This window comes from Myotis myotis, unplaced genomic scaffold (genome assembly GCF_014108235.1).
Source record: "Myotis myotis isolate mMyoMyo1 unplaced genomic scaffold, mMyoMyo1.p scaffold_m19_p_1, whole genome shotgun sequence".
Classification (NCBI taxonomy): domain Eukaryota; kingdom Metazoa; phylum Chordata; class Mammalia; order Chiroptera; family Vespertilionidae; genus Myotis; species Myotis myotis.
Genome location: NW_023416313.1, coordinates 135,423,774 through 135,495,862, shown reverse-complemented (window position 1 = coordinate 135,495,862; position 72,089 = coordinate 135,423,774). Strand labels below are relative to the sequence as shown.

Here is a 72,089-nt window from a genome sequence, read left to right as displayed (position 1 = left end):
CAGATTACTGAGATGACTTTTCTCGCCCTGAGACTGTGGGGGAGATCATTACTAGGAAGCCCCGAGGCATGGGTCTTGGGTCCTGGTTCTCCGTTTCTGATAAACAAGACATTTCAGTATCACTAAATGTTGGCTGTTTTCTCCCCTGTCAGGGAAGCCTCCAATTTACAGAGCCTGGGCTGAAAATTCCAGTGGCCATCCTCTCAGAATGGCTTTGGAAAAAGCCATTGGCCACGGGTACTCCAAAATGAGAAAAACCTGTGCAGGAAGAAACAAACAGGCTTGTATTACAGAAAGAGAATATTATGCTGGCATAGAGAGAGTGATTTGACTGATTGAACTGCAATAGGCTTTGTAAGTTGATAGTTATATTATGATCGTTAATTTTATGTGTCAATTTGACTGGGCTAAGGGATGTCCAAATAGCTGGTAAAACATTATTTTGAGGTGTGTCTGTGAGGGTATTTCCAGACAGATTAACATTTGAATCAGTAGATTAGCATCTATACTAATAAAAGGGTAATATGCTAATTAGACCGGGAAACCTTCTGGAAAAAGCCATGGTGGAGGAACCAAGGCAGAGGCAGTTAGGGGCAATCAGGCCAGGAGGGGAGGGCAATTGGGGGTGAGCAGGCCAGTAGGGGGGTCAGTTGGGGGTGAACAGGCCTGCAGGCAGAGTGGTTAGGGGCAATCAGGTAGGCAGGCAGGTGAGCAGCTAGGAGCCAGCGGTCCCAGATTGCAAGAGGGATGTCCCGATTCAGGCCTAAACTGGCAGTTGGACATCCCCCGAGGGGTCCCAAATTGGAGAGGGTGCAGGCTGGGCAGAGGGACACTCCCCCCTCCCTATGCATGAATTTTGTGCATCGGGCCACTAATTTACTCATAAAGAAGATCACCTTCACCATCAAGAGTTGATGTCATCCTATCTGTTGAGGGACTGAATAGAACAAAAAGGTGGGCAAAGGGCAAATTTGTTTTCTATTGAGCTGGGACATCCATCTTCTCCTGCCCTGGGACATTTGTGCTTCTGTTCTCAGGCCTTTGGGTTTGGACTAGAACTACACCACCGGCTTTCTTAGGCCTCTAGCTTGCAATCATTGAACTTCAGTCTCCATAATTATGTGAGCCAAACTCTCATAATAAGTCTCTATCTATCTATTCATCCATCCTAATGGCTGTTTCTCTGGAGATCCCTGAGTAATACACATAACTAGGACATCTCATCAGATGCTACCGGCCTAGACAAAAGATGCCTTAGTCCCCTTTCTGTGCTGCAAATCTACTTAAAATGGCCACAGAAAAATCTTCTTTCCACCCTGTCTTTTGTTACTGCTTTTCATTTGTTTCATACTATTATTTTGTGAGTGCTTACTCTGTGCTAGGCCCTCCGCTAAAAGTTTTGCATATTTCATATTCTTCATACCCTTGTCCTCCCACAGTTTCTTCTACAGTGAGATGTGATATAAATCTAGCATATTCGAAGCCTTAAATTTTTAGCTGGTTCTGACAGGGTGTCTGGGCAATCTTTCTAATTTCCATTTGTCATCTTTCTGCATTATTTTTTACCAGCACCTGCACACATCTTGGTTTCTCAATCACTCTGAGTTGTTGCTTACCATTGTTATGTGTTTAAAGCTCTTTATGCATCAGAATTAATCCAGAGGCCTTACGCTTGGCACGGGGGGATTAAAGCACTTGAGGAGTAGTGTATGCTCTTAATTAATACAGAGAGAAGAATCACTTATAATTTATTTAAAAATATCCAATGCTGATCCAAATAATATTTTGGAGTAAATGGGTATGTAGTGAATAGTCTGCCATGGTTCCTCATTCACCAGTTCCTCCTGCTGGTGTGAGGGCTGTTCAAAATAGCACTTCACTTTTTGGTTTATTTATTAAGATCCTGCACTCAACTATAAGAAATTAGCCTCCTAGCGCTGAATCACTTCCTGCTCTGCAAAGAAGAAATCTGTTCCTATAGCGCAGGAGAAAATTCTGTATACATTCCTGAGGCACACAATAAGACAAGATCAAGTAGATTTATGGCACAGCCTCTTCCAAGTGTGAAACGGGGTGTCTGGATGCTTAAGTAATGTGGGCTATAGTGTCTGAAAGAGTGACCTTGCGACTACCCATTAGACAAGGGGTATGTCCGAGATGGGAGCATGATGGGTTTCTTGGGGAACTTTTAAACTCAAAGCTCTTAAATAATTGAAAAATGGAATAGCTTGGAGAAAGGTGCCCCCCCCCCCCCCCATAGGATATTCTGAAAGCTAATAGCATAACTGCTCCGGAAGAGACATTGAGAGAGCTCTAGTCAAGGCCTGTGTCAGGTATGTTAAAAATCATCCTGCTGCAAATTAAAGTCTGTGCTTTAATTATCTGCAAAATGCTCTGGCAGCGGGAATGTTTCTCTTTCCCCCTGTGCCCATCTACTGTGCTGGCTGCTGGTTTATTGCACTGGAGTTTTCAAAGACTCCCGGCACTTCCATTTCCGCTAGCTAATGCCAGTTAGACTGTAAGCCTCTCAGCAAATATATTCCTCAGCAAAGTACTGACTTATAGTTGGGCGGCCTGCCTGCCTAAGTGATACTCCCGACAAGCCCAGAGAGACCAGATGGGGCTGAGAGAATTACTAAATTTGGTTTTGGCGCTCTCCCCTTTCTTCTCTTCTATCTTTTTTTCTTTGCTGCTTTGTTAATAAGAAAAAGGGCACAAAAATGTCGACCCATATTTAGAAAAGATCACACATGGCTCACACCATGTCCCATGGAGAGGATATATATATACTTTCACTTTACCATCACTTTGCTCAACTAAGCAGTTTTTTGTTTATCAGATACAGCCAGTAAAAACCTGTTAAATAAGCTTTGGTTAAAGGCTGACTCCTAATCCCAACTTCTTATAACACCTCAGCAATTATTCAAGAAACACTGAGTACTGACAATGTGCATACACAATATTCTGTGGATGTTGGATATACAGCCCTCGTTCTCACTACCTAAATAGATTCACCTGCTTCCTGGCTGGCCGGCCTTCTCTGAGGGCCAGCATTCTCCCCTTGCACCCCTCGTGTCAAAGCTCACTAACTCTGCGTTCGGTTCCCTGAAGTTTTTGGTAGCTGATGAGCCATTTAATGAGATGTGTCAGGTAATGAGGCAGCCAGGCATATTCCTCTGAGCTCTCTACCAGGTAGTAGGGAGGCTGGTTTCAAGAAGCTATTTCCTGTGCCCTTCAAATCACAACATGTCGGTGACCATTGGCTGCCCACTGGCCCTTGATTAGACATGAAGTGATCCTTCAGGGTAACTGGATCTCCCTCCAAAGAGGGCCTGTGTTCTAGAATAATAAGAGTTTCTTTTGGGGAGGGAGGCCCACTGTTCTCTGTAGCAAGACATGTTACCTTGCCAGACAGCCAAGTCTGCTAAATGCAGCTGGCATTCAGAGGATTTGCATGCCCATCTAGCCTCCTTGCCCAATGACGAATACCAGGCTATGTGAGAGGGGCTGTAATAAGTTAATAGGTAGACTTCTTTTCTGAAACGTTTTATCTTTAACATTAGTGTCTCAGCAAGAAGGCCATCTATTGAATTTTATAGTTCAATAGAAACCATGTTTGTTTGCACTTGTGGTATTACAAAAAAGAAAATCCAAAGTTGATCATCTCCAAGCTCCGTATCTCTTCATTTAAGAAGTGAATCACCTTTTTTGCTCCTATTAAAAGGGTGATTCCTCATAATTTTGTTTTTCAAATTAATTTTCTCTTTTTGTCTAGCTGATCATTTCTCTCCTTTGTTCTGTTTTTATTCAAGGTTACCTCGGCCTTTCCCCTCCCCATCTGCTGCCTAAATGAGCTGTACTCTAAGTGCATTTGCAACTTTTTGTCCGGCAAGAACATGAGCTCCTAAGGAGGTGGGTGAGGGCAGGCTAACCAACCCTGCCCCTTATAGAGGGCAGGTCTCAGCTTTCTGAATCTCAAACTTCTTATCTGCAAATAGGGATAATGGTACAATAACCTCTTTGCTTGTTGCAAGGATTAAATGAGTTAATGCATGAGAAGGCTTCTCATTCTTCTGCTTTGAGTGAGAGTATTCTTAATTGTTAGTTCCTGCCATCTTTTTCTTCCCTTTTCTCCATTTTAAACTCTTACCTCCACCTTAAAGTTGAGGTAAGGCATTAGTCTTAGGGTTAGTGTTAGAGTTTTAGTGTTTGTTTTAAGTTCAGGATAGGTGTAGGGTTACTATTAGGTATAGGGTTATGGATAGTGATAGGGTTAGAAGTTAGGTTAGGGTTAGGGATAGGGTTAGGGTTAGGATTAGAGTTCAGGTTATGGTTAGAAAGTTAAGGTTAGGTTAGAATTAGAGTGAGTAGAAATTCACAGAATTGAATCATATTGCAGATGTTTGCTATACAGATAATGACTTTAAAAACTACATTGAAATAGACCATATAAGGTATTTAAAGCAGATCTATTGTGGTTTCTTCAAAACAGCTCTTTTTTGAAATTTTTACTTTGAAGCCTAGAGTTTAAGGTTAAGAACCTGTTTATAATAATTTTTAATCAAGTATAATGTACCTAGGCATAGTAATCTGTTCCCACTGTAGCCAGAAGCCAGAGTAATTTTCCTGCGCATTAGTAATTTTCCTGCCTTCCCCTGCTCCTCCCACTGCTCCTTAAATTGATTTCCAAGGCCCTTCGGACCTGAGCCCTCTTCCCTCCCAGGGGTACCTCTCCCACACTCCCAACCCCAGCACCTGACATAGTGCTTCGCATTCAACAGCTAGATAATATGTTGAATGAATAAATACATAAATGAATAAAAACAGATCAAGATGGCTACATATTCCATACCTTGTATTGGACTCCAGAACTCCACAGATGGTCTCCTTGCTGTGCAGAAAAAAAGTTCACTTATTAATTTAAATATAGGGTGGGGCAAAAGTAGGTTTACACTTGTTCATATGGAAAATAATACAGCAATTAATAAATAATAATACAAGAATAAACTTGTGTTTCGCATACTCACAACTGTAAACCTGCTTTTGCCCACCCTGTATATATCTGTATTTGGCTGCTATCAAAGAAAAGTCATAATTGGGAAAGTCAATCAATGTTAGGATTTTTTGAGGTAATTTTTTCCCACGGAAACATTCTATTTTGCGAGTTTTGTGTCTGGTGTATTTTTTTGGAAGACAGACTTCTTTTTTATAGTTTACAGCAAATGGTTAGTTTTGGAGGGAAAGCAATTATATTACCATATGTGCATATGTATAGATGTGTAAGAACAGTAAGAGTGGAGAGATAGAAGTGCCCCTGTTTCCCCAAGTGTTTTCATGAAAAACTTCCAATAAACAGTGGGAAAGGAATATGCTGAAAAATAAAATTCTTTAAGCACCAAATAAGTCATGCTGGAATTGTTCATCTGAAGATGCTTTTCCAGAGGAGAAAGACAGATAATAAATGTGATATTTAAGCAAATTATATCATTTGTTAGAAGAAACTGAGTGTTACAAGGAAAGAAAAAATAGAGCTGGGAGGAGGAAGCTGGAGCTTGGGGGTGGAGGTAAAGCCAGGTGTACTTGGGTCAAGGTAGAACCCATTGTGGGATTGCCAAATTTAGATAAAACCCAAACCAAAACAACAGGATGCACAGTTAAGTGTGAATTTCAAATAAACAATGAATAAGTATTTAGTATACGTATGTCCCACGCAGTATTTAGGACACAATCACACTACAATTCTATTCATCGCTTATCTAAAATCAAAATTTAACTGGTGCCTTGAATTTTTTCTGGCACCTCTGATGGCATTGAGAGAGCTCTGAGCGCAGACACGAAGGGGATGTGTGACAGTAAGCTAGGGGAGGAGTGATTCAGGCTGAGGGCTGGAGCAGAGCAGGTGCACTCCAGGTGGCAAGGACGCCAGTATGGCTGGGGCTGAGGAGTAAAGAGGAGATTGTCAGAGAAGGAAGGGGACCAGCAGATCATGTAGGGCCCAGCTGGCCTTAGGACGGATGTGTTTTCTCTCTTGAGTGGACTAAGAATCCACTGTAGGGTTTTCAGCAGAGATGAATTGAACTGACTTCTGATTTTAAGGGCTCACTCTGGGTGTCATGTGGAAAGTGGAGAACAGAGGGGCAAGGGCAGAGGCAGGGGGACCCCAGGGGCTTAGTGTGATGGTGTTTAAGTTGGGGTGGTGGCAATGAAGCCAAGAGCAATGGTTGGATTTTGAATCTCTTTTGAAGAGACTACGTAATTTCCTGACAAATTGAATGTGGGGTATGAAAGAAAGATCGGAGTTTAAGATAGGAATGGAAGGTGGATTTTTGATCTGAGGGCCTGGAAGAAGAGAATTGCCATCCACTGAGATGTTAAAGATGTGACTGGAGCAACAGAGGAAAGGATCCGAAGTGCTGAGTTTGATATGACTCACGATGTCTAAGCAGTGAGTTTAAGTGGGCCACTTGATGCAGGAGTCTGGTCCTGGCAGAAGAGGGAGGTTTGGCACTCTCTGTAATCTCCATTTAGATCAGCATTCTCCAAGAGAAATGGCTTGCCACAATCCCCTTAAAGATATTTTTACTCCATCTTTCTAATTTTACTTAGAAATTATCTTTCTTTGAACCTATTGCTTTGTCTAATTTCTTATCACTAAACATCACTTTTTTTTTCTTTATTGATTAAGGTATTACATATGTGTCCTTAGCCCCCCATTGCTCCCCCCAAATCCCACTTATGCCCTCACCCCCCTGGTGTCTGTGTCCATTGGTTAGGCTTATATCACTTTTGAAAAATAGGGATGAGGGGGTGACATTTAAAACATATCTTCAGTTTTTACCCTCCTGAAATTCAGGAAAGTGGAAAGATTTTTCTCAACTTTGTCCTTGAGAGTCCCATTTTAGGTAACCTTGTTCTTTTAAAATGTGACTTTTGGCTCTTTCACACGCAGGATATAAATAGGATTTTAAAGGCACACAAGTGTCTAGGCTAGGCTTGCTGAGTTCTGAGTTTATATGGAATATGTAGCATTCCTAATAGGGAAGGTGATAGGAACATTTGGAAAACAAACATTTTGAACCTCATATATCTCTAAGGTGCTTAGATTTTAGGGCCCTAAAAACTGGGGCTAGCTTGGAGAAGGTAAGATCTAAAAGAAGACATTATATTTTAATTTATTGACAAGAGAGATTCTGACTTTTTTACCTTTTTAAACAGGATTTTACAATGTTAATTTTAAGTTACATGAAACTGTTAAATTGCTCTGAAGCACTGGATTAGGAATTAAATAATTTGGTTTTAATCCACATTCTTTAACTACTTAGCCATGTAATCTTTGGGCAAATCTTTTAACTTTTTAAATGTTATTTTATTTTTCCCATCACCTTTTATTCCCCTCCATGCCTTCTTCCAAATCTTTTAACTTTTGTCACGTCCCAGGTTTCATATCTAAAGAAATGAGGAATCAATACAGCTGTTTATCCCCTCCTGTAAGAATGAGATATAATTCAGATTAATGTATCAGAAAGCACTTTAAAAACATAACATAGTCTATAAATTCAAGGGATTATTTCCCTATTGTCAGCAGTATTATTTAATTTGAGAAGAATTTCTCATAATAATTGACATAAGACAAAATTGGCTTATCAGCAAAATATGAGTCAGGGACATATTTTTATTTCTTGAAAGAAGAGTTTTCTTTCAGTGATGGTATTTCATTGATGAAATAAACAATAGTTTAAATATTTTTTTTAAAGTTTTTCATTGATGTTTAGAGAGAGAGAAAGGGAGAGAAAGAGAGAAGCATCAATGAGAAACATCAAAATCGATCATCTGCCTCCTGCACTCTCCCTGCTGGGGATTCAACCTGCAACCTGGTATGTGCCTTAACCAGGAATGGAACCACAGACTTCCTGGTGCATAGGTTGATGCTCAACCATTGAGCCATACTGGCTGGCAACAGTTTAAATATTGAGTAATGCCTAATTTCTATTTTGTTTCCCACTTGAAGTTTCAGATTTGTAATTATTTTGCTGAGAGCCAGAAATGATTAGGAAGACTTTATGGGGGAATAGGCACTTCCCAATGTTGATCTTGTCTCCCTATTGTAGACTAGAGGCCTGGTGCATGAAAATTCATGCACTGGAGGTGGAGTCCCTCAGCCCGGCCTGCCCCTTCTCACAGTCTGGGAGCCATCAGGGGTGGGAGGTGACCTGGTGATCAGGGGAAAGCAACGCCCCATTACAACTCTGTTGCTGCCACTGAAGGCAGCATAAGCCTTGGCTGGCCCTGGTTACCTGAGCCTTGGGTAGCCCTGGGCAGCATCTAAGGCTTGCCTGTGCCTTGGGCCAGCCCTGGGGGGCTGGGGGTCTCCGGATGCAGGCCCGGCCTTGCCACACACCTACCACCTTGGCGGGGCTGAGGGGACTGGGTGCCACCATCTTGTGGCTGTGGGCACTGCCATCTTTGAGGTTGTGGCATTCAATTAGCATACTCCCTCCTTATTGGCTGTGGGCGCCGCCATCTTTGCGACAGCATGAGGGTCAATTAGCATATTACCTCTTTATTAGATAGGATAGCTAGTATAATTTCCCATCTATATCATTGTCTGTATATCCCTGATCTTTGCACGAAATTTGGAGTTTGTTTGTATTTGTTGCTTTCAGTTAATAGTAGAGAACACTTGGCCTGTGGTTGCTTAATATTTTAAATTGAGCTAAAGTAGTCTAAGCCAATCATGGAAATGTAATTCCCTTGCCAGTGATTGCCTTAAGAAAGTGCATGGGATACAGTTCTGGCCAATGAGATGTAAGAGTGAGTCTCGTAAAAATAAGACACCTGAGAGGAAATACTTTGTATACTGTCCTACATTGTTTTATCTGGATGTGACACCTGGAAGTGTGGCAGCATCTTACTGTCATGAAGGCCTAAGGTGATAAAGCAGAAAGCTGGGGAGAACTGGGTCTTCAGTAATGATGAACTAATTAATTAACCAAACTTGGACTGATCCTATTGATACTGTTATAATTAGCTAGTTATTAAAAATAGGAAAGGAGGAAGAGGACATAGATGCACATGCAGAGAAGTTGGTGTGACTAGGGAAGGTACTTTCCTGTCAGTCAAGGATTGGCCAGAATGGGCAGAGTCAATGCAAGCCTGGGAAATTTGGGGGTTCATAATCCCCAAACAAAGGAGTTGGCTCTCGTTGCCCTTGTGACTCTTGGCTTCCATGCATTTGCTCATACGCCCATGGCCACGGGGACCCCACATGCAATGGACTGATGGACTACAGCTAGCCTGATGCCGAATTAGACTGAGAAGACATGGAAAGGAAACTGGACAACAGTTCTGATTCTAGCCCTGTTAAAGCCACAGCTACAATTCTTCTATGGCAGGACTGAGGGAAAGAGGGCCTTGGAAACCCAGGGGTGTGATTCCATAGAAGTAAAAGCTCAGAAAATTCAAGTCTCAGAAAATTCCCTTTCTCAGGATATCACAAGAAGCCCACTCCCGTGAGCCACCAGTGAGGAGGAGGACCCCCACTTTCACCAGTAACGCTTTGTATAATAATGAACCCTCTCATATTTAAGCCAGTTGGAGTAGGATTTTTCTATAATTTGTACACAATGTGATTTACAAACCGTAATAGTGTTTAGCTTTTCTGGTTATTTTCATTCAAATATTCATTTGATCATGTTAGCTATGCTTCTTGGGCATTTTCAGATCCCACTAGTTTTCTTGAAAAGAAGCAACTGGGTTGTTGTCAATGCTGTGGATAAGGACACACGGTGATTAAGCATTCTGAGTGCAGAGATTCCATATATGTGTCGTCAGGATGTACCCAGTCCTCTTATAGTGCTTGGTATTCAATAAATGTTAAATGAATACATTAATTTTCCATAGGTCCCCCCACCCCCCCTTTTTTTTTTTATCACAATGGCACTTTTTCAGGCAGTAGGCTAAAGTTAACAGAATGCCCTTTCAATTTCCTTTTTCTGATTTTACCCTATAAAGGCAAATAAAGTTCAGAGGCCATGACTTTTTAGGCATCAGGCATATTTTTTTCTTCTAGAATTGTTAATTGGCATGAGAGTTCATCTATGCTTGTCTTTCTATTGAGACAGAAAAATGAGATCAGAATTCCAAGAGCAAGAAAAAAAAAAGGCAGTGAATAGCACCTATTTAATAGGCTGCCACATGAAGGCTGGAGTTCTTTAGCAAAAGTGAATTTCAAAGCGTACTTTCTATGCTCTTAAACTGCAAATGTTTAAATCAACTGAGATGATACAGGAGAGAAACATAATTGTCACAGTTAAAAAATGAACATACATTTATTTAGTTATACTTTTCTATCTTCCATTAATATACCTGGTTCTATCCATAATAAATAAGTAAATAACTTGATAATATGCATCCCTGTTTTAAAATTACACTTCAGTAAATCTCTGGGATAGCTTGCTTGCCAATATTGGAAGCTATGTGCTTGCAAGCTACCTATTCCAGAGGCTACCACACATAGTTCAGGGTACCATCCAAGAAATAAAGAGTGGGAACACCTTAAGGTTCCCTCGTTTGGGAACTGAACCAACATTTCATACATTTGAAATATTAAATAGCAGTTAAAATAGGTAAAGTAGACCTACATAAGTCAATATGCTTAAAACTCAATCAGTGAAAAGTAGCAAGTTTTAAAATGTGATACAATTAATATAACACATTAAAACCAAAATAATACTTTAAAAATGCATGAGAATGATGCATACCAACCTCAGAATTGTGGTTCTCTTGGGGGGAAGGGGAAGGATTGACTTTTTGCTATGTCTGTGCTTGGTCTATTTCTTTTGAAATAAAAACTTAAAGTAAATATAGCAAAAGTTAACATTTGTTAAAGCTGGGTGGTGAGACATGGTTGTCTGATATATATTGTCTGTACTTTCCTGTGTTTAAAATAGCTCATACTTCTTTTTTAAAAGGACTAAATTCACAATTCTATAATGGCAAAAACCTATTATTAGCTCCTTCTGTTTGACAGTCTAAACTTATGTCAATATTTAAACTTTTAATTTTAAGATAACCTGGGAAAAATTTTATTCCCTAGTGATTTATAGTAGTGTAGATAAAGGTCATCCTAGAAAGGCCATTTAAAGACAATAAGATCTATAATAATAGAAGCATAATATGCTAATTAGACAAGTGGTTAGGGATGATGAGGCAGGTAGGCAGAGTGGTTAGGGGCAATCAGGCAGGCAGGCGAGTGGTTAGGAGCCAGCGGTCCTGGATTGCAAGAGGGATGTCTGACACAGGGATCCCTGAGGGATCGGGCCTAAACCAGCAGTCAGACATCCCCCGAGGGGTCTCGGATTGCGAGAGGGTGCAGACCGGGCTGAAGGACCCTCACCCCCCGCCTGCACAAATTTTGTGCACTTGGCCTCTAGTAGTACTTACAATAAATCAAATTTCTCAGACAGTTCTGTGCTTACCAAGAGCTACAAGTTATAAGAAATAAGAACACTTGCAGTATTTTGTCCTATAAGAATGGGTCATTTTTTAAAGTATCCCAACTTTTTACATAGAGAAAGCACTCTGCCAGCTACTTAAACATTTAGGGTTTTTAAAAAGAAGAAATGTGAACATTTTGTAATCCAAGGATTTTCTCAGTTTTATTCATTTCTCTTGACTAAAGTTTCCTAGAGGAAGTATGTGGGGAAGTAATCTAACATGTCTTTAAATTCTTGAAACCATTTAAAAAAATAAACCTTTCAAAATGATTTTATCTATATTTAAGATATTAAAATATATCAACTCAATATATCAGGAAAAAGTCATCATTTACCAACTGAGTCCAATGAGTTTAAAAAATTTTAAAATATATATATTTAAGTAATTTTATGACTAACTTAACAGAAGTATGAGGAGATAGTTTAATTAAAAACTGTAATAAGATTTAAGCATAGTAAACCATTTTTATTTTATATTTTTTAGACTTTGAAGTTGTATATACTTGAAATGGGCAATGTTGGTTGAATGTAACATCGCCTGTCATGCAAGAATTTGGTACATGCTCATCTTGTAAATAGTGACTCCAGATTTCAAATATATATTTCTATTAGGTTCCAGCTTATCATTACCAGTACTTCTGTTTCTTCTTGCACTTGTATCACAAAATGCAATACTTTTTAAAAACTTTGATGACATGATTTGTTGAAGGGTAGTGATTAAAAAAAATTTTAATTTTTGGATTTATAAATGTCAATGAGAATGATCAGTCCATTTTTTTTTCATTTCTATAACACTTATTTCCTTTTAATCACCTTTGCATAGAAAACTGTCTTCAGAATGTTTCACCTTAGAAACTATATCAATAGATTTTGGTGGATAAACATCAATAAAGGTGAAAGAATACTGCCATGTCATTCATTTAGCAAAATTAGATGGTCTGGCTTCTCATAAAATATTGCATGATGAAGCCCTTCCTGTTGAATATAAGGGGATGAGAATATTGTACCTCCTTGTTGTCCTTAGAAATATATGGTTCATTCATCTTTTCTTCAGTTTGAGAAAACTCATTTAGAATATGCATCTAAAGAGTCATGGTCTCAGATGATCTTAACTGATCAATTTCATTAATATTGTTAGAGCTAGAGTATGGTTATTTGTCTCTTTGCATTCACCTGTGATTCCTTTAAGAAGTGTGAAAATTCTTATTAACTTTCTTCTATTTACCATTATGGCTAAAATGAAAAATTATAAACTCTCAAACCTCATACGTCTGTATTCATTGAGTCTTTACAGGTGCTGTCTCTCCAGACTTATATCTTCTTGAAAGATGATGCAATACTTTGGACAATGCTATATGAAAACTAAAGGATTATGCAATAGTGACAATTTTACTATTATGTTCCTCTTCTAGGTGATTCTATCATTGTTCCATTTGGGAATAACTGATTAGTGATGATTAAATAATTCCTGGGATGATAAAATAGCAAAATATTTAAAAAGATGTAGAAAAAATTATATCACTAAGATCCCATAATGTATCTTAGAGTTATGAAAGGGTCCAATGGACCTAAATAGGAATTGAAAAATATAAATTTTGTTCTATTTTTAAAAAGTAAACTTTCTCTTTATCTCTTGAACAATATTAGGAATGATTAAAAATCATTAAATATCAATTCTTATAGGTAGAGCTGCTCAAAAAACTAAAATTTTGTCAAATGGACCTGGATGGTATCTCCATGGTTAAAGAATCATCCTATCTAATAATAGAGAAACATGGTAATTAACCATAACTTCGCTACCCTTCCCATTGGCTAATCAGCAAGATATGCGAATTAACTGCCAGCCAAGATGGCGGCCGGCAGCCAGGCAGCTGAAGCGAACATGAACATGAGGTTTGCTTACTCCAGTGATGGAGGAAGTCAACGTTCCCCACCTGCCGCAGCTCAGCTCTGAGCTCCGGATGCAACAAAGTTGCAATGATAGAACCTAAACAAACTCCAGAAACCTGCTTTCAGCCAGCGCGGCCTCAGAGCTAAGAGCGGCCAGTGATGGCAACAGAGTTTCAATTATAGAATCTAAATAAACCCAGGTACCTGCTTTCAGCCAGCAACGGCCTCAGAGCTGGAGCCTGCTCTCAGCTCCAGTGACAGCTATAGAAGGTAAATTAATCCCAGAATAAAAAAGAAAAAGAAAAAAAGAGAGGCTGGGAGCTTCAGTCGCCCACCAGCCTGAAAACAGCCCTCAGCCCCTCACCCAGACTGGCCAGGCACCCCAGTGGGGACCCCCACCCTGAAGGGGGTGTGACCAGCTGCAAACAGCCATCATCCCATCATCCAAGCTGGCCAGGCACCCAAGCAGGACCCCCACCCTGATCCGGGACACCCTTCAGGGCAAACCACCTGGCCCCCACCCGTGCACCAGGCCTCTATCCTATATAGTAAACGGGTAATATGCAAACTGACCCTAACAGCAGAAGGACTGGGAATGACTGGTCACTATGACACACACTGACCACCAGGGGGCAGACGCTCAATGCAGAAACTACCCTCTGGTGGTCAGGGCGCTCTCACATGGGAGGAGCTCTGCTCAGCCACAAGCCAGGCTGATGGCTGCCAGTACAGAGGTGATGGTGGGAGCCTCTCTTGCTTCCTCAGCAGCACTAAGGATGTCCGACTGCAGTTTAGGCCTGCTCCCCGCTGGCAAGTGGACATCCCCTGAGGGCTGCCGGGCTGCCAGAGGGATGTCTGATTGCCATCTTAGGCCCAATCCCCTGGGGAGTGGGCCTAAGCCAGCAGGTGGTCATCCCCTGAGGGGTCCCAGACTGCGAGAGGGCACAGGCCGGGGTGAGGGCCCCCCCCCCCGAGTGCACAAATTTTTGTGCACTGGGCCTCTAGTAAATTTATAAAGACCAACTGTTCATCAGTCTAGCTCACAAGGTCAGAGTTCCCAGTCCATGCTTTCTTTGTTGGAATTGCCCCTCATTCCACAAAGGGCTGGGCAAGTGTTCTTAGAAATCGTAGCATTCAAGGCACAGATAATTAATTGGTCCAGGGGTGGACAGTTGACCCAAGTTAAGAATACAAATTCCTCTTTTTCCAGATTTTGAATCATAAGAAACAAACACGGGACCCTGGAGCCAGAGCCAGGTCAGAGCTAGCAGCACCATGGAGCCGAACTCCAGAGCAAAGCTAAATGGCAACGAAGCAGAAAAGAAGACATCATCAGAGAAGCAAAGCTAAAATGGAGTGAAGAGTGTACAATCGGGACAACATGATCCAGTGATGGGCAGAAGGTGACAAACTGACTGAAATTCCTGCAGTTTGAATTATCCCCATTTTTTTTTTAACCAAACCCATTTACTGAAGTTAGAATTGGGTTTCTGTTTCTTGAAAACAAGAAATCCCTAAAACAGAAATAACTTATTTTTCCCATGGCTTAAACTGAAAACCATTAACCACAGAGATACCATCCAAGTCCATTGAACAAAATTTTAGTTTTTTGAGCTAGGAATGAACTAGTAACCGCCTCTGAGTGAAAATGTACAACCAGCTGTGGAGTCAAAGCAGAGGGATGAGGTAAGACAGGGGTGACAGCCCCTACTAAAATTCTGACAGTTATCACCAGAAGAACCTTACTTCCCCATCCCATGGGAAACTGGTAGTATGGAGGTAAGAAAAGGCAAAATAACTAAACAATTGTCTAAAATCTCTTAGGATACAAACCACATGTCACTAAAGGCAAAGCTTCTGTCAAACGTTGAAATGTAGGAATGTATTAGAGATCATTAAAATTCAGTGGCAGAGAGGGTTTCCTTACCAGGTTGTCTGGTTAAAAGCAGACAGGGGAAAACAGGAAATTACATATTTATGTTTCATCAAGAGAAATCTTTTCTGCTGAGATTGTTGAAAACGAAGTCCAGGTAACACTTGTGAATTTGGAAAAGCTCAGGGCTCAGGAGCCTAGCAATTGAAAAGGAAGTATCCAGCAGTAGCTAGTTTAGGAAGCCCAGCTCTTTTCCACAGGATAAACATGTTGATGCCTATCAACTACCCACCACACACCCACCCCCAACTCCTAGTAAAAACGTGTCCCTAGGTTGGAATGTAACCTGTGGAGGGCAGGACTTTTTAGGGACAGACCAGAGGGAAGCGCTTCCTGTCCTGCAAACCTCTTTCCAGTCACTTTTTCTCCTTTATTCTCTTGAGGACGGGGCCATTAAGAACAATGGGTCTAAGAACAGCGGAGTAACAAAAATCCTGAAGGGTGGTCATTAGGTAGCCCGGTGATTAAGGGAGTAAGCTTACTCCCACAGAAATTCCTGATATGCCTTTCAGTCAACTATGTACTCAAGAAAGACAATGACTGAAAGCCACTGAAGTAGCTATCACCAGAAACTTACTCTTGAACAGGCACCTGTACCAACTCTTCTGGAGGCTCTGACTCAAGTGGGGAAAGGATGCTGGCACCAGACAAAATTCGCTTAAGTGTAGAAAAGAGGACTCTAACGTCCTTTACAGGAGCGGGCCTGCAAAAAGGAAGTCCCTCTGATGGCCAGATCCGAGGACGGCCAGACAGGACTTAGGAACTTGTCGACTGCCAAGGGAGTCAAGAAACAGACTCATGGCAGTCATTTAGGGGCAGACTAGTGACCTGCATATCATCCTGGTTTCTAGGTTTCTTGCCCACCTCTGTCAGCTTCTTTTTCTAAGCGATTCTTTTTATTCATGGTTTCCCTGCTTCATTGGTGATGTGATGGTAATAAAGTGTGCCAGAAAATGCAGAGGGGGTCATTCTGGCAGGATGGTGATGACAAGGACCAGATGGAGACTGAGGGGCAGGCATTTGTAGCTGTGCCTGTAATACTGGAGCACTTTAAGCAAAACTATCTTGTAGAATGAGTTTCCTCTACAGAGAAGTATAGTGGTAAGAGTCAGTGGTATTGACCTAGAGCACAATCACTTCTTGAGAATGATTCGGAAACCCCATTTTTACGAGGTGACTCCATTTTCAAGGCTTCCACAATGGTTGTGCAAGATTGTGTGCACACTGCAGTCTTAGAGGTTCCTGCCACACCATCCTGTCCACAACTGACTGAGAGCCCTAACAGATTCAGACAGGTAATCAGCAGAGGTCAGTTGTGAGATTCTATAGTACTTGGTTCAGAGTCTGCACCATGGCAGGGGCAAGGCATGAGCAAGCCAAGGCTATAGAGACAGGACTAACATGTCACCTGAGTGGGGAAGCAGAAAGGAAGAGGCCTTCAGAGAAACCAGTTCATAGAGAATAAAGATGCAAAGATGATTATGTGTAAGAGAAAAAGAATGAAGAAGAGGGAGATAAAGGAAGAGTAGAAAACAAGGAGGGTAGAGGACAGAGACAGAACTAGACAAAGAAACAGCCAAAGGCAGCTAGAGACACAGAGATAAACTGCTAATGACTTTCCAGACACAACATTCACCTGTACTTCCTTGCAATTAAGTTCCAGATTTCTGTGTGTATTTTTTAACAACTCCCCTTTTTCAAACTACTTTAGGTAGACTTCTGATTCTTACAACCAAACAATTCTTGATTTAAACATCTGCTCCTTGATTGTAGCTGCATCTTTTAAGTGTTTACTTTGCAACTATGGAAATATATGTACCACCGAACATTAACAGGGGTACTGAGGCTCTCAAGGAAGAGGGACTATAATTTGTAATATTTTGCAACGTACCAAAGACATACTTGGTTTTAAGTAGTTTTTAAACAATAACAGCTAACATTTATTGAGTACTTTCCTTGGGCCAGTTTCAAAGTTGTACATGCATGATTTCACCTGTTCTTCATGACAAACAGGCTCTATTATTACCACTCCCATTTTATAGGTAAGAAAATTAAGGCACAAAGAGAGATTAATAACTTACTCAAGGTCATACAATCAATCAATAAGGGAATAAAGGTGGAATATACTGTTTATTTACATCAAAATTGACATTTGAAAAAAAAGTATGCATTCATTTAAAATTCATTTTGGTCAATTAATTTTTTGTTGAATGCCTATTATTAAAAAGTACTAATTTAAACTAATAAACTGGTTAACATCAATGTTACAAATATAAATATGGCTTTTAAATATCACTATTCAAAACAAATCTTTCTGTGGGACATACACACACTCACACAAAGATATATTTTCAAATTAAGTTTCTTAATTTCCAAAATACCTCCTTTAAAACAGAAGGAAATAAATTCTGACAATGCTATGTTCAATGCATTAACTATTTCATAATTCATTGGGATATTGTAAGATTACTTGCTGCAAGCTGGACTCGTGTGAAAATAAACCTAGACTTCAGAGGATGTCTACATTGATAAATATGTATCCATTTAATTAATTGCAGTGTAAGTAACACACAAGTATATAAAAAAGTAAAATGACGAAGATGAGATGAGTTTTTCATGGGAGGTGGTGAGTTGCCATGGAGTCTGCTTCTCTTGATTTTCGAAGCAGGGCTTGTTTGAGAGCACTAATTTTCTCATCAAGCTCAGCCAGTGAATAGTTCTGCTGTAAACAATAAGAACACAAATTGCTGAATAAGACTCTGAAGTATCTTAATGCAGATAAAGTGATAAATGAACTATAAATATTTAAAATATCCAAAAGCATGGTAAATGTCTCTTTTTCTCTTAGAGAATAATTTTAACATTGAACCATATATGTTGACTCTATCATGAATTTTAAGGTATACAATAATAAGGCTTAAAATTCTTTCTTTCTTATTTTTTCGTTCTCTTTCCTAATGAAAGCTCTTCTGGACCTTTTATACTTTGAAAGGATTATAAAAACTTTTTAAAAAACTACTGATTATATTAATAATCAGTAGGGAAAAAAATTAAAGTTTAGGATTAGCTTAAGTGCTTAAAATACCTAGAAATTCTCTTTTTATGGATCAACTGCAATCAACTACCTCTCCTGGAAAAAATGGATGCTCTTAAAAATTACTCAAAATTGTACAATAAAAAAAAAGTAACATGCTACTCTTAAAAAATAACCAACCTAAAATTTTTTTAGTTTTCCCCAACTTTAAATTTACATCACCACCATTGAAGGGTAGCAAAACCTTACAAATTATGAATAAACTAATCTATAATAATAAAAGCATAATATGCAAATTGACCAACCAGCAGAATGACTGTCCAGAAGACCATGCTATGACATGCACTGGCACCAGGCCAGCCAAGGTGGGTGCGATGTGATTGGTTGGGGAGCCCTGCTATTGCCCCACAATTGCCCTCAGAGTGAAGGCCAGGCCAGTCAAGCAATCACACCCCACGCCTGTTGCCAAGGGAGGCGACCGGTGGTGGGGGAGAGGGCCCAGCGTCGCACAGATGGCAAGCAGTGGCAGCGGGGGGTGGGAGGGGGGCAGCTGCCAGCAGCTGGGGGAAGGAAAGCCCTGATCGCCAGCCAGGCCTAGTGACCCCACTCAAGGGGTCCCGGATTACAAGAGGGAGCAGGCTGAGCTAAGGGACACCCCCATGCACGAATTTCGTGCACCCAGCCTCTAGTTCATATGATAAGTACTGTGGACAAGGCTAGGCTGAAGTCAGCCTCTGGCAAACATTCTTCTTTGATTTAGATGCTGTTAATGAGTGGCATCTTCAAAAGGGGGAGGGGTGAGATTTAATTCACAGTACTTAAGCATTTACTATTTTTCAGCATTTTGTAACTGACACATCTTTCTACTATTAACAGCTGAATACAGACTTTTATGTTTATTAGGCCCATATGACTTATCCTACACCCTTGAAATAAAATTACTTCTCTGATTCAAATACATTAATTTATGCTGCCCTTTTTAGTACTGAGTTCCAAACTATGACCTAAAAAGCAACCATAGTAGAAACTTTTAAGAAAGGTATAAACTAATCAAACTATTTCAGAAGCTAAAATGAAAATGCAATAACTTACTTGAGGTGGTTGAACTTTTCTTCTTTTGCCAGAAAAGTTCTAGATTAAAAGTAAAAAAATATTAAATAACCAATACTTAAAAAATCTAAACAATTTTCCTTTATAGAGTACTGAAGAAACAAACCATTTTCCATTATAGAGTACTGGCAGAAACAAAGCCACAAACTCACCAAGCACTATCTGCATCCAACATACACTTTCTAGTGTTTTGGAAGTTACCCTCCGAAGATATTGGAAGTATATAGTAGTAACATCACAGCAACAAGCTTGTCCCTGTCTATACACACTTTCCCATTAATTCTCAGCTTCTAATGAGGCTGAGTGTTTGTAGAAAGAGGTGCTCTGGGAATTTCCTTAGTTTCCTTTTTTATAGCCTTTCCACCCCAGGATACTGAACAAAGGCAGCAACAATATACAGGAAAACAGAATGTGAAATACCAGGCCAAGGGGTGAAAACACACACATATACTCTGACTGTAAGGGGACACTGGTTGTGTGAGCACCTATCACTACTCCTCTGTGTGACTCCGGGGAATGCAGATCCCAGCCCTCTGGTCTTGTCCGTGATGGGAATGGGCATGGGCCCAATTCTGGCCAATGACTAAGGAGGGGTCTGCTGGGGATTAGGGAGAGAACTTCTGAAAAAACTTCCTCACTTCTGGATACCACTGCACCTGGACAGGAGAAAGTGCTGTAGTCATCTTGCCATCTGCCTTAGGAAAAAGCCAACGCTAAGCAGAGCTCACAGGGGAAGAGCCCAATTATTATTATTTTTTAAAATATATTTTATTCATTTTTTACAGAGAGGAAGGGAGAGGGATAGAGTTAGAAACATCGATGAGAGAAACATCGATCAGCTGCCTCCTGCACACTCCCTACTGGGGATGTGCCCGCAACCAAGGTACATGCCCTGGACTGGAATCGAACCTGGGACCCTTGAGTCCACAGGCTGACACTCTATCCACTGAGCCAAACCGGTTAGCAGTGGTCGGCAAACTGCGGCTCGTGAGCCACATGTGGCTCTTTGGCCCCTTGAGTGTGGCCACAAAGTTTCAATCGCACTGTGGGTAAGCACCCGCATGTGGTATTTTGTGGAAGAGCCATACTCAAGGGGCCGCAGTTTGCCGACCACTGGGTTTGGGCAATTTTTAAAAAAAAAATATCTTTATTGATTTCAGAGAGGAAGGGAAAGGAAGAGAGAGAGAGAAACATCAATGATGAGAGAAAAATCACTGATTGGCTGCCTCCTGCACCTCCCCCTCTCCCCCCAACTGGGGATCAAATCTGCAAGCCAGGCATATGCCCTTGACTGGAATTGAACCTGGGACCCTTCAGTCTGCATCCGTGACTGGCCAGGGTGAGCCCAATTCTTTGACAATCAGAATTTACCTAATACCACAGCTTTCAAAAGGTAAATTAGTGTATTACTACATTTGAAAAAGAAACTGTCAATGTAGAAGATAAATTTTACTCATGAACATTTCTGACTACTGAGATCAGAGGGAAGGTAAAAAGTCACATTTTTACTTTGTGTCAAAAGCTGTTTCAAAGAACATTGAGGTGTGCCTCTTAGCAGCAGTTATAAGTGGGAAATCATTCAAGTGTTAGAATTATTAAATATGGGGGGAAACTGCTTCTATAAACATGCTCCTTCCTTTGCCAAACTGAGCTGAAAACCTCTGTGGGGCCTATGGGCAAGGGCTTAATGTTTAACTTGGTCACTGCTCAGTCTCTCACCCTCCCAAGCGGTGGCATTTTCTATAAAGTATTGCTAATTTCCATGTCATTGAGCAATCAGATTATTATCATGAAACTAAAGTGAAAAGTATCAGAATGAGGAAAATGAGGACATCAGTGGTTCAATCACTTAAAAACAGTAAAATGCAGTCTTTGGGGACTTATCTTAAATCTGAGCAGAATATTTTGACAAGTAGAACACTTAGAAACACATACATTGTGAATACACTGGACTAGCTTTAAAATAGACTGTTTTTAGGCACAAGGTGGAAATTTTAAACAAGTTTTGGTACCTAAGGGAAGTATTTGAGAGCATACTAAATAGCTGGACAGACATAATTTTTTAAAATGTCACACACACACACAGGTCTGGGGAACCCAGGCTCTAAGGAAACTCAGTGGTAAGTCAGTCTTCTCTCTGACGCTTCCTTACTTGCCATCAGTGGTTAAGGCCTACTGATTTTACAGGGCAGTGTCTTCAATGTTTCTTCCCGTCTAGTCCCACTGCCCTAATTCAGATCTTCATTTCTCCCTTGTGTGGACAATGATGTTTCCTAAACTACTTCCCTTGACTCCAATCTTTCTCTAACTCACACTTCATAATGCCACCAGATAGGAACCTAAATGACAGGTGTTTTCTTCTCAGTGACACTGGAATTGCAAGTGGGTTACTGTGACCTTCAAGGCCCTCCAAAATGTTTGCAATTTAATTTTCCAGCTGGATCCAGTTGTTCACTTCATGCTTCGGGGCCACCATGCATGGCCTGTGTGCAAGAAGTTGACTTGGCCCTCAGCACTCCCCTATGCTGACACTTCCCTGAGAACTGGGAGTTCCCATCACAAAGCGAAATTAGGATTCCGCCTGGTCAGTGCTGTGGAACAAAGTTAACACACCTTCAAAAGTTCAATAATTAACTATCAGCCAAGTCCTATCCATTCATTCACACATTTATTCAATGCGTACTACATTTTGTGTTAAAGATGAATAAGACAATTCCCGTCCTCCAGAGATTCAAAACACAGTGTGAAAAATAGATGTGTAAACATGTAATTATAAGTGATAAGTGTTATCAAATGAACAAAGTGCTATAGAAATATACTTGTGAAGCATGTTATACTTACTGTTTTCAGGGGTCATAATTTAAAAGCAGTAAGCAATACTTTGGAAATAATCATAAGCATTGTATCCTTTAAATGGTCTGTTAAGCGATGCCTTCAAATTTTTAAAAACATTACCACATTCATATCTTTCCATGTTGAATATGAAGGGTAAAGATCTTTAGAATGATCGCACTAAAGGGGCAACAAATATTAATCTTTGTGGTAATTCCTGCATATATATGTTAACTTTTTAAAAGAGTTTTATGTCTGTTTCATAAATGAACAGAACTTTACATGGTTTAATTTTGTTTTATAAACCCAATATAATTTATATCTTTTTTCCTGGTAATTTTTCCCATTTCATGTGCTGTGCATCAATCTTTGAGCTCAACTTTCCCGTACTTTCTAACTTTAGAAGCTAGAAGACTGAGCTGCCTTTGTAGTCTTTCTGTACACTTTTGAGGGACATGTGAAATCATGCCATTGCCATGTGTGTACTCCCAGCATGGACAGTAAGAGTGGCAAATTATGCGCTATGCTCTCTGTGGGGTGTGTTCAACTCTCATGTGTGAGGACAGTCCTAGAGCTGGTTCTATTCCAAGAGAGGAGTGGGGCTCCTAGAGATGGCATATTCATTCTGGTAAGGAAGGGTGAGTATAAAATCTTTTTTTCCCTTTGGGCTTGGGGCCTATGCCATATATATTCATAGGTCTTGGGGGAAAAGTCGATCTGAATGTTTAAACCTTTCAGTATTTTGTGATTCCCTGTAGCTCACTATTAATTTGGATATGTCAGCTATAATAATAAAAACATAATATGGTAATTAGACAAGACGTCCTTCCGGATGACCTTCTGGATGAAGCCTGGGCTGCAAGGGAAGCCCGGTCCTAGGTGCCTGCCTGCGGCTGGAGGGAAGCCTGGGTCCCCGATGCCAGAGGGAAGCTGGTGCCGGCAGCCGGGGTAAGAAAGGCCTACTCTTGCATGAATTTCGTGCATCAGGCCTCTAGTTTCCAATAATAATCCAGAAGTGATCCTTCTAATCAAATACGTATTGTTTAATAGACTGGGGGATCTTCCTTAAAAGCACTAGTTTTAATCACATTACTTTTATAATGCTTCCTGCCCTCAAGTTAGGTAGTCACCAAGTTTCAGACCTCAGGCCTCTGGCAGTCTCAGGGTTCTTACCCATTCTGTGTTTTAACTACCTCTTCCACACAGGCTCTTCCAGTTGTGGCAAGTCTAAGTCCTACATCTTGGAAGGCTTACCTGATATTTTTAGCTGTATATCCTGTTATGACTTTAAATTCACATTCCCCCCAAAATATGCTCCCCTTCAGATTTTCTTATTACTATCAATGGTAGTATCATTTTCCCAATCAGAAACTGGACTCACTCTTGCTCTATGTCTCTCCACATATTAATTATCAATATTTGTCAACTTCTCTTTTCTACTGTCTCCTGCGTAATCTTTCCTATTTTCATTCTCATGTCCTTAGCGCAGGATCTCACTTCACAACCTAATATTGTCTTATTCTTAGTCTCCCTTTTCATTTACCTCCCAGGACAATATTAGAAAAATCTCCTAAATAGTACTTGAACAAGTCACTTTCATGTTCAAATGCTTTCAAAAGCATTTAAACTTTCGATACTTTAAACTTCTGGGTATAGCATTTAAGGTCCTCTATAACTCAACTACTTTCACTTCTTTAACCAAATACCCTGAACATTCTATCCTGTATATATTAGATTAAAAAAAAAATAGATTATGATTTGAAGGACTTGTTCTTTTGTTAACCAAGTTATGTAATAGAATCAGAATCAGAGAGAAGAGATAAATGATGGGGCAAGGTCTCACCCAAGGCATCTAACACTATGCAACTCTCTTGTAAGATCAGCTCTATTATTAACAATAATTTATTAAGAATTGAACTAGAAGAATAACCTGCCTAGAGATTACATAATGAAGGCAATTAGAATGCGAAAACTTATGGTAGATTGTTGTAGGAAAAGGCATAAAATCTCTATGACGTTTCCTAGAAAGATACATTCAAAAAATAATTCTAAAAGTGTAAAGACCTCTGTAATTATGTAGTACAACCAACAAATCTTAAATTGGACAAGTGAAGGCTAAAGGAATTATGTGACTTATCCATATTTATACAGCTACTTCATAGATAGTTTCTGAAACAAAATAACTGCCAATATTTACTGATGTTTTACCACGTGCTAGGTAGGTGACAAGTACTTGACTGGTGTTATATCATTTAATCATTGCCTTAGCCCTTGGTACTTTAATAAACCTCATTTTACATTGAAGGAAGTAAATCGCTAAAACTATATTTTTGATCTTTAGGATTCACTGCTCACTTTTGTTGTGTAGTTTGCTTTTTTCTTCATCTGGAAAAATTTTTCTTCTGTTCCTCACTCTAATACCCAATTTAAGACTTTGGAAAGGTTGATGCTATACCTAGAACAATTTTAATATAATTTCACCAGTGATTTATGCTCTATGATAATATGGATTATTTTATATAATTTTTCAGAAAGTTTTAGAAAAATATTACTAAAAATTTAATAGCCTTAGCAATTTTGTTCACTTTTACATTTTGGTTTTATCTAATATGCCACGACTTAAAAAAAAACACCATACACAAAACATCCAGCCCTCAGAAAAGGCAGGTGTTATGGATAATCACCCCCGAAGACGGAGGGAAATACAATGAACTCAGGATCATTTGTCTGAAACATGTTGATGTGACAAGTAAGATATTTATCAACACAACATTATTTCTTATTTTCCTTGGAAAAGAGAGAATGAATGAATGAGTGAGTGAATAAATGCTAGAGATGAAGAATTAGACAATATAGACTAGTCTTTCAAAAAGTCCAGTGCTAACGTAAAGAACAAGGCAGGGCGGCAAATCGAGGCGCCTGTTTGCTTAGTATGGGGAGAAATGTAAACACATATGAGCTGAGGGAAGGAGTCTGCAAACAGTGAGGGATTAAAGAGACACAGGGGATAACTGACAGAACAAGGTCTCAGAAGAAGCCTTTGTTTTACAAGACAGCAAATTCAGCGTGACAGGATGGACTATTATCCAGGCTCACTTATCACACCATGAAAATGACTTAAATTTGAGAAACTGGGTAATGTACAACAAAAGCACCCCTTTAAAAAATTATGAGCCTATAGTACAATATTTGGAATCACAATTTTTAAAGAAGTAGGTAATCTCTTACATAGAACTATGTTCATTCATCTCTGAATTATTAATTATCTCATATATAGGTGATCAATGAGTAAACTATTATATAATGAAGAATCCTAGAATAAAATAACATTTAGTTATTTTTAAAAGATACTTATACTTACTACAGATTGAAAATACTCAGGAGAGATGCCTTCCAATTCAAGGATTTTATCCTCAAGTTTTTTAATTCTCTGATAAATGTCTCTTGGCACGGGACCACCTAAATACATTTAAGAACATTCTGAGATATTATTGAACAATTCTTACAATTTTTATTCTTAAAATACCATGCAAAGATACTTATGCATAGGAATGGGAAATATTTAAATTTAAGAAAACAAATGAACAAGAGTACATTAGAATGAAATTCTTAGTTCACATTTTCCTATTATACACTATGGGATATATTATCCTACTATACCTCTCCCCAAGCCCCATTTATGCTTCCTATATTACTAGTTTTATTTTATGTTAAATTCATTTTACAAGATATTGAATAGTTCCTGTATAGAACAATTTGTATTTCTGAAATGCATAGTTATAACTGACAATTCAATTTAGTGGTTGTGATATCCCATATCACTTTCTTCCATTTATATTTTTCTCTATATGCCATATTTTCTCCTTTAACCTAGAACTGCACTAAAGATGAACTTTGTAATATTTCTTAACTAATGAATTTTCTCGGGCAGGTGATGGTAAAATAATGTTACTCATATTTCCAGGCTACGATTTTATCCTAAATCCTTTCATTTCTCAGCACCTCCACTGCTACCATTCTGGTCCAGACCACCACGATCTCTCCCTGGATCATTACCACATCCAAACTGATCTACTTGCTTCTGCCTTGCTCCTCTCCCACACAGTCTATTCTCAACACAGCCTATTCTCACAGACCCTTCATCACAGTCAGTAATTTTTTAAAAATGTAAGTTAGATAGTGTCACTTCTCTGCTCAAAACCTTCCATACCTTCACATCTTACTCAGACTAAAAGCCAAAGCCTTTACAATAGTCTACAGGTCCTACACAATTTGGACATTCTCGCAAACTCTTATCATTGTCACTTGATTCTTTTTTTCTGTTACTCAACTAGGCCAAGTACTCTCTGTTTCAGCACTTGCGGTTCTTTCTACCACCATATTCACAAAGCCTGCTCTCACCACCTTCAGGTCTTGGCTCAAGTTACCTTATTTCTACGGCCTTCTTTGTCCCTGGAAGATTCACTCTTTCTCCTTTAACTCCATCAGGAAATACTCCAGCAAGACTGAACTCAGAAAGTCCCTGAACCATATTTTGTGCCTCAGTGTTTATTGCTGATACTGTTACTTTTTGGAATCCTTTGCTCCTGAGTGCTGAAAAATTCCTACTAACCCTTCAAGGGTTCAAGTGTCCCTTTAACAGGGACACCATCCCTCGACCTACCCTAAGAGAACTGAACACTAACTTTGTTCCCTACTGTACAATGCACATATCTGAAAAGGTAAAATGAACAATCGTTCCTTAAACAAACACCTGAATGCTTGCTTTGTGTGACACTGTACTAGGTAAACAATGAACCTAATTAATAGTGTGCTCTCAGGGACCTTACTATCTAGCAGGGGAGATAGGAAGTACCAGGTGCTATGAGACTGACTATACAATAAAGCAGCGGTCGCCAACTGGTGGTCCGTGGACCACTGGTGGCCTGTGAGGTCTGAAAGGTTGGCGGCCACTGGTTTAAGGAAAACTTTGGAGCAGTGGTTGCCAACTGGTGGTCCGCGGATCACTGGTGGTCCATGAGGTCCGAAAGGTTGGCAACTGCTGCAATAAAGGGTAATCCACACCAGAGTGGGATCAGGAAGGAAAAGCAGGGGCAGAAGAAAAAGCCTGGGTAAAAGCCCTAGCACAGCAAAATGACTGGAAAGCATGGGAAGCCCAGAAATGTGGCTGAAACTACAAATGTACTTCATGCTATTTAAAATTACCACCCCTACCCATCTGAATTTCCTTTCCCTTCTATTGTCAAGCTGCTTTTACCCATAGCTCTTCTCTCCTAGTATAGCATATAATTTATATACCAGAACTTTTGTTCACATGCACTCTCAGTGCCCAGAGCAGTACCTGACGTACAGTAGGAACTTAATAGCTATTTGTGGAATGAATGAATAAGTACTAAGTGTGTGCGTGTGCGTGTGCATGCGTGTATACATCTATATATACATATATCTATATACTAGAGGCCCGGTGCACAAAAATGTGTGCACTCGGGGGGAGGGGGGGGGGTCCCTCAGCCCGGCCAGTGCCCTCTCCCAGTCTGGGACCCCTCGGGAGATAACGAACTGCTGGCTTAGGCCTGCTCCCGGGTGGCAGAGGGCAGGCCCAATCCCTAGGTGCAGCCCCTGGTCGGGCTCAGAGCAGGGCCGATTGGGGAGTTGGGGCGCTGCCCTGTCATGCACAGAGCAGGGCAGGTTGGGAGGTTGTGATGCCACCCTCAGTCACGCTCAGGGTAGGGCCGACTGGGGGTTGGGGCACCGCCCCGTCACACTCAAGGCAGGGTCGATGGGGAGGTTGTGGTGCCACCCCCTGTCACGCACAGAGCAGGGTCAATCAGGGGTTTGGGGCGCTGCCCCCTGTCACGCACAGAGCAGGGCCCATCAGGGGGGTTGGGGCTCCGTACCCTGTCACGCACAGAGCAGGGTCAATCAGGGGGTTGGGGAGCTCCCCCGTCACTCACAGAGTAGGGCTGATAGGGGAGTTGAGGCACCGCCCCGTCACACACAGAGCAGGGCGGATCAGGGGGTTGGGGCACCGTCACTGTCACACTCAGGGCAGGGCCGATGGGGAGGTTATGGCTCTACCCCGTCACACACAGAGCAGGGCCCATGGTGGGGGGAATGGGGGGTTGGGGCGCTGCCCTCTATCACCCACAGAGCAGGGCGATCAGGGGGTTGGGGAGCTCCCCCTATCAGTCACAGAGCAGGGCTGATCAGGGGGTTGGGGCGCCTTCCCCTGTCACGAACAGAGCAGGGCGGATAGGGAGGTTGTGGCCCCGCCCCCTGCCACACACAGAGCCTCAGGGTGATCAGGGGGTTTGGGCGCTGTCCCCTGTCACGCTGATCCCGGTGCCAGGAGGCCTCACGGCTCCGCTGATCCTGGTGCTGGGAGGCACATTACCCTTTTACTATATAGGATAGAGGCCTGGTGCATGGGTGGGGGCTGGCTGGTTTGCCCTGATGGGTGTCCTGGATCAGGGTGGGGGTCCCCACTGGGGTGCCTGGCCAGCCTGGATGAGGGGATGATGGCTGTTTGCAGCTGGTCACACACCCTTCAGGGTGGGGGTCCCCACTGGGGTGCCTGGCCAGTCTGGGTGAGGGGCTGAGGGCTGTTTTCAGACTGGTGGGTGACTGAAGCTCCCAATTGCTCCTTTTTTTCTTTTTTTTTTTAATTCTGGGCCAGCTTTACCTCTGACTCCAACTCTGAGGCCTCTGCTGCTGAAAGCAGGTATCTGGTTTGTTTGTGTTCTATAATCGAAACACTGTATCAACTCCAGCTCTGAGATCCCGGCTGGCTGAAAGCGGGTTTCTGGGGTTTCGTTTAGCTTCTATATTTGTAACTATGTTTCAAACTGCAAGCTCAGAGGCCGGCAAGGCAGGCGGGGAACGTTGGTTTCCTCCGTCACTGAAGCAAGCAAGCCTCATGTTAGTTTCAAACTGCCTGGCTGCTGGCCGCCATCTTGGCTGGCAGTTAATTTGCATATCGCCCTGATTAGCCAATGGGAAGGGTAGCGGACGTACGCTAATTACCATGTTTCTCTTTTAATATATATATATATATATATTAAAACAGAAAACCATTAAAGAATTTTTAGTTGGGGAGTAGCAAGATCAGATCTGAGCTTTAGAAAAAACAATTGGGCCAAAAGGGAAAAAATTGGTCTCAAGGAGAAAGTCCAGTGGCAAAACGACCAGTTAACATCCTTCCACTAATCTAAGACAAAGAACACGGACTTCCTAGAGTAGTAGCTGGGGAGACAGACAGAAGGGGGTAAATTTAAGAGATATTCTGAAGACAGAATCAACAAAATCTGGTGACTAAATGAGGAGGGAGACTCAGGCTTTGCAACCAATCTAGGTTTGATTTCCAGCTGTCACTTACTATCTTGGGCAGGCTGTTTGAACTCTCTGAACTTCAGTTTATTTATCTAACAACAATAACAGCACCAACACCTCACAAGAGTACTGTTAATACTGAGTTGACATATACATATTTTTAGAGTGACTAGCACTTAGTAATACTCATTAAATGTTAGTTCACTTTCTCTATGGCATTTATTTTACTGGAGGCCCTGTGCATGGATTCGTGCACTGGTGGGGTCCCTCAGCCTGACCTGTGAGGATTGGGTGGAAAGTGGCTTTCTGACATCCCCCGAGAGGTTCTGGATAGCGAGAGGGTGCAGGCCAGGCCAAGGGACCAGGTCTCCAACATTCCCTTATGGGTCTGGGGTGTGGGTGAAGCAGATTCGGAGCCAACAGTGCCCCAGCAGCAACCTAACCCACGGCCAATTCCACGAGGAATCAGGCTCCCTCCTCTACTGGTTGGAATGTCTGCCCTCTGGTGGTCATTGTGCGTCATAGCTACTGGGCAAATGGTCGAACAGTTGGATGGTTGTTTGGGCTTTTATATATATAGATTAGTGGCCCAGTGCGTGGATTTGTGCACATTGAAAAGAAATTAATTAGAATAAATATTTTAATATTGCTAGTTCCCTTTCTCTATAATAGAAGTGTCAACCAAATATGATCAACAATGACAGATGGAAACACACACATGCAACTGGCACCAGCGAGAGCTTTATATGTATTGCACATGCACGAGTCAACTTAGCCTTTTATAGATATAGAATAAACCTGCTTAATTAGACCTGCTTTCTTATTTAGCTAAACTTTTTCCAGCCCTTTTCAGTAACACAGCAGTAAATATCAACATGAAGCACATTATTATTGTAGATCATGCAGGGAGAACAAAGGTAAAATTTTTAACTGCAGCAGTGTTTGACTATATTCTGTGAGTGAGAAAACCTGAAGTCATTTTCAAGGTCCACCATTTCTTACTTCTTTTCAGTCAGGTCAAGTTCCTAAAACTTTCTAAATCTTCATTTTCCGGCTAATGAAAAGAAAATAGGACTCTACCGAGTCTCCTATCTACCTACTCCAGGACTTCTGTGAGGATCAAATGAGATGAGACATGGGAAAACACTTCACAGACATTTGGTTAAGGTGTAAAATGTTTGCACCTGGGCTGAAGAATCTCCAAGGAGGCTGGTTGCTAGGGAGAGGAAGCCAGGCATTGCTATGTGACATCATTACCCGGTGCCCACAGTGACCATTTCTGGGCTGGGCTGTGGGCTGCATTTTGCGCCATGGGGTCTCAGCAGCATCGGCTGTGGTTTGGTGGGCTGTTGCTCCAGGGTGGTGGTGGGGCCTGTGTCCTACTTGGGGGAAGCCGAGTGTTGCTTTGTTGGAGCCAGGTCCACGCTACCATTTCTTTGTAAATGGGCAATGCACACCATGGCAGCTCTGCGTTGAGCGTCTGCCCCCTGGTGGTCAGTGAGTGTCATAGTGACTGGTTGGACAGTCGGAGGCACACTTAGCATATTAGCCTTTTATATATATAGACTAGAGGCCCAGTGCACAAAAATTGTGCACTTGGGGGGGCGGGGAGAGAAGGGAGGCCCTCAGCTCGGCCTGCACCCATTCACAGTCCAGGACACCTTGGGGGATATCCACCTGTCAACTTAGGCCACTCCCCGGGGGATCAGGCCTAAGCTTGCAGTCAGACATCCTCTGGCAGCCAGGGAACCCTCGGGGGATGTCCGACAAAAGGCTTAAGCCCCCAAGGGACTGGGCCTAAACCGTTAGCTGGACATTCTTAGTGCTGCCACGGAGGTGGGAAAGGCTCCTGCCACCACCACTGTGCTGGCCAGGCATAAGCCAGCTTCTGGCTGAGTGGCACTCCCTATATGGAAGTGCACTGACCACCAGGGGGCAGCTCCTGCATTAAGTGTCTGCCCCCTGGTCGCCAGTGCACATCATAGCAACTGGTCATTTTGCCGTTCAGTCAATGTGCATATTAGCCTTTTATTATTATTACTAGAAGGCCTGTGCACAAAAATTTGTGCACTGGCAGGGAAGGGGAGTCCCTCAGCCCAACCTGTGCCCTCTCACAGATCACAATGCTGCTCGCCCACCCGCCCCACCCAACCCACCCAAGAAACCGCAGGCCCAGATCTGCTCTGGGGCGGACAGCAGCTGGGACATGCTGCCGCTCACCCCGCCCACCCCACCCAGCTCAGATCTGTTGCCGCCCGCCCCGCCCACCCCGCCCAAGACACGGCAGGCCAGGACCTCGCCTTGGGCAGCACAGCAGGACCTGCCTGCAGTATGCAAATTAGCCGCCATCTTTGTTGGCGGTTAACTGCCATCTTAGTTGGCAGTTAATTTGCATATCGTCCTGATTAGCCAATGGGAAGGGTAGCAAAGTTATGGTTAATTACCATGTTTGTCTATTAGATAGGATATAGGATGTCCCTGTTTCTCCCCTTTTGCCCTCTCCACCCAGCTCTTGCCCCCCCACTTCTCTCTGGCCATCACCATACTGTTGTCTGTGTCCATGTGTTGTGCATATATTTTCTTTGGCTAATCCCTTCTTTAAATTTTTATTTTCAGATAAGTACTTATAACTGCACTATTATATATTTTCTATTATATCATTTAGAATTAAGATATTTTTTAATTGAGCCCTTATAAATTTTAGCACAATTTAATTAATTATGCTAGAAGCAATTAGATTTTTCATGTAATGCATACACATTTCAATTAATATTTTATTAATTTTTAATTTTTTAATTTTAATTTGAAATCTCATACATGTAAAAAGAACTATAAAATACTACAGCATATTATATGTACCATTCACCCAATTTCTTAGGTGTTAATAATTTAAACATAACCATTATACAACTAACAAAATTTGGAATATATTTTTCTTATAATCTCTTTAATGTTACTTAATCCATTTACTTTGTTTTTGTTAATCTTCACCCAAGGATATTTTTCCATTGAATTTTAGAGAGAATGAAGGGAAAGGGAGAGAAACATTGATTGGTTGCCTCCTGCACATGCTCTGACAGGGACTGGGGATCAAGTCAGCAACTTGACTGAAATCAAACCTGGGACCCTTTAGTCCACAGGCTAATGCTCTATCCACTGAGCAAAACTGGCTTCAGCTTAATTCATTTATTTTTAATCTATATGTGTCTTTATATTTAAAGTGGGTTTTGTTTTTGATTCAGCCTCATAATCTGTCTTTTAATTGGTGCATTTATGCCACTGACGTTCAGAGTGCTTACTGATAGATTTACTACCATATCAGGCGGCTGCTGGGGCTTCTGGGGCAGGCGTGCCTTGCCGCCTGGGACCTGCTGATGGGGTCCTGGCCTGCCCTGGATGGCAGCGCGCTGTCCACCCTGCCTGCAGTATGCAAATTAGCCGCCATCTTTGTTGGCGGTTAATTTGCATATCGTGCTGATTAGCCTATGGGAGGAGTAGTGAAGGTACGGTCAATTACCATGTTTGCCTATTATTAGATAGGATATGCTTATCCTCACTGAAAGTTCCTTGAGGACTAGGATTGCACTTATCAATACTTTGTACCTAGCACAGTGGATGATAAGAATGAGTAGTGGTCACAGTAAGTTATGAATTTGGCAGCAGGAAAAAGACTACATTAGTTTTCATCTCTGATTTTAATAAACTGAGAGTGTCAGGATGTATATGGAACCTGTTCCCATTCAACAAACACTCTCAAATTGGTGAAAAGTGGAAGGCAGAAAAGAGCAAAACACACGAACTATATAAATTCCTTGAAAACAGGGACTATGTTTCGTTTTTTTCATTTTTTCACCAACCAGAAGAATGATTTGGTGGTGTTAATGTTTTTACTGATTTCAGATACAGAGGAAGGGAGAGGACACAGAGAGAAAACCATCAATATTGATCACTTGCCTCCTGCATGCACCCCAACTGGGAATCAAACTGGAAACCTGGCCATGTGCTTTGACCAGGAATCGAACGGGATGACACTCATCCAAATGAGCCACACCAGCAAGGTCCAGAACAATGTCTTGTACATGACAGGTGCTCAGTGAAAATTTGGTGACTAAATGAACTGGAATTCCTTTAGCCACTTGTAAAGTTACCTTATGGGGCACTGCTCAGCACTCTGCTTACCTGCCTGCAATCGCAAATGAGCCTCAATATTTTGTAGCCGTTCTTCCACAGCCTGATTACCACAATCTCGGAGCATGCTGCTTGGTTTATGACCCGACCCTTGAATTCCTTCAGGTCGAGTCTGTGGTCCATATGTATTCACAACTCTAGAAACTAAGTTAAGAAACTTTTGAGTCTATTACAATTACATTTCAAAAATCAGAAATTCTTTCTCCCAAACAGTACTTTATAAATATATTTTTCATAAAGACCATCTAATCACAAACCCAAGTATGAAGAAAGGCAGGATTTTTTGTTTTGTTTTAAAATAAAATTTAGATAGGAAAGTGATTTTTATTCCATAAGCCTCTGTCAGTGATAAAGATATGTAGTGGATACTTACCTTTTACATGACTTTTAAATCCGGGGTAAGGGGTAAAAACGGCATCAGTTCTTGCACAACTATTTTCTAAGGAGAGTGTAAATGAGTATAAGTATACTCTTAACTTCAAATGTAGGAGATTTTGACAAACTTCAAATAATTCATATTACTTAACATATTATTCATAATAAGAAAATATAATTTTATCACATACAGGATAACATTTAATGATCTTTGCCCTCTAAAATTTATAATATCTAATCTTATCCAATTTTCAGATTTATATATATAGAAAAGTCCTCAACATTCAGTAGCATAATATTTTTAATGAATACCAATATCCCTAAAAACCATCTGAGCCCTTGAAGGAAAAAATTTATATAGTCTAGAGAATATTTTAATTCTATGCCAAAGAGGCATTATTCATGTTATTTCAACATAAAAATAAATAGAACTCATTATTTTTACTGAAATGTTTTTAAAAATACACATTTTTTATATTACTTACAGATTAAATCAGTGAACACCTAACAAAAAAGATTAATAATACATTTTATACATTTTTATTTCAGAATTACACACAAAAAAACCTTGAAACCTTAATGCATACTTTTCCACTTTACGTAGATTTCCAAAGTTCATTTAAAAAATCCCTATCACAAAAGCCATCTACCTCTTTCCATACTGACCCTTTCAAAAAAGTATAATTTTAGGAAAGATAACTTGTCAAAATGTATTCCCACTTTTTTCTAAGGTGAAGAGTATAGTTTCTTTCAAATTAGATATCAACAAATAAATTAGAAAACAAGGGGAACTATTGGAAAGATGTTAGCATAATATGTAAACATTTCAAAAATTATAAAATGTTTTAAATTACATGAGGTAAATCCATCCACTGCAGTACATTCCCTGAAAAAAATTCCCTTCTTTTATAATAAAACGAATGGTAAAAGAGATACTGAAAGAAAATTCTTTTTCCCCATGGAATTTGATTTTTTTAAAAATATCACTATTTATATAACTAAGTCAAATTGAGAAGTATTAAAATGAACACACTAACACATTATAATAATACATTTGTATTTTTTCAGTCTAAGTTTTCTTAATAGTTCTGCTGATAAATCAAACTCTGCAAATAAAATGCCAAATTCACTTACCTTTTATATATAGGTACTAAATATTTATCTTTTGTTTTTGTTTTGAGACACCTCAAAGTATGTTTAAAGGGCCATCACTTCTCCATTCCCTTTCTACCATTTTATGGGGCTAAGGGTTAAAAAAAGAAGCTATCATCCATTTTGGAGCTATATTCTAAATATATAGATTAAATGACCCATCGGACAGAAATTCAGCCTGGTGTGAAGATAGTGCTAGTCACTCTCCACAGCAATTCTTGCTAGCACTATTTTGAGCCAGCAAGGAATTGAATGGACCAAGGAATCCTGCTGAGCATTTCAATTCTTGTCAATTTCTATCCCCTGGTGGTTTGTAATAATAGAGTTAGCAGGGAGAAGAGAGGAATAACATTAGTGACACATGTGCTTGCTCCCTCAACAAACCCTTTCTTATGGGTTGCTTGCAGTTGAACTGTAGTACCTGAGATTTTGTCACTGTTGCACCTGTTTTGAGAAACTAACAAGAAAATATAACAAACCTAGAGATATGAACATACAATGTTAATAGTAGAAAATGCTGAATTTAGGACCCAACTTGAGACTGTATTATTTCATTAAGAGAATCAGTGTACCAATGTGATAAAAGTCAATTCTAGGTTCATCTGACAATTCTATATTCAGAATAATTAGTCATGATATTAGAGGCAACAAGAAAAATGCTCATTCCAATTAGGAACTCTTCTCCATAATTTTTATAAGACTACTTGTCTGATTATCACTGTGATGCCTGAGTAATCTATGCCAGAGCGTTACAATATCTTGTATTCTGCAGCATACCTACAGATCTGTAAATATATTATAGCATCAACTGGGGATGAAAAGGAGAATCCGATGAAAATAGCAAATTTATATGTGCACTATGAAAGAAAAGGACAACTTGGTTTTATCATGAAATAAAACATTTCTGACAGCTCAGCAATAGTGAGAAAACTGCTCCCTCTTGAGGATTATTAACTTTACTAAGTTTACTTAATGTAAGTTCACACCATAATTTCATAAGCACATTTACAGGCATGAAATCTATATAGTTTAGTTCCTTCTCACTAGTGAGAACGAACAACCCTGTTACCCACACTTCATCTTCGTTTCCTAAAACATTTCACCTGTGGTAAACATTAGTCTTTTATTTTGTTAGCATTTATTTGACTTTTGTGTAAATGAAACTATTTTGCAATATAGTCTATTATTATACAGAAGGAAATTCTGCTGCCTTAGTTTCTAAATAAACCGCTGAAATAAATTGCATTAGTAATGTTATTCATTTTTAAAAACAAATGAAAGATCAGAGCAACTGTAAAAACTGTTCTTAAATTCCTATGAAAATTATTCTTCTAGGTGGTTACCTTGATTACAATCAATAACATTGCAAAATTCCCTGACGTTGTTTTCATTGATTTCAGCTTGCTTTCTTTCAATAAATGCAGATATTCGTCTGTCAATCTACAAACAATAAGTATGCATGTTTAAACAATTCAAACATAACAATATTTAAAAAATAATACCTCCCCCCCCCCCCCACCAAAAAAAGAAAACTTCTTACTTCTGCTTTTCCAGCCTTTATTTGAACTACTTCTGGATCAAAATGGATCTGTGTCTTTTTCACATCTCCTAAATCACAATCTTTGTGCTTTTCTTCCTCCTGTAGGTCTCCAATGGCAAATTTGCCATCTACTTCATTTTTGTTCCTTGTTTCTGCTTTTCCTATCTCTTCAACAACCGTTGTATTCTCCTCTTTAATCAGAGGCTGAAGTTTTGCTAAAAAGGGCTGAGAACACAATGCCATCTGCTGGGGTTCAAACTGATCAAAATTAATTATACATTTAATATATGTATATAAATTTCTGCTACATAAATGCAGTATTTAATATCAATTAGCTACATATAAAAAGTTGGCATATCAGAATACATAGATCTCACCATATTTGTTGTTCTCTGCTATTGTGACCCTTATCATTTATTATAAATCTGGGTTTTTTTTAAAAGAGAGAAAGAAAATCTGAGGAAATTTAAATTTTTCTTTGAGGGAATCACTCTGTCACTCATCTTTTATTTTGTGCCAAATCAAAGCCTCAGCCTTTGGCACCAATGCCACTTAATTAACATGTCATTCAAATGCCTCCTCAGAACACTAGGCTTAGTATTTTTCCTCCTTAACACGAGACCCAGTGCTCTCACTCAGCAAAGCCCTGCATTATCACTATATCACTGGAGATTCTCCACTTGAAACTGCAGTTGGCCAAAGTGAATGAGAGAGCACAGACATGAAACTCATAGGTGTTATGCTGAGTGAACATCCAGGCTTTTCTTGACATAGCAAGATACCTTCTTGGGTCATGAAATCAAATTTTTACAAAGAAAGTGAACAAAGAAAAAAAACCTACCAAGATTCATAGCTGAAAAGAGATAGATGTCTATCTCTACACTAGAGGGCGGCCGGGGGGGGGGGGGGGGGGAATACCCTTGTATAACACTGCTCATGTTTCCACCACAATTAGGCCTCAACTGAATTCTATAGCTCATTGCCGCTGCCCTTTAAAACTAGGGTTAACTATTACTTTTAACATTAAATAGAGTTAAAATTTCCATAAAGTCACTGAACAGAAGGCTGAAAATTAATGTCTATTCCATTAACCAAAACACACCAACACTTGTCAATGTTTCAATTATTTTTTCATACCTACAATTTTGATTCCATTGATATACCAAATACTCTTCTGAAAATCTTACATTTCAATAGCAGCAAACTGACCAATCCAAACAGTTCTTCCAATTACCTTTTTAAGACTTCATATTTTATATTTTGATTAGAGATAAACTAAACTGCAAACTTACATCAATTATAACAGCAGACATGTTCAATTGGAAACCAGCAAGACCATGTCAGTTACTGAACTGATAAACTATATAACGGCAATACTATTATAAATAACAATGTTGACTTCTAATACAAAGTATGAATTATTTCAAACTGTTAAGAAAAAGAAAAGAGAAAATAGTGACTGGATACTCACTAAGATGAGACATTAATGCCACAGAAATTACTTTCTTTTTAAAAACTATGCTGAAACTGTTTAATTGCAATAGACACTCCAGGATGTGTCATGCTGAGATAATGCCACTTCTTGAACCACTGAAAGCACTCCATGAGCCTCCAAACTCACCCAAGGCATGGAATCATTATCATAGCATGACACACACCTGCCGTGTCTTATTGCTTAATTATAACCCACCATAGATGCAACTGCATTGAATTTTCTGTACAAGTCTAGAATTGAATAGAATTGCATTCATTCAGTCTTCATACCCACATTGGCCTATTGGGCTATATTCCCGTAACTGTCCTTATCACTATGTAAATTGACAGACTTGGATCCAGTCTGGATGAAGTAATCTTTTATTAATAATACTATTAAGACAGTGTTAAGATAGAACTGACAAATACCCCAGCTTATAATTTAACTACAATTATACCTATATCGAGTTAACATTTTAAACGAGAATTTACCTGTAAATACAAAATGTGTTGCTCAAGAGCACTAAAGAGCAAAGCAGGCTGGAATGCCGAGAGGCTCTGGAGCTTGTTCCAATCGATTGCAATTTTCACCACATCATCTCGGAGGTTAAGCTTCAAAAGGGCAAACCAGCAACATCACAAAAATTACACGATTAAACTGTACATATACGGGACTGTCACACATAAAAAAGATTTCTATAGAGTAACATGCCTATTTAGCTCAAAGTTATCAAGTTTCTAATGATACATTAAAATGCTCTATGTCGTTATCATTTTTAAAAGGCCAAGGTGCAATTTTCATTAAAAAGTGGAATGACATTTCATTCTAATTCTATTCTTGGGTCTGTGTAATGGGACCATCTTGGGGGCGAAACCATCCAAGAAAGATAAAAAGATGAGGCCTTTCTAATGCTTCAATATCTAAAAATCTATTGATGGGAAGCCAAGATAGGCTTGCCCTATTCAAAATCCTACTACTCCTGGCTCAAAGCATTAACCAGAGGGGGCAGGCACATTAATGAAAGTTCTCATATACACATTTCCTCTGAAACATATACATAAGTATGTAACTGAAATATATCATCACTCTGATGTCTTCTGAAACACATTTTTATTATTTTCAACTTTAACCAATTTCTTAAAATTTTAAATAAAAATTATTCACATACATTAAAAAGTCTGGGGATAAATGGCAACATGCTTATCTACTTCAAATAAAATTAAACTATTATTCAGCTGTAGAAATTTGAAACTGAAAAACAAATGCCTTTCTACAATAGTGAAATAAATGGTCAGAGAATGGATGGAATGACCAGATCTTCTGCTAAATAGTATTTTCTAGTAAACTGTGAGGGTTCATTATATGACAATTTCTTATAAGTTAGCTAAGTGTGATCTATTTGAATAAAATTGTATATGGAAAGCTACCAAGAACCTAAATATAAAAATATCAAAAATCAGCAAAAACTTCAGAGGGAAAGCCTCCATTCCTAGTCTTTTGAAATGAATAAAAGTGAACTACCATAGTTTATATTAATTAACTAAGGTTTTACATTAAGATTACCACATTCATATTACGTTACTTAATGCCTATAAAGACTTTGTTAGACAACAACTTATCTATGGAAATAAACTATTACTGTAGTTTTACACACAGTCAACCATACAAATTAATGAATAGTTTGGAGACAGAGCAAGCAATCCCTAACCAAAGCAAAGCATCAACTTTTCTAGAGAAAATAATAACTTACAGAAAATAAATCATAATTTTTGGATCATATTCTCATTTCAATTCAGCAAAATTATCTAAACCTTCAAGTACACTTAAAGAAGTATAATTTAAAAAGACCACATAAAAATGTCACAAATTAACTTTAAAACTATCCCAATACATCCAATTACTTATTCAACAAATTCCCTATTAGTAATATAAATTTTATGCATTTCTACCCTATAGAACTTGTCAAAAAAAAGTATTAGTCTATTAATATGAACTATTTAAATATTTATTTTCAATAAAAACTTTGTCAAATTAACATGAAAATCCAAGTTAAAAATAAATAATTCTTCGGCTTGGTAAAATGGGCTACCCTGAGGCAAGCGATAAAGTTAAAATCAATCATTTGAAATGTGAAATAGAAAATACTTTTTAACATTCAACTTTGTTTCCTTTTGAGTGCTAATAATACAATGATACTATACTGAATGAACTTAGACATATTATAGCATACATTTAAAAACAACAACAACTTTAAAGTTGTTGCAAAAAGAAACAGTGATTTTCTCCAGGGGCAATTTTATAAGTATAGTACTCTTGCTTCCATTCTTATCTTTTAAGCAATGCATGTCAAAATCTAATGAGTATTATCAAAATGGTTAGCATTTAATTGATGATACTATCATTTTTTTAACACTTCTAAAAATGGTCACTTCACTGTGTCAAGTAAATTTGCCAAATATTTAAACATTTCTGACAGGTGACATACGAAAATTGTAATCACATCTCTACTTGTATTTACAGAATACCTGCATGTTTAAATTTTTAAATGAGTTTTAAAAATTCAGTATGCCAAATATTTCAAAAGACATGTTAAAATTATTTATGTCATTTAAAAATCTCATCACTAAAACAAACAAAAATCCCACAAAACTTAAAAGTTCCATGTCCACACCAGAAAAAGTTGTCAAGCTTTTAAAACCATTTACAGGTTTTGGGTCTTAAGACTGAAATATTAATGTCCCCAAGTCTTTGAAATATTTTTTATAAATACATAGCAAACAAGTGAGTTTAAAAGTTACAGCTTTTAGCACATTCTATTAATAATTGGTCCATTACACCAAACTGAATGTTTAACTTAGAGCAATGCTCTCTGTAAATCACGATAAACGTATTAGGCCTTTTAAAATACTGAAATAATTTTTTAAACAATTGGTTCTCCATCCACCCAAGGCTTTAAGAAATAATTTTCACAAATCAGACAAACGCTCTGTCTTCATAAAGGACGTTAACATTATCGTTCACACAAACGCCTGTGGTGCCTACTGCAGGCACTGGTTAGTACCAGCCCGGTAACAAACTTTCACAGCTAGAAAATACTCCTTTTTTAAAAGCAGCCAAACTTATTTTTAAGTTATTTCTCATTTAAAATCTGCTTTGGACTTTACATCATGAAACGAAATAGCGACTTGCTGAAAGAGCCTAAGGAGTACTTTTATTTAAACACAGCTTTATTATGACGTTTCTGCAAAAGCTATTTAACAGCCAACTGAACTCGCTATTAGTCACACAGTCCTGTTGCAAACAGTGTCCACCATCAATAATTAATACAACTTTTTTTTATAAGCATTTCATATTAATTCCTTTTCTTTTCCTCCCCCTTTGAAAGGGTCATTGATGCACACAATGGACACCAGGAAAAAAGAAACAAAGTCAGTGGCTCATAGCAAATTATACAAAAAAAAAGGCGGAGAGCTTGTCCCGAAATCTCAGGCCGTTTTAACCCCTAATGAACGCGCTGGAGGAGAGGGATCGCGGGCGAGAGCCTCGCAAGCCGCGGAGGTTTTCTGCTTTCAAGCCGCTTCGCTCCGGGCCGGGTTTCACTAACCTCACTCGCTCCCGGCGACGAGAGTTGCCAGGAAACAGCCCGCGACGGGCCCGAGCTGCGTCCCGCGGCCGCGCACTCCGACCGCGGCGGCGGGCGCGGCTCCTCCCCCGCCTCACCGACCCCAGCCGCGTCCCGCCGCCCCGCGCCCCTCCCGCCTCCGCTAGGAGAAAAAGGCGGGGCCGGCGGCGTCCGCACCCCAGCTCCCACTGGCCCCCACTCACCTGCCCGGCCAGGGTATGCAGGGAGCGAACGACTTCCAAGAGCACCTCCTGGGAGAGGCTGGGGCTGCAGCTCTGCTCCCGGCTCCCGTCGCCGACGCACGGGCGTCTGTGCTCAGCGGCAGCAGCCATGACACCTCGCAGGCCCCCTGAACTACGGGAGAGCGCTCCCGACCCCACCCCTCCCCGCTTCTGCTTTCGTCGCTTGGAGATGACGTCAAACACAGCGTCTTGGGAAGAGCGGGACTTGGAAGATCCAGCCTTTGTCTGTGACTGACAAGCACATGCACCAATCAGGTGCAGCATGACGTCACGCCGAGGACTGGGAGGAGGTAGCTGCCACCTGCGAGAGGCTGGCTGCATGGTTTTCGGTGCCGACTGCAGGTGTGGTCCGCTTAGGGTTAGCGTTGGGAAGTGTCTTGACTCCCTATGTTGCTTATGAGTGCTGATAAGAGGAAACTTATGATTAAAGGGTAGATTTTCAGTCCCAAATTAGAAGTTGAAATTTTAACATGTCACCGTGGAGTGGTCTGGGCGCAAGGTCGCCTCTCAGGTATGCAGGTGCCCACACATATTTCTAAACGTTGGAAAGTAGAATTGCCCTAATGGGATAGGACGTTTTCATCTCTACGAGGTTGTTTAAAACTTACGCAAATTAACGTCACTAATTTTTCATTCGAGGGAGAGGAGAGGAACAATAAAATGCTCTATTATGCCTCACTATCAAGGGAATGGCATTTTAAGTCTGCGAAATAATTATGTCAACTTTTAAAACGTGGATCAGTTGCTATTCTCTGAGGGATGCAGTGGGGACGTTCACCCTAAAACTGTTTAAAAGAAATGAAACACTGTCAATATAATTCGAACAGGAATTTAACGCAAGTATTGCATTGCAGCACAATCTTGGAAATTAAAAGGAAGATATAAATCCGAATTGAAATTTGGCAAAGTGTTATTTATCAGATAGCTTTATTAAAAGATATTTGAAAGTCTTTGTAATCGCCTAGTCAAAGTCTAATATTTTTAAATGGTGTCTAATTGAAAAAACAAACAAACAGGTTTTAGATGAATTTTTAGTGTTAAGCTCTATTCAAAAACACTTAAAAATAACAGTTTAGAGATAAGAGAGGAAGAATTTCAAATTCTTAATTCTAATAGTCTAATGAATTACAGTAGAGGAAGCAAAGGTGGAACTTGCACAATGCGTATTCTTATTTTAAAGTAGGCTGAATGAAAGGGGAGGAATAAGGCATCAAGGAACTGGGATAAGGGCAGTAGCGATAAAAAAAATTCCTTTGACCTGTCCCTAGGGAGCCTCTTAATTAGTCTTTCATTTCTAAAGATTGCCAGGCTTGACAGGGTCTTGAGAAATCTTTTCTGTTCCCTTGTTCACAGCAAGCTATACAATTTCCAATCCAGCCTACATCTAGAGATATCCAGAAAAAGATTTCACAATATATAATCCCATATTGAGCAACCTTCTCGTTCAAGACACTCGTCCTCCTATCTGACGGAAAGGCATGATTCTTTGGAATGTTAGCATATTTTCTTTTCTTGTTGTGAAGAGAATAATTGTAATGCGTTAATTAGAAGTTGTTATTATATAACAAATTAGCAACTAGTTCAGGCCATTTATTTTAATCTAGATATGAAGATGGTGTGTGGGGGCTTTGTGTGTGTGTGCTTTCCCCCCAAATATTTAGGATATTGGTATGAAACACATTTGGAGCATGTTTTGTATAATACAAGAATACAATCTTTAATAAATCAGGTACTGCTTATTTCTTTAGGTGCCATCACTCTTTTTGAAATTTCAAATTTTACTTGTTTCCTTGAACTCCTAATATAGAATTAATTGAAAGACATTTGATTTATATACAGGTTTCCCCAATATCCAAAAGTAGAGCTTTCTTATCAAACCTTTCATAAACCGAATGGGGCAAAGCCAAGGCTCAATTACCATTAATGTATGTGGAAATATTTTTGAGCATTCCCAAATCCCCAAAATAATCTATCAGACCATACCACACATGCTTAATTACCTCCAGTTTTAAGCTAAGCATAACACCCTTACTAGTTCTCTTAGGCTTTCTGATACCTTCGGACACATCTTGCTAACAGATGCACAGAGTAATTCTGTGCTTCCACTTATATCTTAGCATTAATAATACTTAACACTGATAATACTTGGAGTTTAACTCTTTTATGCAACAGTTCTTCTTTCTAGGGGCCACCAATTCCTTCCTAATGCCTATTATCTCCAGTTTGGGGGAAAAAATTAAATTTTCTTCTCTTTATTTTAAACAAGAGTTTGCAGACTGAAAAGATGTGGATTTCATTGGGCTCACTTTCAATAGAAATATATCGGTAGTAATGTATAACAAAAATATAATGAAAGCTGTAAAATTTAGAAATGAAATAAAGGAAATAATTTGCCTTTTGTAGAAGACTACAGTTTACAAAGTGAGTTGCTAAAAAATCTTCTGCTTGGCAGAAGTCATTCGAAGTGTTTGTTGGTGTTGGCATTAGCAAGAGTTAGAAATACTATCCTGCAAGTGGTTGCTCTTGAGAGGATAGAAACAATTGTTGAAATGTAGGCTACCTACCTTATCAATAAAAGTGTTCTTTATGAAGAGATTTAAAAGGGCAACTCTGTAGCTCTAGCCAGTGTGGCTCAGTTGGCTGGAGTGTGGTTAGGTACACTGCAAGTTGTGGGTTTGATTCCTGGTCAGGGCGCATACCCTGGTTGGGGCACATGCAAGAGGCAACCAATCAATGTTTCTCTCTCACATCGATGTTTCTCTCTCTTACTCTCCCTCTCCTTCTCTCTCTAAAATCAATAAAAACATGTCCTTGGGTGAATATTTTTTTTAAAAAAAAAGTACAACTCTATTAGTGTCCAGCCAAATGTCTGAGATATTATATGTGCTCAAAAGATTTTTGTTCAATTTATGGTAGTACAAATTTTTCCTAATGCAGAAAACGAAAAATAAATGTTATTTGCCTTCTCTGGCTCCCTATGACCTGTTGGGTAAGTCCAAGTTCCTTAGAATGGCAACTAAGGCTATTCTCATGATTTAGCCTTTGCATAAATTTCCAGCCTCATTTTCTACCATAAACCATCTGGTGCTTAATACTCCTGAAACTGTTTTTACTTCAGAGCTTTACTATTTTTTGCCTGCATGTTTTTACATTTATATCCTTGCCTTTTGTCTGCTTGGAAAACTCCTATTCCCCCTTCAAACTCCACCTCAGAAGTCTTTCCTCATACTCCTTCTCATAAAGATTTTATCTTTTCTGCTAACCTATTTCTACAACTCGTATATACTTTCATTATTGTACTTATCACATTGATACTGAAATTTATTTGATTGCAAATCTGTCTCCCCATTAACTATGGACATTTATATGTATCATGTTTGTGTACTTAAGGCTTAGCAATTTCTGGCAGAGTAATTTTCTCAGTATATGCTTGTTGAGCTAAACTTATTTGCCTATCTAAGGTGAACAGATTTGTAAAACAGGGAAAAAAAATGTTTCTACTCTTGAGGTGAAATTGTAATACATAGTAAGGATGTTATAAATAATAAAGCACGTCTGTTTTTCCTGTTCTGGAATACCAAATTCAATGTGATCACATTTTTCTTAGTGAATAAATACAGCTGGCTTCCATAACCATTATAATGAATGATAGGCATACAAATTAATTATACTTACTCTATGCCAGCCTGATCAGCATTGGAGGTACAAAGATGAATTGGACAAGGAATCTCAGAGAGCTCCAATTCTAGTGAGCTAGGCACATATGTAAACAAACAAACTATCTATATATATATACATATATATGGCTAAGTGACCGACTGCCTGTCTGTCCAACCGACCAACTGGCTGGTACATATGATGGGCACTGGCAATTTAAAAATAAATGTTGACTTGCACATTTAAATAAACTGGCCTCTCATTTAAATTAATTCAAAGACAGTTTCCAGTGATGCCAGCATTTGCAATGACTATTCATAAATCGCAAGAACAAATTCTAGACAGAGCAGGAATATTCTTATCCGAACCCGTTTTCGAACATGGTCAGTTATATGTTGCTTTCTCTCAAGTTCGAAGAGCGTGTGATGTTAAAGTTGTAAATACTTCATCACAAGGGAAATTTGTCAAACACTCTGAAAGTGTTTTTACTCTTAATGTGGTGTACAGGGAGATATTAGAATAAGTTTAATCAATTTATTAGTCATTGTTTTTACCAATGTTGTTTTTCTATCATGTTTTTGTTATTTTATATCATGCTTTTATTGTTTTTATATCATGTTTTTGTTGTTATATCATGTTCGTTAATCGATTTATCAATCATTGTTTTTATCAATGTTGTTTTTATATCATGTTTTTGTTATTATTAATATCATGTCTTTGTTGTTTTTATATCATGTTGTTATTGTTTATTTATTAATCAATTTATATATTATTTCCATATACATTTTACTAATTTTCTTTCATCACTGACACTTCTATTATAGAGAAAGGGCAAATAGCGATATTAAAATATTTTGTATTTTAATTTTGTGATACTATATTGTAAATACTATTTTGACATGTACTTTTTTGCAATAATATAATTACCGCATGAATCTTTCTTTAATTAATTTCCTTTCGAGGTGCACGAATCTGTGTACTGGGCCACTAGTTATGATATAATGTGACAATGATCATGTTGGAAAGATGTATAAAACAATGCAACCAATTATTTCCTTTTGTGAGGTGTTGGGATTCTGTGTCAAGGGAAATATCTAAACACTGGTAAGACAAGGATTAAAGCTCAAATGATGAGTAAAAATTAATGTAGGTAACATATGAGCAGTAATTTGAATATGATTTATGTGTTTAGGGAGATTACATTGAACAGAGAAGTGTGACTAAGCCAGCATTTTCCAAAGTTTGTTCTGCTAAATAGTAGTACTATAAAAAGCTTCTTTCAACAAAAATTTCCATGATTAAGTAGGTTGAAGTAATATTGACTAATTGTGTTGCCATGTCATGCAACAGATCACAGCATTCTACGTTCTATTAACAAAGAGCTCAGCACTCTAATTGAGTCCAAGGACACAATTAAACCAATCTCAAAATTCCATCTTTAAGGATTTGTTTATTGGGACTCTGTGCCAATTTTTTAATCAATCAAGATTTAGTGAAGAGACGGAAACCATAACTGTTACTTTACAGAAAAATTTAAAAATTGTTAATGAAGGTCATTTATTAACTTAAATGATAACAAGGAAAATAATATATCACAGAGTCAGCAAATTCAGTAACAACTTTAGGGCTGAGGGTGCTAAGGGAAGAGTTTGTAATTATTAAAATTTGGGAGCTTAGAGGAACATCTCTGTGGAGTCCCTCAGAGAAGAGGGTGCTGCGCAGCTGGCATTGGTGTCTTAAGTGGAGCATGATGAAGCTGATTTGGCCAGTGCCTTCAAGCTGCCGGAAGAGCATACAGGAACTATAGAACCACATCAGCTGCCCAACACACACGTAATTGGAATCCCTAAAGGAGAATAGAGAGATTGGGGCAGAAGAAACATTTCAAGAGATGATGAAGGAGAAATGTTCAAAAATAATGAAAGCTTCAAACCACAGATCCAAGAAACTAGAGAACTCCAATCTTAGTAATGTACTACTGTATAACACATTACCCCATAATTTAGTGGCTTAAAACAACAAACATTTCTTATCCTCCAGGTTTTGTGTGTCAGAGATTGTGGTGTAGCTTTGCTTGGTGGTTCTGTCATCACCGTGGAGAAAGCCAGGAAGACAGAAGCCACAGTGCCTTTTAGGGCCGAGTCTCTCATGGTCATTTCCATCTGATTCTATTTGTTAGTAGCAAGTAACTGGCCCACACTCAAGAGGGGCAATATTAAGTTCCACATCTCTTTTTCAAGAATGAAGGAGAAATAAAGAGGACTATTTTAATATCAGACAAAGTAAATCTCAAAAGAGCAGTATGTAATATTAAAAGGGTCAATTCACCAAAGACAATAGTTTATGCATCAACAACATATCTTCAAAATATCTAAAACAAAAATTGATAGAAGTGAAAGGTACAAATGCACAATTACATTTGGAGACTTCAATACCTTTCTTTCAATAATTGATAGAAGTAGAAAAACAATATGTAAGTTACTAATTTTAATAGAAGACATGCCAAATAAAAGGAAATGGCTCATTCAAGGGACGAAGGGCACACTTTTTTATTTTTTATAATTATTAATAAACTTATTTATTTTATAAATGATTACCTTATATTAAAAATAGGTTTTCTTTGGAAAATCATGCAAATCAAGCTTTACAAATTTAATCTCAGTTTCACCGACTTGTATTTTAATTTTAGAGGTAGTTTGTATTCATTTCTAATTCATTTTCACAAGTCAGTAGTTCCTAAAATTTAAGATTTAAATTTCCCAGTAATAGTACAAAATCTAAAACACCTCTGAGAAAAACAAAGTAGACTTGAACAAGTTGAAAGACCTTCCATGTTCTTGGCTAAGAATTAAATATCATGGAGTTGACAGTTCTCCCCATATTGATGCATAAAATTAATGCAATTTCAATAAAAATGTCAACAATATTAACAAATATTTTTTTCTGGACCTGTAAAGTTGACTTTAAAGTTAATATGGAAAAATAAACAAGAATAGTTAGGAAAAATTATATTATAACCTCCCACAAAAAAATTGGCCTTGCACAGTTGTCTTTTAAAGAAACCAAAAAATGGGGGAAAAGTATTATATGTTAACCCTCATATTCATTATTTCTGGTGCTGTTCATTCCTTTGGGTAGATCCAAATTTAAACTGGTATTTTTTTCTTCTTTGCTTGAAGAGCTTCCTTTAATTTTCCTTATACTATTATATGTTACCCCTCATATTCATTATTTCTGGTGCTGTTCATTCCTTTGGGTAGATCCAAATTTAAACTGGTATTTTTTCTTCTTTGCTTGAAGAGCTTTCTTTAATTTTCCTTATAGGGAAGATTTTTTGACAATGACTTTCCTTAATTTTTGTTTTTCTGAAAAATTATTTTGCTTCTAATATATTTTCTGGGCAAAGAAATCTGTTGTCTTTTTCTTACTGTACTTTAAAAATGTGTCTCCATTATTTTTTGGCTTGCATTGTTTCTTGAGAAGTCTGCTGTAATTCCTAACTTTGGTCCTCTATTTTATGTCCTTTTGATTACCTTATGGGTCATGCAGTGGTTGTGACACTCCACAGGTAACATCCTCCAAAATTCAGAAAGCCAAATTCATGCTAATCAAGTAGGGCTATATTTTCATACCAGCATGGCTGCATTTTCATTACGGTAGGGAGAGGGTGTTGGGCAAAGCACAGACTGTTCCCCGGTGTTCCTGACAATGGCTCTACCTCTAATTTTCTACTGTTCTGAAAAGTTCACTTCCTGATTTTGATTTAACACCATTTAAAAGAGTGGTTACAAGTCTACTACTTCTCAAAACATCTTAAGACAAAATCTGTGGGTGTTTAGCTTTCTGTATTCTTATGTGTCTGAAAATACCTTTATTTTTGTTTTCATTCTTGAGTGATAACTTGACTTGTCAAAGATTTCTAGGCCCAAAGTTTTTGTTGTTGTTATTTTACCTCAGTACTGATGAGCAATATAATGACATTTTCTCATTCCTTATAGTAGTCTGTGTTTTTTTTTCTATAGAAGTTTGATTTACTTTACTTTTCATAAGTTTCATTATGAGTTTAGATATGAGGGTTTTTTTTTTTTCAAATAATTTTGATCAGCATTTGATCAGTATTTAATATCTGAAGACACAGGTTTTTAAAATTTTTTTTCTGCCAAAATGTTAGTCTTTTTCTCTTAAGATTTTGCCCATGCACCATTCTCTCTATTTTTTCTCTCCTGAAAATGTGTCCTAAGTGTCTCTTAACATTTCTTTTATATTTTATGCCTTTTTATATTTTGATGCTAGGGGCTTTCTTCAGCCTGGCCTGCGGGATTGGGCTAAAACTGGCTCTCCAACATTACCTGAGGGGTCCCAGATTGCAAGAGAGTGCAGGCCACGCCGAGGGACCCCCACCAGTGCACCATCAGGGCTGAGGAGAGATGCGGGAGGTGGCCTGCTAGGGAGGGACTGTGGGAGGGCTCTTGGGCATATCCAGCTCCTCTCGCTAAGTCCCAGATCTGCTGGCCCCCTGCAGCAAACTATCCTACCAGTTGGAGCGTCTGCCCTCTGGTGGTCAGTGCACATCATAGTAGCGATTGAGCAGCATTAGCATATCATTAGCATATTATGCTTTGATTGGTTGAACAGCCGACAGGTCGACCAGACACTTAGCATATTAGGCTTTTATTATATAGGATAGTTATTATTTGTAAGATATGTAATTGGTTATTTTCCTTAATTACTAAGTTAATGTGTACGTTTCACTACCTACTTTTGTTTGCTTGTTGATATCCTCCGATATCCTCCTTTATCTCTTTGAAATATTAAATGTATTTATTTAATATTTTTAATCCAGGCTTTTATAGTTTGTCAAGCATTTGCTGGTCAGTTTTTTCTTAGATCAGTAGGAGTTTATTTTGGGGTTTTTTTTGGTTGTTTCTTACTTTAAATAATTTTTTATTTTTCAGTTACAGTTGACATAAACTATTATATTAGCTTCAGGGATATGACCTAGTGATTAGAGATTATACAACTTACTAAGTGGTCATCCAATAAATCTTGCACCATTTGATACTGTACATAGTTACTACAATATTATTGACTATATTCCCTATGTTGTACTTTACATCCTCATGACTATCTTGTAACTACCAGTTTGTACTTCTTTTTTTATTTTATTGTTTAAAGTATTACAAATAGTAGAACATGTCTCCTTTTTACCCTATTGACCTCCCTCTGGCCTTCCCCTCCCCCCAGCGCATGCCCTCACCCCCCTAGTATCTGTGTCCATTGGTTATGCTTATATGTATGCATACAACTCATTTGGTTGATCTCTTATCCCCATAACCCTCCCCTACCTTCCTGCTGAAGTTTGACAGTCTGTTCGATGCTTCTTTGTCTCTGTATCTACTTTTGTTCATTAGAGTTAATTTTACCTACTTTATAGAGTTGTGAGCATGAAATTACATAATATAAAAAAATTCTCAGAAGAGTTGTTAGCCATATAATAAGCATAGTATTTGTACCACTTTTCTCAATAATTTGACTATATTCCTTTCTTTAATTCTCATTGGTATTCCCATCCTTACCCCTTCTCTTTTCAGCCACCTATTACTCTAAAAAGAAAGAAATGAAAAGTGCACCATATCAGTCTCTCTTTCTCCCAATTGTTTTCCCTCTCACATTTTAATAGTATCTAACTAGAGGTTCCCCAATATCATACAGATTAGAAGCTATCTCTTGGCAATAGTTTTTCTTATAGTCTACATTTATTTAAGGGGAGTCTGTACTTACCTCCTGTGTTGATAAATTGGCTCGCTACACCCAGTTCTTGAGGTGATTACTCTTACTTCTTTTCTCATTCATGCAATTATCTTAATGAGGGAACACATGTAAATTGCTAGCACATTGTGCTCATGCATATAGTAATTTCTCAGTAAAGTCGGCTGCTACTATTATTAAGATCTTCATATTTTTTAAAAAAGAATGATAATTAAAATTGATGTTCTTTAAATATCTTGTTATGTTAAAATAGAAACTACATTTCTATTTCTTTTCTTCACCAGAGGACTTAATGAGAAGATACAATGCAAACTGTGATTAAGAGCTTCTGTCTTTAACATTTAAGAGAGATGCAAGGAAAACTTTCTATAGATTTTTAGGGATTGTAAAAGTAGGATTGTTCTCAAAGGCAATAAGGGTGACTACCATAAAATCAAATCTATTCTGTTCCTATGTCACCTCCTAATATTTGGTAAATGTAATCTTATAATCTATCCTAAAAATATTCTGAAATACACACAAAAAAGTTTTGATCATATAGATATCCAAAATATCTTTCTGTTTATATATGTTTAAAAAACATAAGTATCTTATTCAGTTATTAAAATAATATTTAAAGACTCAAAGTGGGAAAATGCTTGTTATAATGTCAAAAGAAAAATGTGAGATAAACTGTATAGAGCAGTGGTTCTCAACCTTCCTAATGCCGTGACCCTTTAATACAGTTTCTATGTTGTGGTGACCCCCAATTTCATTGTTACAAATTGAACATAATTAAAGTATAGTGATTAATCACAAAACAATATGTAATTATATATGTGTTTTCCAATGGTCTTAAGTGACCCCTGTGAAAGGGTCGTTCGACCCCCAAAGGGGTCGCGACCCACAGGTTGAGAACCGTTGGTATAGAGTGTTAAGTTAAATACTGGAATAGTTTTATAGAAAAAAGACTGAAAGGAAATTTACCAAAATATTACCTATGATTGGTTTAGGCAGCGGTTCTCAACCTGTGGGTCACGACCCCTTTGGTGGTTGAACGACCCTTTCATAGGGGTCACCTAAGACCATCCTGCATATCAGATATTTACATTATGATTCATAACAGTAGCAACATTACAGTTATGAAGTAGCAACAAAAATAATTTTATGGTTGGGTCAAAACATGAGGAACTGTATTTAAAGGGCCAGAAGGTTGAGAACCACTGGTTTAGAGTGATCTTTTTTCTGTATATTTTCCTGTATTTTAATTTTCTACAATGACTGTGAATTATTTGAATAATCAAGGAAATAGAAAAAAAATCAATGAGTTAGCATTAGCTGCATGACTTAACTTACAAGTTGTTCAAATCAATTGATAGAGTATATGAAAGCATGTTGTAAACTATAAACCAAAGTAGTTAGGTAAATTATTGTTATTATCAATCACTGAAGGGTAATATAGTTCATCTTTTGCTCTCACATGGAGAGCTCTTTTTTTTTTGGCCAATTTCATCTAATTTATTTTTGTCAATACAAATAGGATCCCAAAACACTTAGAAGGTGTTTTGAAGATAATAAACTGTATTATCTGTTTTGTTATTGCTTTGAACTATTACAATAAACAAAACCCTTTAATCTGTTTTTATCTCCTGTCCTTATACCCAGGCAGCAGCAGCATCTACCTAAAAAAAGAAGAGACAGAGAGAGAGAGAGAGAGAGAGAGAGAGAGAGAGAGAGAGATAATTATTAAAATTTAACATACAGTTTTACAACAACTTTCTCTAAAAGGTGAGTTAGTTAAATCAAACCCTGAGGAAATACCAAAATTTACCTGAACAAATGTATGCCTATTAAAGCAACACATTAACTGCAAGTGATTTCATATGTAGATTACCTATAATTTGAATGCAATTTTGTAAATTTTTTTAATGTGAGTCGTTTCAAAAGTTCTTTGGTGTTTAATAACATGTGCTATTATTAAGACACTTGTTAAAGTGCAGATGTTTTTTTCAGGGCCTGACCCTTTCAAGATATGGCCTAAGAGAATGCTACAATCTTTACTTGTGATGGAAGGTAACTACTTCTGGACATCCTGACTTCTTTCCTCCTCAACACCAATATGTGTCTGACACTTTAGTACCAATGGAAATCCTGATGTGAATAAGCCAGATACAGACCCATCCTTGGGTTGTATGGAGTCTAGTCAGAGAGGTATTTGAGTGTCTGGTGTAAAACCAGTCCTATTTAGAGTTCCCAAAGGAAAAGATAGTCCATATGCTTGAAGAGCTTTTCAGTTCTTACTCTGTTAAATGGTACTTTCCTGACTACTATGTAACAGCTTATAGTGACCACCTACATGGCTTCTAAAGAGAGGAATTGAGAATAACCAGGTAGTCAGCTTCTTTCTATTTAAGACTAGGAACCTATCTAAACTGAGGAAAATTCAGGTGTCAGAAAATTTATTTAAGATAAACACTACTAATCTAATCTAATAAAAGACAAACATGCAAATTGACTGTACCTTTGTTATGCCTTAAGCCATGCCCACCAGCCAATCAGAGCATCTATATGCAAATTAACCCAACGAAGATGGCAGCCGGCAGCCATGGAGCTGGAGCAAGAAGGAGGCTTGGTTGTTCCAGTGATGGAGGAAGCCAAGCTTCCCGCCTGCCGTGACTGGCTCTGAGCTCCACTGAAGGCAACAAAGTTTCAATTATAGAAGATAAATAAACCCCAGATACCTGCTTTCAGCCGGCTGTGACCATGGAGCTGGAGCGAGCAGGAGGTTTAGTTGCTCCAGTGATGGAGGAAGCCAAGCTTCTCGCCCGTCCTGGACGGCTCTGAGCTCCACTGAAGGCAACAAAGTTTCAATTATAGAAGGTAAATAAATCTCAGAATAAAGAAAAAAAAGGAGAGGCTGGGAGCTTCTGTCGCTGGGGGGCTTGGCCAGCCTGAAAACGGCCCTCAGCCCTTCACCCAGACTGGCCAGGCACCCCAGTGAGGACCCCCACCCTAAAGTGGGTGTGGCCAGCCTGCAAACAGCCATCAGCCCCTCACCCAGGCTGGCCAGGCACCCCAGCGGGACCCCCACCCTGATCCAGGACACCCTTCAGGGCAAACCAGCTGGCCCCCACCCATGCACCAGGCCTCTATCCTATATGATAAAAGGGTAATATGCAAACTGATCCTAACAGTAAAACGACTGGGAATGACTGGTCACTATGACACACACTGACCACCAGGGGGCAGACACTCAATGCAGGAGCTGCCCCCTGGTGGTCAGTGCGCTCCCACAGGGGGAGCTCTGCTCAGTCACAAGCCAGGCGGATGGCTGCCAGTACAGCAGTGGTGGTGGGAGCCTCTCCTGCCTCCTCAGCAGTGCTAAGGATGTCCGACTGCAGTTTAGGCCTGCTCCCCGCTGGCAAGTGGACATCCCCTGAGGGCTCCCGGGCTGCCAGAGAGATGTCTGACTGCCAGCTTAGGCCCAATCCCCCAGGGAGCAGGCCTAAGCCAGCAGGTGGTCATCCCCCAAGGGGTCCCAGACTGGGAGAGGGCGCAGGCCGGGCTGAGGGACCTTCCCCCCACCCGAGTGCACAAATTTTTGTGCACCAGGCCTCTAGCTCTGTCATAAAGTTTTAGCATTGTGATGTATTCAGTCATATCATTCTTGAATAAACTAATGTCATTTTGCCATATTTTCTTATAGTCATTTTAAATATGCAAAAACATGTGATATGTTAATTCTGACTAGACAAACAGCATAAATGAGCATGATTGTGGATAAATCAGAAGAGGCTGTTCTTTAATTTGTATAGATGTAATGTCCTCTGAAAGGTCTTCCATTTATTTAAAAACAGAATTTATAGGGTTTATACTATGGGATTTCCAGAATCGCACAATGGAAAAGTAACTATTATTTATTTAATGTTAAGTTATAACCATCTTACATTTTACTTTTATGTCGTTTTATGAAAGTTTAGGATAGAGTTTATTATAAGTGGACTCTTCTGTGGACATTCTAATACAAATAATTCTAAAACAGGTTTACTAATGATAAAACTATTTCAGTAGTCATGTTGGAATGTGGTGTTAGAATAGGACAGGAATTTAGTAATCCATTTTTATAGGTTAAGAATATGAGGGAAATGTCATGTAACACCAATTTATTTGGGGGAGAGAGGGTTTGCTGTTAGCAAAATGAGAAACTCCACTTTGTATTTATTAAACCCCATCTTTCTGCCATGCCAGTTCTCACCTTCAATCACCAGTCTACCCCTATGTGTTTCCCTGATCCTTTTCTTGTACTCCTGAGAATTTTGTTAAAATTGTGTTCTTGGAGAAAGTCATACCACTGTGTGTACTATGGCCTAATGCAAGATCAATCTATCCTGCTCCAGGGTTGTCATTGCTGCTTTGCAATCTTGATATTGATCTCCCATTTATTCCTTAGCACACTTTCCTTAGCAGGTATTCAGGTCTCTGCTCACACATCTAATTCACTACTTACCCTTCCCATTCTCACCAGATAATAACCATCCTACTTTACTGAGAAATTCACAGGTAGCTAAAAATGCTTTCTCGTTTTTGTTTTTTTTTCTCATCTCTACCTTAAAGCAGCAAACTTTTATTGAGTATCAATCATGTGCCAGGCACCATGCTTGGGCAGTGGTACGTCAAAAGTGATATAGCTGATTAATCTTTGTATACACCACATCTAGCACAGTTCCTGGCACATAGTAGGTACTCAGTAAGTGCTATAATGAAAGTATGTATTCATGAAAAGATAGGTCTAGAGCAGCGGTTCTCAACCTGTGGGTTGTGACCCCTTTGGGGGTCGAATGACCCTTTCACAGGGGTCGCCTAAGACCATCGGAAAACACATATATAATTACATATTGTTTTTGTGATTAATCACTATGCTTTAATTTGTTCAATTTGTAACAATGAAATTGGGGGTCACCACAACATGAGGAACTGTATTAAAGGGTCAAGGCATTAGGAAGGTTGAGAACCACTGGTCTAGAGGCTGAGATACTTTAGGTTGAGGAGGGGGGAAGTACGGAAGCACACAATAGCTATTGTAACACAATAGCTATTGTATGTTCTTTCTTAGTGAAGAAGGAATGGTTCCTAACCCTAAGGAAGATGTTTTTTTATTACCAAGACTAAATTCCTCATACCATTCCTTTCTGCTTTCCTCTGTGAACTTGATTTTACTCTCAACGGAGGACAACTTCACTATACCTAAATCCACTCTCCCCCCCCCCCCCGAAAAAAACTATCACCATCATCAACAACTAAATGTCTGACTCTGCTGACTCTAAACATACTATTTTTATACTTCACTTTTGCATAAGTGATCTGAAGTTACTACAATATATTCATTTTCTTGTCCCCATATTGCCCCCTTGCATTCATTTTGTCTGTTTTATTACTCTCATCTACACCACCTGATATCTCACCTATTTGTTAAGAGTCAGCTTAAGACTCACCTCTGCCACCAAGCCTTCTCTGGCCCTGGCAACTGAAAGTTTCCTTGGGAGAGCCAGCATATTCTGTGCTGCTCCTATGAGATACAGCCTAACCTGCCTTCTACTACTATGCAATGCCATGGGTTTCATTTTCACAACACAGTCCAGATTCAATAAATATTGGTCAAATTAACATTATTGATAGATACCTTAAGTGAGAATGGCAAAAAAGGTTAAAGTGATCTTTTTACAAAATAATTTTCTATAATCACGCTAATGAATAATTCATTTGAAATGCTATTTCTAATATATCTTACCACTAGAATGAATGAAGTTTCAGCAATTTGGCTATCTTCCATCTTCAGCTAGCAGCATATTATTAGAATGATAACCTTAGTTCCTCCCTCTATTGTGGGAGGATACTAATGCCTTAATATCATATGTGCTACTAAAGTCTCAATTTCTCCAGTGAAACTTCAAGGGAATTGCAGGTCATCTGTGAAAGACTTGTTTCTGAATCAATTCTAAGGTGGATTACTTAAGATTACAAATGGGGATTTCTGGTTTACTTTCAAATGGTTCTGATATTCTTCCTCTTGTCATGTTTTTCAGATGGTGCCGGTTATCATTGTACTTATCAAACAGCATCTCCATTTCAACTGAGAATGAAGAGGTTCTTGGATAAAGAACTTGTAAAGATCAGGTACAATAATAAAGTCATGAATGGTTCTTGGAATTTGCTAAAATGAAATACTACATCTAAGTGCAATGTAAGTGCAAATCTTACCATATAAGCTCATTATTGTAAAATAATCATCCTGATTATAAAACTCTAATTAAATCATTATTCTTTCCAAAAGATTGGAATTCTAAGAATACTTCTCAGAAGCCCTCAAATTTAATATGAGGCAGGAAATATTGCAATGAGTCCTCAAGAGTGAGAAATAAAAAAAACAGTTGTGCCGTTCTTTCATTATGCTTTTTAATCATTTCATTAGCCATAACTATATACTACTTATATGTGGTGAAGAATGTAGTCATAAGGGAATGTCTCTATCAGCACATCCTATATAATAAAAGATAAACATGTAAATTGACTGTCCCTCTGCTACACTCACCAGCCAATTGGGAGTGAGTATGCAAATTAACCTAACAAAGATGGCAGGTTAATTTGCATACAAAGGCACCGAGCGTAGAGCAGAGCAGGAGAGCTGGTGGCTTGGGGGGACATGGCTCCCTTGGTGGCTTCGCCCAAGCCACCATGCCCCCCAAGCCGCAGGGCAGAGAGCAGAGAGGGAGAGCTGGCGGCTTGGAGGACTTGGCAGAGTGGGAGGCCATGGGAGGAGCCAAGGTAGGAAGGGAAAACCAAGAGCACGGAGAGCACCAGGAATGCTGGGAATCATAGTTCTGGTGGCAGACAGATCTCCTAGACCAGCCATAGGCAAACTACGGCCCGCAGGCCAGATCTGGCCCGTTTGAAATGAATAAAACTATTGAAAAAAAAGACCGTACCCTTTTATGTAATGATGTTTACTTTGAATTTATATTAGTTCACCCAAACACTCCATCCATGCTTTTGTTCTGGCCCTCCGGTCCAGTTTAAGAACCCATTGTGGCCCTCGAGTCAAAAAGTTTGCCCACCCCTGTCCTAGACACTAGAGCAAAATGATCCTGGAGCAAGTTACTGTTGCGGTGGGGGATGGAGGGAAAGCAAAGGTGAGAGACATACGTAAAATCAGAATGTCTAGGAAAAATTAAAGGGAAGATATCCTAAAAGTTTCAGAAAATCTCCACCAATGAAGCAAAGAAAAAAAATGCCTCTATTATTCTGTGAGCAACAAACCAAACTGAGTTGAGGCCTCAGACAACTCGCTCATATGATTGCAAAGACAGACAGAAACTCCCGGATTGGAGAGGGCTCCCAGGTTGGAGAGGGTGCAGGTCAGGCTGAGGAACCCCCACACCCCCCAGTACACAAATGTCGTGCACCAGGCCTCTAGTCTATATATATATAAATGTCTAAGTGACTGAACAACCAGAATGACCGGAATGACTGGTCGCTATGGCACACACTGACCACCAGGAGGCAGACGCTCAACACAGGAGCTGCCCCGGGTGGTCAGTGCGCTCCCACAGCAGGAGCTCCGCTCAGCTGAGATCTGTCCCAGCAGCCTACCAGTCCACCGGTAGCCACTCATTCCGTCAATAGTCCTGCAGGTCCAATCTCCAGAGAATGGGCCAGGCGCCAATGGACCAGCTCCACCAGCACGATCCCAACAGCCGCCACAGCCTCAGGCACCACAGCCACTTTCCCTCCCTAGACACTCCACAAGGAAGAAACAATATAAAAGCGGCCACCAGGTGGCTCCTGACAACCAGTGCAAATGTCAGCGGGATGGATCTGGATCCTGGGCCAGCAAGGGCATCCAATTGCCTGCCCAGAGGGCCAATTGTGTCCCAGGGCCCCCGAAAGCTCCCCCAACCTCCTTGGGACCCCATCCATGCACGAATATGTGCACCGGCTCTCTAGTTGGATTATAAAAAAGGGTAAAAGTAAAAATAAGCATATTCAGTGGGTTCACATTTGAAACTTTAGATATATATTATTTTTGAACAAATATAAGGAAACAAATATAATTTAAAGATACATATTTATACCACAACTAAATAAAGCAATAAATACAATTTAAAATAGTGTGTATTTATGCCATAACTAGGTAAAAGCAACTCTTAAGTAGATTAGTAAAGCCAGAACTGTGATTTCTTATTTTGATACCCTGGACAATACCAACAACAAAATGATGCCAAATTTGCAACTGTATCTACAAGGACACAAATGATATTTTAATATTCAATTAAAAATAATACATATAAAAAAGTTATTAAAATCTACCACTAAAATTTGTGATGGTTAAGATTTTAGTGGAGTCTGTGATCAATGCAAAATTTAAATATTCCAAAATAATATGCAAAGTTTGAAGGTATGATGGATACCAAAGCGAAGAGAGAAAAGGAATTGTAAACAACTCAACAAGATGTTTGAAGGGTCTATTGAGCTTGATTCTTCTTCACCCACCAGTTTAAGAAACTTAATGCCTAATCTTATGTACTTCTGGATCATATTTGAAGATGCTTTAATTTAGCCAGTCATTCTATTTTTCAGTCTTCTCATATCTTGACAATCTAACTCCATTTTGATCTTAGTAAGCTATTATATCAGGCAGCATTGGATAGATCATATTTCAGTAATATACCTTAGTAGCTTAAAATGAGACAAATATATATATATATATATATATATATATATATATATATATACATATATATATCCTATCAAATAAAAGAGAAACATGGAAATTAGCGTACGACCGCTACCCTTCCCATTGGCTAATCAGGCGATATGCAAATTAACTGCCAGCCAAGATGGCGGCCAGCAGCCAGGCAGCTTGAAACTAACATGAGGCTTGCTTGCTTCAGTGATGGAGGAAACCAATGTTCCCCGCCTGCCTTGCCGGCCTCTGAGCCTGCAGTTTGAAACATTGTAATAAATATAGAAGCTAAACAAAACCCCAGAAACCTGCTTTCAGCGAGCTGGGATCTCAGAGCTGGAGTTATACATTGTTTCGATTATAGAACCCAAACAAACCAGATACCTGTTTTCAGCAGCAGAGGCCTCAGAGCTGGAGCCAGAGCTAAAGCTGGCCCAGAATAAAAAAAAAAAAAAGAAAAGAAAAAAAGGAGCAGTTGGGAGCTTCAGTCACCCTCGAGCCTGAAAACAGCCCTCAGCCCCTCACCCAGACTGGCCAGGCACCCCAGTGGGGACCCCCACCCTGAAGGGTGTGTGACCAGCTGCAAACAGCCATCATCCCCTCATCCAGGCTTGCCAGGCACCCCAGTGGGGACCCCCACCCTGAAGGGTGTGTGACCAGCTGCAAACAGCAATCATCCCCTCATCTAGGCTAGCCAGGCACCCCAGTGGGGGCCCCCACCCTGAAGGGTGTGTGACCAGCTGCAAACAGCCATCATCTCCTCATCCAGGCTGGCCAGGCACCCCAGTGGGGACCCCCACCCTGGTCCAGGACACCCTTCAGGGCAAACCAGCCAGCCCCACCCATGCACCAGGCCTCTATCCTATATAGTAAAAGGGTAATATGCCTCCTGGCACTGGGATCAGCGTGACAGGGGGCAGCGCCCAAACCCCCTGATCGTCCTGTGGCTCTGTGTGTGACAGGGGGCGGGGCCACAACCTCCCTATCCGCCCTGCTCTGTTCGTGACAGGGGAAGGCACCCCAACCTCTTGATCAGCCCTGCTCTGTGCCTGATACAGGGGAGCTCCCCAACCCCCAGATCACCCTGCGGCTCTGTGTGTGACAGGGTGCGGTGCCCCAACTCCTCCCCCCCGCCACGGGCCCTGCTCTGTGTGTGATGGGGTAGAGCCATAACCTCCCCATTGGCCCTGTCCTGAGTGTGAGAGTGGCGGCGCCCCAACCCCCTGATTGGCCCTGCTCTGTGGGTGATAGAGGGCAGCGCCCTAACCCCCTGATCTGCCCTGCTCTGTGTGTGACAGGGGGCGGTTCCCCAACTCCCCTAATGGCCCTACTCTTTGAGTGACAGGGGGGAGCTCCTCAACCCCCTGATGGGCCCTGCTCTGTGTGTGACAGGGGGGAGCTCCCCAACACCCTGATGGGCCCTGTTCTGTGCGTGACAGGCGGGAGCTCCTCAACCCCCTGATGGGCCCTGCTCTGTGCGTGACAGGGTAAGGAGCCCCAACCCCCCTGATGGGCCCTGCTCTGTGCATGACGGGGTGGCGCCGCAACCTCCCCATAGACCCTGCCTTGAGTGTGCCAGGAGGCGGTGCCCCAACCCCCAATCAGCCCTACCCTGAGCATGACTGAGGGTGGCATTGCAACCTCCCAATCTGCCTTGCTCTGTGAATGACAGGGGGCGGTGCCCCAACTCCCCAATCGGCCTTGCTCTGAGCCCGACCAGGGGCTGCACCTAGGGATTGGGCCTGCCCTCTGCCACCCAGGAACAGGCCTAAGCCAGCAGGTCATTATCTCCCGAGGGGTCCCAGACTGCGAGTGGGCACAGGCCAGGCTGAGGGACGCCCCCCTTCCCCCTGGGTGCACAAATTTTTGTGCACTGGGCCTCTAGTATATATATAATTGTTTAAAGTATTACATATGTCTCCTTTTCCCCTGATTGACCCCACCGCCACTCCCACCTCTGAGGGCAGTCCCCACCGCCCCAGTGTCTGCGTCCATTGGTTATGCTAATAGGCATACATACAAGTCCTTTTGTTAATCTCTAACCCCTCCTTCCCCCGCCCCTTGTCTCTGGACCTATTTTTGTTCCTCAGTTTATGTTGATCATTATAACCCACATATGAGTGAGATCATGTGATATTTATCTTTCTCTGATTGGCTTATTTGCTTAGCAAAATGCTCTCCAGTTTCATCCATGCTGTTGCAAATGGTAAAAGTTCCTTCATTTTTTTTTAGCAGGTTAGTATTCCATTGTGTAGATATACCACAGTTTTTAAATCCACTCATCTGCTGATGGGCACTTAGATGTTTCCAAATCATAGCTATTGTAAATTGTGCTGCTATGAACATAGGGGTGCATATATCATTTCTGATTGGTGTTTCTGGTTTCTTAGGATATATTCCTAGAAGTGGCATTACTGGGTCAAATGGGAGTTCTATTTATTTTTTTTTAATATATTTTATTGATTTTTTAGAGAGGAAAGGAGAGGGATAGAGAGTTAGAAACATCCATGAGAGAGAAACATCAATCAGCTGCCTCCTGCACACCCCCTACTGGGGATGTGCCCGCAACCAAGGTACATGCCCTTGACCGTAATCGAACCCGGGACCCTTCAGTCCACAGGCTGATGCTCTATCCACTGAGCTAAACCAGCTAGGGCGGAGTTCCATTTTTAACTTTTTGAGGAAACTCCATACTGTTTTTCACAGTGGCTGCACGAGTCTGCATTCCTACCAGCAGTGTACATCTTCTCCAGCACTTGTCATTTGTTGATTTGTTGATGATAGCCATTCTTACAGGTGTGAGATGATACCTCATTGTCGTTTTGATTTGCATCTCTAAGATGATTAGTGACTTTGAGCATGTTTTCATATGTCTCTCGGCCTTCTGAATGTCCTCTTTTGAAAAGTGTCTATTTAGGTCCTTTGCCCACTTTTTGATTGGATTGTTTATCTTCCTTTTGTTAAGTTGTATGAGTTCCCTATAAATTTTGGAGATTAAACCCTTATCTGAAATATCATTGGTAAATATGTTCTCCCCTGCAGTGAGCGTTCTTGTTGTTGTGTTGATGGTTTCTTTGCTGTGCAGAAGCTTTTTATTTTGATGTAGTCCCATTTGTTTATTTTCTCCTTAGTTTTCATTGCCCTAGGAGCTGTATTGGTAAAGATATTGCTATGACATATGTCTGATATTTTGCTGCCTATGGAGTCTTCTAAGATTTTTATGGCTTCGTCTTACATTTAAGTCATTTAACCAGTTTGAGTTTGTTTTTGTGTATGGTGTAAGTTGGTGATCTAGTTTCATTTTTTTGCATGTATCTGGCCACTTTTCCCAGCACCATTTATTGAAGAGACTGTCTTGACTCCATTGTATGCTCTTGCCTCCTTTGTCAAATATTAATTGAGCATAATGGGTTAGGTTGATTTTTGGGTTCTGTGTTCTATTCAATTGGTTTATATGTCTGTTCTTGTACCTGTACCAGGCAGTTTTGAGAACAGTGGCTTTGTAATATAGCTTGATATCTAATATTGTGATCCCTCCAACCTCGGTCTTCCTTCTCAGGATTTCTGTTGCCTATTCGGGGTCTTTTTTTATTCCAGATGAATTTTTGGAGAGTTTGTTCTAGGTCTGTGAACTATGCCGTTGATATTTTAATTGGGATTGCATTGAATCTATAAATTGCTTTGGGTAGTATGGACATTTTAATAATGTTGATTCTATCAATCCATGAACACGGTATGTTCTTCCATTTGTTTGTCTCCCTCTATCCCTTTTTTTCAATGTTCTGTAGTTTTCTGACTATAGGTCGTTTACCTCCTTAGTTAAGTTTATTCCTAGGTATCTTAATTTTTTTGGTGCAATGGTAAATAGGATTTTTTTTTTTTAGTTTCTCTTTCTGTGAGTTCATTATTGGTGTATAAAAAAACTATAGATTTCTGGTAGTTAATTTGTGTCCTGCTACATTGCTGAATTCATTTATTAAGTCTAGTAGTTTTTTTTTTTTTAATGGAGTTTTTTTGGTTTTCTATGTATCATGTTATTTGCGAATAAGAACAGTTTTACTTCTTCTTTTCCAATTTGGATGTCTTTTATATCTTCTTGTCTGATCACTATGGCTAACACTTCCAGTACTATGTGGAACAGGAGTGGTGAAAGTGGGCATCCCTGTCTTGTTCCTGTTCTTAGGGGAAATGGATTTAGTTTTTGCCCATTGAGTATGATGTTGGCTGTAGGTTTGCCATATAAGGCTTTTATTATGTTGAGGTATGATCCCTCTATTCCCACTTTGCTGAGGATTTTTATTAAGTAAGGGTGTTGGATTTTGTCAAATGCTTTTTCTGCATCGATTGATATGATTATGTGATTTTTGACTCTCAATTTGTTTATTTGATGTATCACATTTATTGATTTGCAGATATTGTAGCATCCTTGCATCCCCAGAATAAATCCCACTTGATCATGGCGTATGATCTTTTTAATGTAATGCTGCATCCAATTTGCTAGAATTTTGTTGAGGATTTTAGCATCTATGTTCATCAAGGATATTGGCCTGTAGTTCTCTTTCTTTTTGGTGTCTTTATCTGGTTTTGAATTAGAGTAATGCTGGCTTCATAGAAAGAGCTTGGAAGTGTGCCTTCCTCTTGAATTTTTCAGAATAGTCTAAGAACGATAGGTTTTAGTTCTTCTTGAATGCTTGGTAGAACTCCCATGTAAAGCTGTCTGGACCAGGGATTTTGTTTGCTGGAAGATTTTTTTATTACTGCTTCAATTTCTTCGGTAGTTATCAGCCTTTTCAGGTTTTTTTATTCTTCCTGATTGAGTTTTGGAAGTTTATATTTTTCTAAGAATATGTCCATTTTGTCTAGGTTGTCCAGTTTGTTGGTATAGAGTTGTTCATAGTATTTTTTTTCATTATCCTTTGTATTTCTGTGGGGTCAGTTGTTACTTCACCTCTTTAATTTCTGATTTTGCTCATTTGGGCCCTCTCTCTTTGCTTCTTGGTTAACCTTGGTAGAAGTTCATTGATTTTGTTTATCCTTTAACCAGCTGTTGGTTTTATTGATCTTTTATATTGTTTTTTTAGTCTCTATGTCATTAATTTCCACCCTGATCTTTATTATTTCCTTCCTTCTGCTTACTCTAGGGTTTTCTTGTTGCTCTATGTCTAATTCATTGAGTTGTAGAGTTAGATAATTTATTACCATTTTTTGTTTTTGTTTTTTGAGGTAAGCCTTTAGAGCTATAAACTTCCCTCTCAGGACTGCTTTCACTGTGTCCCATAGATTTTGGATTGTTGTGTTTTCATTGTCGATTGTTACCAGGATGCTTTTTATTTCTTCTTTGATCTCTTTGGTAACCCAATCATTGTTTAATAGCATGCTATTTAGCCTCCAAGTGTTTGATTTTTTTTGGATTGTTTTTATTGTAGTTAATTCTAATTTTATGCTATTGTGATCTGAGAAGATGCTTGATATGATTTCTATCTTCTTGAATTTAAAGAGACTTTGCCTGTGTCCCAATATGTGGTCTATATTTGAAAATGACCCATGTGCACTTGAGAAGAATGTATATTCTGTAGCTTTGGGGTGGAATGTTCTGAAGATGTCAATTAATTCCATCTGATCTAGTGAGTCATTTAGGATTGATGTTTCTTTGCTGTTTTTTTTGTTTTGTTTTTTGTTTAGAGCAGTGGTCCTCAACCTTCCTAATTCTGCTACCCTTTAATACAGTTCCTCATGTTGTGGTGACCCCCAACCATAAAATTATTTTCGTTGCTACTTCATAACTATAATTTTGCTACTGTTATGAATCGTAATGTAAATATCTGATATGCAGGATGTATTTTCGTTGTTACAAATTGAACATAATTAAAGCATAATGATTAATCACAAAAACAATATGTAATTATATATGTGTTTTCTGATGGTCTTAGACGACCCCTGTGAAAGGGTCGTTCAGCCCCCAAAGGGGTCACGACCCACAGGTTGAGAACCGCTGGTTTAGAGGATTTATCCAGTGGTGTCAATGGGGTATTAAAGTCCCCTACTATGACTGTATTGCTGTTGATCTCTCCCTTGATATCTTCCAAAAGTTTTTTTTATGTTTTTGGGTGCTCCTGTTGGGTGCATGTATGTTTACCAGAGTTATATCCTCTTGTTGGATTGCTCCCTTTAGTATTATGACGTGGCCTTCCTTATTACTTGTTATGGCCTTCACTTTGAGGACTAATTTATCAGATATAAGTATTGCTACCCCAGCTTTTTATCATTTCCATTCGCCTGAAAAATATTTTTCCACTCCTTAACTATCAGTCTGTATGAGTCCTTTGTTCTGAGATGTGTCTCTTGTAGACAGCAGATATATGGGTCATGTTTTCTTATCAATTCAGCTACCCTATGTCTTTTGATTGGAGCATTTAATACATTTACATTTAAGGTTATTATTTATAGGTACTTGTTTGTTGCCATATTTATTCTTTATGCCTGTTTTCCTTCTTCCCTTTCTATTTTTTTTTTTCAGCAGTTGCTTTAGCATTTCTTGCATTGCTGGCTTGGTGATAATAAATTCCCTTAGCCCTTTTTTGTCTGTGAAGCTCCTGATTTCACCTTTGATTTTGAATGATAGCCTTGCTGGGTATAGTATTCTTGGGTTCAGTTCCTTACTTTGCATCACTTTGTATATTTCATTTCATTCCCTTCTGGCCTGATGTGTTTCTGTTAAGAAATCAGTTGATAGTCTAATGAGAGATTCCTTATAGTAACTTTCTGTCTCTCTCAGGCCTCCTTTAAGATCTTACTTTGTCATTGGTGTTTTCCAATTTAATTATGATGTGTCTTGGTGTAGGTCTTTTTGGGTTCATCTTGTTTGGGACTCTGTGAGCTTCTTGGATTTGTGTGAGTTTTTTCTTCCCAATATTAGAGACGTTTTCTGTCATTATTTCTTCAAACAGGTTTTCCATTCCTTGCTCAGTTTCCTTTCATTCTGGCACCTCTGTTAGGTACATGTTGTTTCATTTCATGATGTCCCAAAGCTCCCTTAGGCTCTCTTCCTGTTTTTTAAGTTTTTTTTTCCAGTTTCTGCTGTGTTTTTGTGTTTTTTCCTACCTTGTCTTCTAGCTCACTGATGCAGTCCTCAGCTTCTTCTAGTCTACCATTGATGCTTTTAATTGTGCTCTTTATTGCAGCTATATCATTCTTTATTACTTCTTGGTTCTTCTTCATTTCCTCTTGATTCTTACACATGTTGTTGAATTTGTCTTCCACCCTTTTCAGCGTCCTTATGACCATTGCTCTGAATTTTTTCTCTGACAAATTGCTTGCCTCCATTTCATTTACTTCCCTTTTCTGTGATTCCTCCTTTTCTTTTGTATGGGGGCTGTTTCTTTGTCTCCCCCTTTTGTTCCTCTCAGGCTGTCTGGTTATGTGGCTCACTCTTTACCATGTTGACCAAAAGGCACAAAATACAACTCAGCAAGACACGACACAGAGGGAACAAAACACAAATGTATTCATGACACCAATAACCCCAAATAAGGTGACCACCAGAAAAAAAGAGAATTAAGGGAGAGAAAAGAGTGCAAAAATGATATTTAGAAAAGGAAAAAAGGTAAGAGAGAAAAGAAAAAGAAGAAAAAACAAGGGGAAAAATATATGTATAAGGGGAGAAAACTCCACAAAACCAACAACTAATCCAAAAATATGCAAACAATGAACACCCAGAAAAAAAGGAGGGGAGCTGAATCTGCAGAGGCAGAGCTTATTTCCAGAAGGTAAGGTAAAGGAATTGAATGAACTGGGGAGTGGCTATGATTCAGTATAAAGGAGATAGAAAGTCAATGAGTGTATTAGAAGAAAAGTAAAAAACAAAATACTCAATTAAAAAATAAAATATAATAATAATTGAAATAATAATTAATATATATTAAAATTTATATAATAAATTTCACATATATATAAAGAATTTAAAAAATTTCTCCTTTCTTTAATCTAGCTATCTACATGTTCATCTATTTTGAAAAGGGAGAATAGAGTAGAGAGCAGATAGGCCTAAGTTTGGTGAGTGAAACTAATTAAGCTATTAGTAGAAGAGAACAAGCAAGGAGAGGAAAACAAAAGCATAAAATAAAAAAACAAAAACAACAAAACAAACTAACAACAATCAAAGAAAAAACAGTAAGAAATAAGGAAAGAAAAGGAAAAATTGGCTAGTGAAGAAAGAGAGAAGAGGAGGGTGCATGGACTTGGAGCAGGGGAGAGGAAATTAGATGTATGAGTAAGCCAACAGAGGCTACTATAATAGTAATGCATCAATAAAGCAGATAAAGAAGATTAATTTTTAACAAGGAGTAAAAAGAAAGGAGAGAGAAAAACTAAAGCAGGAACAGAAGAGAAACAGTATGAAAAAGGGAGAAGTGAGGAAGAAAGGGTTGGCATGAAGGAAAAAATGAGAGTAAAATAATGATAAAAAAAATAAAAATAAAAATAGAATGTAGAACACTAATCCCAAAAAAATAAAAAAATAAAAGGTTAAAATGATAATAAATTAAAAAAATAAAGAAAAGAGAAAAATATTTTTAGTTTCTTAAATAAAAGATAAAAAAATTAAAAAGTGAAGTAGTGAAGTTCATTCTTAGTCAGCACCGTGTTGAAGTTCCCAGTGATCCACCGCTTCTTTATGTTTAATTCACCAATTCCAGGTGGATGTTATTTGATTCAGCTCTTTCTTATATCTGCTCTGTGAGAAGGCACAGGACCCATCTGCTTATTTGGCTGCCACCTTGTCTCCCTCTGGAGAAACCTTTTAGGTGCTCGCAGCTGGGGAGGATGGAGTCTCGGTGTTTGTGGATTCACAGCCAAGGCTGCTGGTCGCTGGCCTATGTGGCTGTACGGTCCCAGGTGGTGTTCGAGATCTCCCCAGGTGGAGGTGAGGCTGGGCTCCCAGTCACAGCTGCTCTCCCCTTCAAGATGGCACAGTCTCTGCAGCAGAGCCGGTGGCCCCAGGAGAGATTTCAGCAGTCGTAGAGGCTGCCTGGCTAGAGGAGCCTGGTCTTCCAGCCCCCAAAAGTCCTGTGGAATATAACTGTCCCTCACTCACACATACACACACACCCCACGTGTCCACACCCCTTTCACTCCCTCACTCACTCACACTGTCCTCCTCACTGCTGTCCTGTCAGCCGCCATCTTGGATCTCTTGACAAGTTTGTTTCTTGCTCCTATTACATGTCCCTCATGAGTTGGCTGGGGACTCTGCTGCACATTATTTTCATTTAGGGACCCTGACTGAGGAAGGGGCTCCACCTCCATTCTTCCACAATTACTGCAGAAAAGAAAAATGGCAAAAGTATTAAAGCTTCTCCCTAGAAGTGCCGTTTATCACTTCTGATAACATAAATTGACTAAAGCAAATCCTATGGGCATGCTAATTTCAAATGGGGTCAAGAACAGTAATTCCCTCATTTTCTTAGAAGGAGAAGAGCCAGAAAATTTAGTGCTCTAATGAGTCCCACAGCCACCTAGAAAGGATTGGAGATGGCAGCTCTTCTAATCCATTCTCTGTTCAAGCCAAATTTGAGTGTGGATTCCTTTTCTAGTTGTAGTACTAGAAGGACATCAATAGAAAACTTTATTCAAAGACTGAATGTGAGAGAATATTAAATGGAACATTTAGGATAAACTGTATTATTCTTCACTCATTTGCTTATGGATTTATGGTCTTCTTTTGCCCCAATGGAGATTATCATTTTGTAGAAAACATAGATCTGGGCTCCATGAAACAGCTGGCAGATGATGCAGATTATCATATCATTCAAGTGAATGGTGATAGACCACATAATCCTATCTAATAAAAGAGTAATATGCAAATTAACCGTCACACCCTCACTCTGTCAGCCTGTCACAAAGATGGCGGTGGCCACAAAGCTGGAGTGAGCAAGAGGCTTAGGTTGCCCCCAGCGATGGAGGAAGCCAAGCTTCCCGCCTGCCCTGGCTGGCCCTGAGCTCTGCTCAAGGCTACAAAGTTTTAATTATAGAAGATAAATAAATCCCAGATACCTGCTTCCAGCCGGCGTGGCCTCCATTCAAGGGGGGGGGGGGGGCTGGGAACATGGGTTGCCAGGGGCAACCCAGGCTTCAAGTGGGACCAAGGCTAGAAAGTTTCAATTATAGAAGTTAAATAAATCCCAGATACCTGCTTCCAGCCTGCAGTCGTGGCCAGCCTGAAAATGGCCATCAGCCCCTCACCCAGGCTGGCCAGGCACCCCAGTGGGGGCCCCCACCCTGAAGGGGGTGTGGCCAGCCTGAAAACAGCCATCAGCCCCTCACCCAGGCTGGCTAGGCACCCTAGCGGGACCCCCACCCTGATCCGGGACACCCTTCAGGGCAAACCAGCCGGCCCCCACCCGTGCACCAGGCCTCTATCCTATATAATAAAAGGGTAATATGCAAATTGACCCTAACAGCAGAATGACTGGGAATGATTGGTCACTATGACACACACTGACCACCAGGGGGCAGACGCTCAATGCAGGAGCTACCCCCTGGTGGCCACTGCGCTCCCACAGGGAGAGCTCTGCTCAGCCACAAGCCAGGCTGATGGCTGCCAGTACAGTGGTGGTGGTGGGAGCCTCTCCCGCCTCCTCAGCAGCACTAAGGATGTCAGACTGCAGCTTAGGCCTGCTCTCTGCTGGCAAGTGGACATCCCCTGAGGGCTCCTGGGCTGCCAGAGGGATGTCTGATTGCCAGCTTAGGCCTGATCCCCCGGGGAGCGGGCTTAAGCCAGCAGGTGGACATCCTCCGAGGGGTCCCAGACTGCGAGAGGGCACAGGCCTGGCTGAGGGACCCTTCCGAGTGCACAAATTTTTGTGCACTGGGCCTCTAGTAAAGTGATAAGGACAGATAGAATTAAGTGAGAGAACAGTGTTGAGTAGAGTGAGTTAAGAGAATTTCCTTAAAGAAGTTATACCATTAGAAATACTAGAGGCCCAGTGCACGAATTTGTGCATGGTTAAGGTCCCTAGGCCTGGCTGGTGAACAGGGCTAATCAGGGCTGGGATGATTGGGCCTGTCAGTCAGAGGGAGTGAGGAGGGAAGGACTGTGCGCTGAATGGGTCCTGCTGGCTGGGGGGCAGGGGGAGAGAGGGACGGGGCATGGGAGGGTGGCCACTGGCCCTAAGGAGGGAGCCAGCCCTCAGACCCCCTAGGAAAGGTGCCAAATCTGCTGCCACCCACCCCCAGTTTTCCATCCCAGCCTGGGACCCAAAGACCCCTGTGGGGTTGGGAGAAGAGGCAACAGTCGCCAGGCGGGGCATGGAAGGAACGAACGCTGGATGCCAACACTGCTGGCTGGCCATTGGAGGTTAGCTGTGGGAGCATACTGACCACCAGGGGGCAGCTCCTGCATTGCGTGTCTGCCCCCTGGTGGTCAGTGTGCATCATAGCAACTGGTCAACTGGTCATTCCAGTTGTTCGGTCGCAATGGTCCCTTAGGCTTTTATATATATAGGTTAGGTTTAAATTGATAGAAAAAAGGAAAGAGTATATTTTTAGTAAGAAATACATCATCAAGAGTTTAGAAATGGGAATGAGCAAGGAAGAAGCAGAGATGAGATTTGCTCAGCTGGAGTAAAGGGTGAGATTAGAGGTCAAAGTGGCAGATTAGAATCGGATTTCTATGAATTAGAACACCAGGCTAAAATGTTTATGTTTGACCTGATGGACAACAATGAGGAAC

The 72,089-nt window shown here is 39.8% G+C and overlaps 1 protein-coding gene across 7 annotated transcripts; it reads right to left on the bottom strand.

Annotated features, from left to right (window-relative positions):
• Positions 1 to 17,429: 17,429 nt before the first annotated feature.
• LOC118677695 (MAP3K12 binding inhibitory protein 1) lies at positions 17,430 to 42,380 on the bottom strand. Of its 7 annotated transcripts, none has more exons than XM_036353016.1 (9): positions 42,178 to 42,379; positions 38,844 to 38,963; positions 36,879 to 37,136; positions 36,682 to 36,778; positions 34,185 to 34,250; positions 33,803 to 33,955; positions 25,656 to 25,753; positions 19,445 to 19,483; positions 17,430 to 18,037 (listed from the first exon to the last, which is right to left on the bottom strand). In XM_036353016.1, exons 1-9 carry the CDS (start codon positions 42,304 to 42,306, stop codon positions 17,933 to 17,935), a joined length of 1,065 nt encoding a protein of 354 aa, XP_036208909.1. In that variant the 5' UTR covers positions 42,307 to 42,379; the 3' UTR covers positions 17,430 to 17,932. The 7 variants fall into 7 exon arrangements, with proteins under 7 accessions (XP_036208909.1, XP_036208901.1, XP_036208931.1 ...); XM_036353008.1 differs by having other exon boundaries at positions 17,430 to 18,040; positions 42,178 to 42,378; XM_036353038.1 differs by having other exon boundaries at positions 36,879 to 37,103; positions 42,178 to 42,378.
• Between the last annotated feature and the right edge of the window lie 29,709 nt (positions 42,381 to 72,089).

What these genes read in the sequence shown, in the direction of transcription:
- LOC118677695 (XM_036353008.1), bottom strand. Translation starts at nt 42,306, where the DNA reads ATGGCTGCTGCCGCTGAGCACAGACGCCCGTGCGTCGGCGACGGGAGC. An exon ending in TGCATACCCTGGCCGGGCAG is followed by an intron (nt 38,964 to 42,177) that starts GTGAGTGGGGGC and finishes GCCCTTTTGAAG; the next exon opens with CTTAACCTCCGAGATGATGT. An exon ending in TGTTATTGATTGTAATCAAG is followed by an intron (nt 34,251 to 36,681) that starts GTAACCACCTAG and finishes CACTCTCCTTAG; the next exon opens with AAAATAGTTGTGCAAGAACT.